At 48.4% G+C, this 71,410-nt stretch overlaps 1 protein-coding gene across 4 annotated transcripts; it reads right to left on the bottom strand.

Annotated features, from left to right (window-relative positions):
* Positions 1-34,943: 34,943 nt before the first annotated feature.
* UBE2V1 (ubiquitin conjugating enzyme E2 V1) lies at positions 34,944-65,481 on the bottom strand. 4 transcript variants are annotated; one of them, XM_061207806.1, is made up of 4 exons: positions 65,405-65,481; positions 47,665-47,813; positions 37,758-37,883; positions 34,944-36,483 (listed from the first exon to the last, which is right to left on the bottom strand). In XM_061207806.1, exons 1-4 carry the CDS (start codon positions 65,424-65,426, stop codon positions 36,337-36,339), a joined length of 444 nt encoding a protein of 147 aa, XP_061063789.1. In that variant the 5' UTR covers positions 65,427-65,481; the 3' UTR covers positions 34,944-36,336. The 4 variants fall into 4 exon arrangements, with proteins under 4 accessions (XP_061063789.1, XP_061063790.1, XP_061063792.1 ...); XM_061207807.1 differs by lacking the exon at positions 65,405-65,481 and adding an exon at positions 65,095-65,154; XM_061207809.1 differs by lacking the exon at positions 65,405-65,481 and adding an exon at positions 62,077-62,196.
* Between the last annotated feature and the right edge of the window lie 5,929 nt (positions 65,482-71,410).

Raw genomic sequence — 71,410 nt, 5'->3', positions numbered from 1 at the left:
CTGTTGTTAGGTGTGAAAAAAGATGTTTTTTGTTTTTTCTGGCCCCACTGCATGGCTTGTGGGATCTTAGTTCCCTGACCAGGGATTGAACCCAGGCCTGGCAGTGAAAGCTCCAAGTCCTAACCACTGGATCACCAGGGAGCTCCTGAAAAAAAAATGTTTAATTGATAAATTGTTGCAAGCACAGCCTGGGAATCCACTGTTGGAGGAGTAGAGGGGAGGGATGGATGTGGGGTTATGTCAGATGGGCAGGCTGGGTGCCATCTGGGGAGACTTCCTGGAGGAGGCAGATGCCAGGCAGCAGGGAACAAGAGGGACAGAGCTCCCGATGGTGCTGGTGGCAGTGTGGGTCAGCTGGGGTGGCCTTGAATGGCAGGTGCCCATGTGAGTGCGTGTCTGTGATGTGGGCGCCCGGGATGTGTGTCTGTGTGTGGTGTTGTATATTTCTGTGTATCTATGTGTGTCTGTGCATCGGCATTGTGTGTCTGATTTGGGACTGTTTGTGCTTCTGTATTCATAGGTGTCTGTGGGTGTGTGCAGTGTGTATGTGTGTTGTGTGTCTGGGATTTTGTGTGATTGGGTATGGGTGTCACATGTCTGTTTTTTTGATCAGGTGTCAGGTATGTGTTGAGTGTTGTGTGTCTGCTGTGTATTTGGGGGTATGTGTGTGCATGAGTGTATAGGAGAGTCTGTGTTCCTGTGATCATTTTATGGTCTGTGACAAGTGTCTGGGTTCCTGTGGGTGCAAGGCCATGGGCAGGACCCTGCCTGCAGACACACCCCAGAGCAGCAGCAATGCCCCTGCATCACAACAGACAGATCGGGGTGGGGAGGGCTGAGTCTGATCCCCAGGGCAGGAGGCTGAGCGCCCCCAACACAAGCCCGCTCCTCCCCATCACCCAAGTAGCCCCAGAGCAACAGAAGGAGGCCTCAGGCGCAGAACGAGGGTCAGGGCTCAACTCACCTACCCTTTCTAGGCCTCGCAGGGTCCCTGTGGAGTCAGAAGCCCCCATGGAAGGTGTGGAGTGGGTACAGTGGACACTTGCAGGCCTGGGAGTGGAGTACTTGAGCAACTTGGGGGCCATGGGGAGCTCTGGCCTCCTCGGACCTCAAGGCAGACCTGAGTTAGTGCACATGTGTGGTGAGGGCAACTACACACACTTAGCTCACACCAGAGCATGGGAGGAGACCGCGTGCTGTTGTGTGCACAGATGACACACACGTACAAAAGGGTAAGTGTGTGCTCCAGGGTAGACATGTGGGCACAGACAGACAAGAGTATGTAGGGACAAATGTGTGTGTAGTGACAGACACACATGCACACATAGACACATAAGTGCACAGGCAGGTACTTAAATGAGTGAAGAGTGGGGCAATAGGGCTTGGTGGGGACTGTGGTGGGCAGGATTCACTGTCATGCAGGAAAGTCGGCCCATTGCCATGGGAAATGGGAAGTCTGGATTTTGACGGAAATCTGGGGCAAGGAATTGAAGTTGTTTCAAACCCTGTGGGAGCCGAAATGACTCCTCTCTGTCCCTCTGTGGGTCTGGCTTGGTCCGAGGGCCCTCAGTTTATGGTCTCTGCCTGTTGGCTGAGACTGGGAGCTTGTTATGTGCCCTAGAAAAGTCCCAGGCCTCTCTGTGTTCAGTTCCCTGTGGCCGGGCCTAGGGGAGGACCCATGTGATAGAGGGCTGGGACTGCTTGGGGGAGAGCCAGACCGGGACGGGGAGGCACTGTCCTGCGTGCAAAAGTCATTTCTCACCACCACCTCCACCCCACCCGTCTCCTGGCATCTGTCAGGACCTTGATGGATAAAACATCCTGCCAGTGCTTAGGCCCTCCCCTCCATCCTGAGACAGGCGCCAGCTCTGGACGAGTGGCTCTGGGCACCGGTGGGTGGCAGGGCCAGTGTCAGAGTTGGCCTAAAGAATCCCAGAGCGAGGCAGCTCTCAGCAGGCCAGGGTCATTACGGAAGGCTTCCTGGAGGAGGCGGTGGGGCTGGAAGCTGCTGGCCTAGGAGTCAGACACCTGGGCTCAGACTAGACCCCTACAAGGTCAGTGAATATGTCATCTTGGTCACATCTGTGTTCTCAGCTCCCAGACCAGAGCCTGGTATGTAGTAGGCACTCAATAAATTTCTGTAAAATGAAAGAACAGAAAACAATACCTTGGGACTTCCCTGGCAGTCCAGTGGTTAAGAGTCTGCGCTTCCAATGCAGGGGTGCGGGTTCGATCCCTGGTCAGGGAACTAAGATCCTGCATGCTGCGCGGCATGGCCAAAAGATTAAAAAAAAAAAAAAAAAAGAGAGAAAACGATAGCTGTAGAGAGCATTTTCCTTATGTAAGAACTGTGAACAACCCTATGAGGTATGTGCTATTATAATCTCCCGTTTTATATATGAGGAATCAGGCATAGAGCGGTTAAGTCATTTGCCAAAGGTCACACAGCTGTCAAGTGACAACACGGGGTTCAAACCCAGGCATTTCTGCAAAGCATGGTGCACATCACTCTTGAAGGGTTCAATGTCTATCTCTCCCATGGGGCTGTGAAGGCCACAGAAGTGAAGCTTGTCTGATCCCTGCTCATTTATTTTGGCCTGGCACGTAGTAGGAGCTCAATAATTATTTGTGGAATAAGTTACAAAAGCCCTGTCTCTTTGAGTCCTCAGACAAGTCACTTCTCTCTGAGCCCCGGTTTCCTCATCTGTGTGATGGGGCAGTTTGGATGCTGGGAATCTGGGTTCTCCCAGGCCCCTGTCTGGGTGGGCAGTGACTGGCCCTGGAGCCTCTCCAACCCTGGATCTCAGGGGTGACCACTCTGATGGTCCCAGACCTGGCAACTCACCCCAGCAGGCAGGTGGAGGAGCTGGTTCTCTGGGCCTGAGGCAGGGCTAAGAACCTGCCAGCTCAAAGCAGGACAGGGCCGGAGCTCACAGGTTCAGCTGCCTAGCAGGTTTGAGCTTCCACTGGGTTAAGCAATGCCCCACCTCACCCCCAAGGAAGGAGATCAGAGCCCTGTTAAATGGAGCACCTGCTGAGTGCCGAGCCCATCCTCTGAAACCTGGCCACCGACCTGGGGAAGTGGGGAGCAGGGCTGTGCCCATTTTACAGATGGGGAAACTGAGCTTCCCAGAGGGCCATAAATTCACCCAAGATCCCAGAACCCAGAACCTCCGGCTCCAGGCTCTTTCCTCTGCCTGACCCTTTTTTTTTTTTTTTTTTTTCAATTTAATTAAATTTTGGCTGCATTAGCGTGCGGGCTTTCTCTAGTTGCGGCGAGCGGGGGCTACTCTTTGTTGTGGTGCACAGGCTTCTCATTGCAGTGGCTTCTGTTGTTGCGGAGCACGGGCCCTAGAGCACGCGGGCTTCGGTAGCTGTGGCTCGTGGGCTCTAGGGCGCAGGCTCAGTAGTTGTGGCACACAGGCCTAGCTGCTCCGCGGCATGTGGGATCTTCCCGGACCAGGGCTCGAACCCGTGTCCCCTGCATTGGCAGGTGGATTCTTAACCATTGCGCCACCAGGGAAGTCCCCTGACCCTTCTTAAGTCAGGGAGGGAGAGGTACAAGAAGGGTCCCCCAGAGCTGGAGGGGGTCTCATGACCCCACAGTCATCAGGAATGGCAGGCCCCACCCTCTTTAAAGGCCCGGGGTCTTTTTGTAACCACAGGAGCAGCTCAACCTAATTTTCAGATGAGAAAACTGAGGCCCACCTTGTTCTGGGTAGTGAGCGCCACTTCTCCCCTCGTCCATCTCCCAGGCCCTGAATGACCCCCCCCATCTCTCAGACATCCCCGCTCCTGGTTCCCTCCCCCTCACTCTGGCTCGCTGTGCCTCAAACACACCAGTTGTTCCCTCACCTCAGGGCCCTGGCGTTCAGGGGTCCAGCTGCCTGGTACCCACTTTCTCCTCTTCACTTGGCCACTCCTCCTTTTCTAGGTTTCAGCCCAAAACTCTCCTCTTCAGAGCGCCCTGCAGTCGACCTCACTCTAAAGTATCTTCCATTTGTCACCCTTATCACGTCTGAATCATCGGGTTGGTTTCTTCCCTTGCTTGTTAATTCTCTGTCTTCCCACTGGAAGGTCAGCCCCTGAGGACCGTCGTGTCTGTCTCATTCTGCTCTATCCCCAGACCCAGCCCCGTGCCTGACAAATCCGTATCTGCTGAATAAGTATTTTTCAATGAATTTGGACCTGGCTAAATGCCTGATGCATAGTAGGTTTTCAGCCAAGTTTTCAGCCAAACTGAAAGCAAGTATAGTTTTCAGCTATAGTGACAATGATGGACCAAGGAGGGACAAGTTAGAAGAACAGGAAAAACACACACAGTGGGGTTCTGGTCTTGCTTGCTGTGTGACCTTGGGCAAGTGCCTTGCCCTCTCTGAGTCTGGGCCTCCGTTGTCCCAGCTGGAATAAGGGATGATCACAGATTGCCTCCAGGGTTGCTGGGAAGCCTAGCAAACTCTGTGAAAACTGGAACCAGCTTGCCTTCAGCAGATGCCCACACGCTCCCCACCCCTGCGCCCTGCGGTTCCCCAGCTGGCCAGGGTGAGCGGGGAGGCGGCCTGCCAGAGTGTGTGCGCAGAAGGATGGAAAACTCCCACTTGCTGCTCTCTCCTTAGGCCAAGGCAGGGGTCCACCTGCCCAAGGTCACAGAGCGCAGGCGGGGAGCCGAGGGGGTGGGGATCGGGCGTCCTGGGGTCTCTGAGAACAAACCATCCATTGTAGCCTTGTGGGTGTTGGGGGACTTGAAGGGGCTGAATGAGGGTGAGGAGGCAGGGGCAGGTGTGGGAGCAGGTGTCCACTGTCATCTCTCGACATCACTCCAGGGGGACGGGGAGTGTCCCCATGCCCGCCCCAGAACCGGCCTGGCTGGTCGGACATCTGTCCTCTGATGCTTTTGTCAGGAGCCATCACAGATGTGAGCCAGGCCCAGGGTGAGGTGGGTAGAGGGGGATGGGAGGATGGGGAGGTAGAATGTGGGAGGGGCCTGAGGGGTGCTGGGGGGGAGGGACCCGGCATAGAATCCCAGCCCTGCTCCTTCAGGCTGGGGACACTGGGCAAGTCATGTCACTTCTCTGAGCCTCTGTTTCCTCATCTGTAAAGCGAGGCTAAAACTCCCCTCTGTGTGCAGCGTCTGTGCCAATGAATCTTCCAGGCACATGTGAGGGGCAGGGGATGGGAGACTCTGAGAAATGCTTTGGGGCCTCAGTCTGCTCACAGCTCAGCCCCCTAAAAGAGTTTATCATTCTTTCACCCAAGAAAAGGTTACTGGGCACCTGCTGTGTGCCAGAAGCATGCTGGGTGCTGGGGACACAGGAGTGAGTGGGACAGATGAGGTCCCTGTCCTGGGGGGAGAAGGCAGAAAAGCCATAGGCAGAAGAACGAGCAAGAAAATTTCCAGGGAATTCCCTGGCCGTCCACTAGTTAGGACTCCACGCTTCCAGTGCAGGGGCTATGGGTTCGATCCCTGGTCGGGGAACTGAGATCATGCAAGCCACACAGCGTGGCCAAAAAAAACCCAAACAAACCCCAAAACAAAAAACTCCAGACGGTGATACAGGCGATGAAGAATTAAATGAAGGCTGTGTTAGAGGGTGACGGGTGGGAGCTGCTTTAGACAGGGGTCAGGGAGGCCTCTCTGACAGGGAGGCGCGACCTGGAGGAGGAGCGGCACGGGAAGGCTGGTGGGCTCCAGGCAGCCGGCACCACTGCAAGGGCAAAGGCCCTGAGGTGGGACTGAGAGCTCGTTTTGCGTTTGCAGAGGAACTGCCAGGAGGCCCCTCCGAGAGGGGATCCGGCCTGAGGGGACCCTCCTGCCCTGTTCCCAGGGGCTGAGGCCAAGGGGCAGAGCAAGGGCCAGGCTGGAGGAAATGGGGCCAAGACCCCGGCTGGCAGACTCTCTTGGGACTCCTAATATCCCGAGTGCTGGTGACAAGACCCAGTCCCAGGTGGCAGGGGGTGGGGGCCTGGGCCTCCATAAACAGCCATGGCTCGTAAAGCTGATCAAAGCAGCGGGCCTGTCCTAGCCCTGGCCACTTCCTGCAGGGCCCAGAGCAGCCCAGCTTGTGGGAAGCAGCCTCTCAGACTTGCTTTGGGGTCTCTGTGTGGCTAAGGGCAGGTCCCTGAGCTTGTCCAAGCCTCAGTTTCCCCACTTACCTCACAAGGAGGGGCTGAGTGGAATCTCTGGACAGCCTGTTTCATTCTACATCTTTGACAAGAGCTCAGCTTCTGGAACTGCAGATCTGGGAGTCTGAGTCCCAATCCTGCCACTGTGTGACCTCAGGCAGTGACGCCCCCCCAACTCTGTCCTCAGCTTTCAGCTGGGGTTCATGATAATATCTACTTCAACATCCTAGAGCATGGAGTTTATTGATGTAATTTGTACTGATAGTTTCTTGCTTATCTAATGGTAATGGTAACGATCCTCAGGCATCCTGGTGGAGGAGCCGTGTCCCAGGCAGCAGGTTTGACAGAGGTTTGTGGAGCAGAGGGTGAGGGTCTGCGCCCCTCAACTGCTCCTTCTGGGCAGGCCTGGGCAAGGGGTGGCCCCAGAGGCGAGGATTTCCAGCTTGTCTGGGCCACAGCTCAAGGCCCTGGGCAGCACTTCCCAGGCCTCGTGGCCTCCTGGGGCCTGGCCTGGCTTTGGAATCCCGGGGTTCTCACCAGTTCTCTCTGAGGCTCTGTTTCCTCAGCTGCCAAAGAGGGATGAAAATCCACCTGAGGAAGATTTGAGGTTGAAAACAGACCCAGGATTCTACCATGTCTCCCCACCTCCTCTGCTGCCCTTCTGGTCCAGCCCCATCCTCTTATTGCAGCGACCTCCTCCGGGGCTCCCTGCATCCCCCCCCATCCCCCTGCATCCCCCCTCATCCCCCTGCATCCCCCATCCCCCTGCATCCCTCCTCATCCCCCTGCATCCCCCATCCCCCTGCATCACCCCTCATCCCCATGCATCCCCCATCCCCCCTCATCCCCCCCGCATCCCCCCTCATCCCACTGCATCCCTCCTCATCCCCCTGCATCCCTCCATCCCCCTGCATTCCCCCATCCCCCCTCATCCCCCCCCGCATCCTCCCTCATCCCACTGCATCCCTCCTCATCCCCCTGCATTCCCCCCTCATCCCCCTGCATCCCACCCATCTCCTGGCATCCCCCTTCATTCCCCTGCATACCCCCCCTTATCCACCTATAGTACACTCTCTGCTGGAGAACCTGGGTCAGACCACATCCTTCCCCTGCTCAGAACCCTCCAGGGCTCCCACCCCACACAGAAAGCCCCCCCAACCCCCACGCAGCCCACAGGCCCAGCGTGGCCTCCCCTCACCCTCTCCACCCCTCCCCATCGTTCTCATCCAGCCTCACCACATAAAACTACTAAAGCCCGTGTTCAGACTGCCTTTCCCTGCTCTTATCAGCTTCTAACACACTATATAAAATACCAATTTATGTTGTCTGTCTGCCCCATGAGCATGTCAGCTCCATGAAGGCAGGTTTTTTTTTTTTTTTTCTGTTTTGTTCCCAGCTATATCCCCAGTTCCTAAAAAAACGGTTAATAAGTGTTTGTGGAATGCAGGAATGCATCCTCGTCCAGCTCTGGGAGGCAGGCGCTATTGTATTTTGATTTTATGAAGGAGGAAAGTGAAGTTGAGCAAGGCAGGAAGTTGGTGAGTTGCCCAAGATCTCAGACAGCTGGAGTCAGGGTGATAATAATAATAACAGTAAATAATAATAATACAGCTAAGACATATTGGGCTCCTACTATGTGTCAGGCACTGGGATGTTGGAATAGAAGTGGAAGAAAAGAGCCAGGCACACGGTAAGTGCTTTACATAGGATAACTCTTGGAATCCTCAGTGGGACTCTGTAGTAGGGACTATAAAACCCATTTTACAGATGAGGAAACTGAGGCTCAGAGGGATTAAGTAACAGATCTCTAACAATAATAGCTACTATAGCCCCAGTTTACTGAGCTATGCTCTGGGCATGCTTCATATCCGGTACCTCTCATCTTTACCACACCTTCTACTGTACTTTACAACAAAGAAGCCAGCTTCTGAGAAGTGCTGTAATTTGGCACTGGTTGTAAGATGGTATGAGAGAGCTTGGGCCCGTTTCCCAGGTTCTTCTGCCCCAGGACATACCTGGCACTGGAAGGTGGAGAGGCCCAAATACAGAAGCCCATTGCACATTTGGTGCCTCAGAGCCAGAGGACCTCTCTGGTGCCTTAGTTTCCCTAAGTCTCTTCAGGGTCTTGGGCTCAGGCTGCCCCCCAGCATGGAACTGGCAGGGGTCTTCATTCCTGTTCATAGTTGGGACTCCTGCTTTGTCTAGGGAGGGTCAGAAGAAGTGGTGGCAACTCTACTGTGTGACCTAGGGTAAGTTGCTGTGCCTCTCTGAGCTGCCAGCCTCAACTGACTCCATGGAGTCATGGTTTGCTCAGAAGGAGGCTCTTGGAACTACCCATCCAAGGCCTGGCAGCTGGGAGCACCTGCTTCCTGCCTGGAAGGACCAGGAGGAGCAACAGAGCCACCCTACTCCAGGCCTGTTTCCCTTCCCACCCTGCCCCCTATTAGAGCTCTGCAAGTCCCCAAGAAACGGGGTCCAGCCCTGTCCCCCATCCCATCCTCCACTATTCTGGCTGCCTTTTCTCACTGGGAAAGACCAGTAAGTAATCAGGAGGCCTCATTCTCCAGGCTTCCCAAAGCCGGCATCTGCACCTCTCCTGAATCTGTCTCATTCCACCTTCCCCTGCGGCCTGAAACCGCCCCCTCCCCCCTGCCCCCCCTTCCTGGCATTCAATCCCTGTGATTCAGCCCGTGCCATGGCTCTGCCTCTTCTACAAATTGGGAAAGTGAGGTGCAGAGAGGTACCTGGTGTGGTCCTGAGTCCAAGGGAGCTCCTGATCTTTCCCAGAGGGCCATAGGGATCTTTCCAAAGGCCTCCCTGTCACACCCTTGCCTGGGCTGATAATGGCTCGTGGGTGGAGCACACTCTGTGTGTACTGTCCCCTACTTTACAGAAGAGGGAGCTGAGCTTCAGAAGGGCACAGCCACCTGTCTGAGGTCATACAGCCGGGAGGTGGCAGAGTTCTGTGACTACAGAGCGGGAGACTGAGGCCCCGAGAGGGGAAGGACCTTGTCCAAGGTCACGCAGGCCCTGTTAGGGTCTAGATCCCCAGTGAGGCTGGGCCAGAGCTGGAAGCACTGGATCCCAGGCAAAGCTTTCCCACGGCCCTGGGGTGTGGGTGGGGGGACTGCCTGGCATTTCCTGTTTGGGCAGGACCTGAGTGGGGTGATGCGGGGAGAATTCCCGTGGCCCCTCCCCCTTCTCAGGAAATAATCCGGACCCAGGGGCCAGGCCCCCGCCTTCCCCAGGATGCAGTGAGGGGCAGAGGCTGGGAGCTGGTGTCCTGGGTTCCAGGCCTGCTCTCCCTTATTCCCTGTGTGTCCTTGTTCCTGTCCCTCCATCCCATCCCAAAGTCTCTGCATCCTTGGAGGGTCCCCATTCTTATCATCTAATGAACAGACTCCGCAAAAGTCCCAGGCCCTCAGGAGTCCCAAGGCCGTGACCCTGAAGAATCACTTCCCCCTCTGAGCCTCAGTTTCCTCCTCTGTCAAATGGAGTCATTGTGGGGGTGGAATCAGAAGCGCCAGCTCAGCACGTTGGAACTCCACGTCCCGGAGGGAGGGAGTCATCCAGGTCTCGACACTGACCTGGCATGCGGGTTCCCAGATGGAGAATTGAAGTCGTAGAGGTCAGGGGACCCACGTGAGGACACAGCTAGCTGAGACCTCTCCACTGCCATTTCCTGGGAGGCAGCTATGCAGTGCCAAGAAGGCACACCATAGTGTTGGATACGCCAAGTTCAAACTTCAGGCCTGCTATTGTCTGGCTGTGTGGCTTCAGGCATGTCACTCTACCTCTCTGAGGCTTAGTTTTTTCTTCTGCAGAATGGGAGAAAACTAACCTGATGGCAGGACTTAATGAGCTAATTAAGCATGTAAACCACCCATGGCAGAGCCTGGCACCCAGTAGGCCTTCAATTCATGGTAAGTCTTCTTCCCGGGGAGGAGGCTGGGCGAAGTCATCTTGGCTGTATTCAGTGGGGGAAGGGTCAAGAGTCCCAGCTGGGGTTGCTGGGAGAGTGAGGAGCGGTCACTGCCGCACAGCTCTAGGTAAGCAGGACCCGGCTCCTCTGCATCTCGGCCTCCCTTGGAGCTGCCTCTGCTCTCCAGACCTGACCTGGCAGGCCTTGCCTGCCTCACCCCCCCACGCTTGCTCACTAGTGCTCTTCTCCAACCACACCGGCCCCTTTTCGGCTCCTCCATCCTCCAACTCATTGCAGCCTCACAGTTTTTGCACCTTCAGATCTCTCTCCCTGGATCTCCTTTTCCCAGTGCTTTTCCTTCTTTAACAGAAATTTTATTTTTACGTTCTATCATTAGAATCTAAAACAGGACCTTGAATCTTTTAGGCATTAAATAAATATTTGGCCCATGAATAAATGAATATATTTTGATTTTTGATCTAATATAAGAGTCTTTGTTTTTTAATAGACCCATTCAACCCGTTTACATTTATTGTTTACAGGGATATATTTGATCTGTGTCATCCTGTATTTTGTTTTCTGTTGACTGAATGATTGAATGAATGAATAAATGAAGGAACAAAGCAGAGTAAATTCTAGGTTGCTGGGGTGGGCTAGAATTGGGGTTCTCCAAACTGCCCTGGGCCATTCAGGGTAGGAAGAACATGGAACTGACCCGGGGTCCCTCACTCTTGCAATTATTTATTCCACTGCCCTTAGCCCCCAGACAAGGGCTTATCGTCCATCTCTCCCAGGTGTCCCCCATCCCTTCCCTCCTACCCCCACCTCCCCTCAGGAAGTGCCAGGTTTATGATTCTGGGTTCTGAAGCCAGATCTGCATGCTCACCCCAGATCCCCCATTAACAGGAGGCATGGTCTTGACTTACCTCCCAAGTCTTCATTTCCACACTTGTAAAATAGGGGTCACGGTATTAGCTTCCGACAGTGATGATCGTTGGGAGGATTAAATGAAAGAACTTGGGTCAAAGGGCTTAGCACTGTGCCTGGCTTGGAGTAAGAGCTCAGTAAGCATTAGATTTTATTATTTTGTTGTTGTACCTCAGTTTCCTTCAATTGTAAATGAGGCTGCTTGTCATTTCCTTCTAAGTACCTCAGGATCCTGCCTCAAAGTCTAGAGTTGGAGAGCTGTTCAGTCTACACTTTCATCTCCGTCTCCCCAAGCCCGCAGACACGGTCATCTTCCAGGACTCGAGGGGGTCCACAGAGGCCTGACCCACCACCAGAAACTGGGGAGAGGAAACAATACAAGCTGTAAAGAGAAGTTCATTCCTTCCCCCTGGCCACACCAGCATTACCCCATCACACAGATGAGGAATCTGAGACTCACTGGCTCATTTAATCCACAGACGTACCCTGAGCACCTACTGTGTGCAGGTTGTGCTGGGCCCTCTCCCACAGGGCTCACAGCTTGGCGGGGAAGACAGGGAGAAAACAACTCACCCTGTAGGATTTAGATCAAGTGCCTTGCCCAGCCCATAAAGGGCTCCCAGAGAACCTACCAGCATCCCTGCTTGTGGGGGTGGGCGGGGGACTGTTCCCTTTCCACAAAAGGAGAAAGCCAGGCCAGAGAGGGGCATCCCGTGCAAAGCCTCCAGCTTCCTAGGGGTGTGGCAGCCTTCCTGCCTTTGCATGGCTGGTGCCTCTGCCGGGAAGGGAAGATTCTTCGCGGTCGCCACGGATCCGGCTCTGTGTTCAGGGCGTCACTTCCTCAGAGACCCTTCCGGGATGGGAGGGCAGGGTCAGCGCCCCAGGGTTTCCTCTTGTATAACGTGTGTCCCACTCACTCCCACGGCTGTCCTCGCTGAGCCTCCTGAGGAGATGCAAACTTTGCGTTGCCCAATGAGCCGCTGCAGGGTCACACCTCCACCAGGAGACACTCCGACCCCCCCAGAGGTCCAGCCACTTGCTACAGGTGCCCACGGCACCCAGAGCCTCATCCCCCTGCACCTTCTCCAGCTGCAGTTCTGCACTTTGTTTGCAGGATGACTGCGTTGGTGACTAGCATCCTCTATATATTTTTAAATTTTTTTTCTTTTTTTTTGGCCATGCCGCGCAGCACATGGGATTTTAGTTCCCCAACCAGGGATCCAACCCGCGCCCCCTGCATTGGAAGTGCGGAGTCTTAACCACTGGACCGCCAGGGAAGTCCCAGCATCCTCTTTAGAACATCAGCTCCTCGAGGACAGAGATCTCTGCCTGTTCCATTCACCATTGTATCTCCCAGTGCCTAGTACAGAGCCTGGCACATAGTAGGTGCTCAATAACTATCTGTGGAAAGAAGGCAGGAAGGAAGGAAAGAAGAAAGGGAGGGAGGGGTTGCAATTCATTTATCCAGTTTTACATTTGTTTGTTCAGCAAGTACTTATTGAGGGCCAGCTGTACGCTGGTTCTGGGGAGAGAGTGGTGACAGCACAGACAGGTGTCCTGCCCTCAAGGGGCTCGCTGACTTTCTGGTCGCTGTCAGCAATTGTGATATCAGCTGGTGAAGACTATGAGGAAAGGTGGAGCCAGGAGAGGGACTGCTGGGAGGAGGGGTCAACCGAACTGGCAGAGGCAGGGGTAGGCTTGGGGCTCCCCCCACCCCGCCCCTGCTGGCAGATGCTGGGGCTGTCGTAACTGCGGGCAGCTCGGGTTGCCAAACGCCACCACAGCTGCGTCACTGAGAGCCTGGAGGGCCCAGAGGCTGAGGGGGGCTGGGAGGGGCCCCCTCACCCAGGCTGGTTTCAGCCCCGAGTCAGACAGAGCTGGGTCAAAGGTCAGCCCCGTGTCCACTGTTAGTCACTCTACGTAATGTGGCTGTGTGGCTACGTGCTCTTGCGGATTGCTTGCAAAAAAAGTCCAGAAATAATGCATGAGCAGCCACATTCCCACCTCCAAGAGAGAAATGAAACATGCAGAGACCGTGGGAGACTCCACCCTCCCTCCAAAGGTGACTTCATCCTGAATTTGACATCTGTGACCCTGTGTGTGACTTCACAATGTTACCTTCCTGGGCCTACCTCTGTGTGTCCCTGGGCAAGTCACTTAACCTATCTGGGCCTTGGTTTCCTCACGTGTAAGATGGGAAAGCTAACAGTCCCTCCCTCGGAGGACTGGTGAGAATAAACAAGCCATCTGCGTAAAGTGCTCAGATGAGGGCCTGGCACACAGTAAGCGCCACATAAGTGCTGGCTATGATCATTATTGTCATTGAACACCCAGAAGAGGGGACAGAGAGCCGTCACTTGTGTCAAGGTCACTTCGGGTGGTGCCAGGGTTCACATCAGCGGCTGGGTCTGGAGTGGTGTCGCTCAGGTGCCCAGGCACTAATTCTGGTTCATTCTGTTCCACTTCCTGTTGGGTTTGCCTTTCCCACCAGCTTTGAAAAACCAGAGCCTGTGCCTGGCTTGTTCTCTGCTGTCACCCTGCAGAGGGTGACAGCCCAGGGTCTGGAGACTGAAGGATGGGTTTGTGGAGCGAATGAAGGGGGCTGTCTCCTCATCTGTATGATGGGTCTTGCAGGCCCAAGGAATGAGAAAGTGCTGAGTAGTGTAGGTGCTTTATAAACCCTTCTTTATTTCCTCCTCTCCCAGCTGTACTCCCCTCCCCCTCCCCTCAGGGCTAGGCCTGGACCCCACTCACTTCAGGACAGGCATTCTGCTGACAGATTGCTCCCCACTGACTCATTCATTCATTCATACCTTCACACTTTCAACAAATATTTTGAGCACCTACTGTGCTCCAGTCTCTGCTCTAGGCTCTGGGGATACCGAAATGAATAAAACATGTAAAAATCTCTGTCTTCCTGGAGCTGATATTCTGTCAGGAGAGACAGCCATCAGACAACAGTGTGATTCAAGCGAAGATTCACAGGGGCCCGGGCAGCAGGGATCAGGGGAGGCCCTGCCTACCTCAGTCTCGGGGTTTGGAGAAAGCTGCGGGCTCAGACCAGAAGGATGAGGAGAAAGTTAGCCAGATGAAGGGTGAGGAGGCTATCCCAGGGGCAGGAACCCGCCTGTGCAAAAGCCTGCGGGTGAGTGGGCATGGCAATTTGGGGACCTACCTGTGGCTTGGCCTGGATGGAGGGGAGGGAAAGGGAGGGTGACGGGGGTTGAGCTGGAAGAGGCCTGACTTGATTTAGGTTTTACAAGGTTTGCTCCAGCTGCAGCATGGAGCTGGGACTGGAGGGGTGAGGCTGGAGGTGGGAAGACTGGAAGGGAGCCTGGAGTCCTGTCCACCCATCAGAGGAGAACAGGAGGGCAGGCTTCATGCAGACCAAGGAACCCTGGATGTGCCAGGTGGGGCCTGGGTTTCCCTGGAAACAAGCCCAGGATGTGGCGGCTGAGGCTTCCTCCCTTCTTCCAGGGAACTGGATCAGGCGTCAGCATCACCTCTGTCCGCCACAGAAGACAATTGGGCAGTGGCCCTCCGCCCTTGCACTGCTCACCCCTGTGACTGGCCAGGCCCTTCTGAGAATGGACCTCCCCCCAGTTCCATGTGGCATGACCTCACACGAGGGTGTTCACGGCACATTTAACACCAGCCCAAGGTGGAAACAACCCAATGGTGCATCACCCAAGGCCCCGTCAAAACCACCAGATCCATCCAGACAGCGGACTATTTTGGAGCCTCGGGAGAGGCTGGACGGCGAAGGGTTTCGGAGCACAGACCTGGGAGCCCGACTGTCTGGGCCTGAATCCCAGCTCTGCCAGTCACTGCTGTGTGTCACTGGGCAGGTGCCTTGCCGTTCTGTGCCTCAGTTTCCCCATCTACAAAATGGGGATGATGAGAGTGATAGAACTTCCCAACAGGAGCACTTCACTCTTATGATTCATAAATTAATCCATGTAAAGCACCTGGAACTGTGCCCAGCACATAATAAGTCCTCTAGAAACCTTTGCTGCCATTATTATTATTATTATTATTATTTTTAATTTTTATTTATTTATTTTTTGGCTGTGCTGGGTCTTCGTTGCTGCATGTAGGCTTTCTCTAGTTGCGGCGAGCAGGGGCTACTCTTCGTTGCCGTGCGCGGGCTTCGCATTGCAGTGGCTTCTCTTGTTGCGGAGCACGGGCTCCAGGCGCACGGGTTTCAGTAGTTGTGGTTCGCGGGCTCTAGAGCGCAGGCTCAGTAGTTGTGGCGCACGGGCTTAGTTGCTCCACGGCATGTGGGAATCTTCCCAGACCAGGGCTCGAACCCGTGTCCCCTGCACTGGCAGGTGGATTCTTAACCACTGCGCCACCAGGGAAGCCCTGCTGCCATTATTAATCAGCAATCATATTGACATTATGATTATTAGCAGCAGTAGTGGTAGAAATATGGATTAATCCAAGGGAGAAGTGGCAGGACAGAACGTAAAGTGGGCTGCCCGTTGCAGAAAAAGGCAAGAAGAATAACTAGATAGATGTGTGTGTAGACGCTCACACCACCTTAGAAGGAGCTCCTAGACACTGAAAACATTCGATTTGTCTGGTTGGGGAGTGGGGACCTGCGGGGAGGAGGGGAGGGACACTGACTTTTCGCTCTATGCTTTTTACACCCTCTGTGCTGTTTGAGCTGTGTGTGTGTTTCCTCTGTGCACTTGTATATATATTCAAAACCAAACATGCCAGAAAGCAATTCTGCGCGAGGTTTCCTCCAGGAAGGCCCCAGCTCTCCCCCCGCCCACCCTCTCCATCCACCCCCGCATCCTGGCCTGTGTGTGGCCCAGCCTCCCCGCTGCCGGTTTTCAGAGCTCTAGGCCCTGGAGCAGGTCCGAGCTGGAGTGCCCTGCAAGAAAGGGGGCTCCTCGGAGACCCCCAGAGTGGCCTTGGCTCCGGGTGGTGCAGGGTGTGGGGTTGGGGGGGCTCCCGACCCACTGACGGGAACTCTGAATACTCCCCAGCCTGGGCCGCTAATCGCTTCCAGATTGGCGGGGTCAGGGCCAGGGCCGCCGCCGCCTGGCTCCATAAACAGCCCGTCGCTCCAGATGGCGGCTGGCTCCAGCCTGGCGAGCAGGTTCACGGGGGACTGGGGGGTGGCAGCAGGTGGAGGACCCCCACCCTGCCTGGTTGGGGCAGGGAGGCCCCCGCCAGCCGGCCTTGGCTGCCGCTCATCCCCGCTGCCCTGAGTCAGGATGCTGGGCCAGAAGGGGCTGTAGCAGTTGAACCCATTGCTCGGAGGAGAGAAACTGAGGCCCAGAAGGGGCAAGGGACAGTTCCAGGTTGGTGGTTGACAGAGATGTGAGGCAGGGGCTCCTAAGGGTTGACCCTGGGTTTGCTTGTGTCTGTGAATCCAGCACACAGTTGGGGGCGCAGTAAAGACCCAAGGAAGGAAGGGAGGAAGGAGAGCAGGAGCGAGGGAGGCATTATGGCCTCTTGGGTTCAAATTCTACTCTGGCTTTTAGTCCCTGAGGGAATAAGTTAGTTTTGCTTTCTGGGCCTCAGTTTCTTCATCTGTGAAATGAGGATGGCTAGAGCACAGACCTTGCCGATTGCTGGAACAGTGACCTGGCTCTCGTGAACTTCTGGGCAGTGCGGGCTGTGTACGTTGCAGGTGCTCAGTTCTGTCTTTCTCTCTCCCTGAGCCTCCTTTGATTCCTGCTTCTCCTCCCCCGCCCCCGCCTCCCCCCCACCCCGGGAGCACGATGGCTTCCTCTAGGAAGCCACCCTGGCTTCCACTCAGACCTCTTCCTTTGTGCCAGGCTTTGTGCCCTTCCCGTGGCCTCACTCACAGAGCCTCCCCAGCTCCACGCCATGACTGGTACCTGTGCTATTGCCCCTCTGGCAGATGAGGACATGGAGGGTCAGGAGGTACCTGTGCTGTTGTCCCCGCCCCGTCATGGAGGCAGCAGGACACGGTGAGGGCCTCACTGCCAGGAAAATGCAGAACTCGGTGTGACTGGAGAGGCTTCACCTGGTCTGAAGTCAGGTAATGTGGCTGCTTCCTGCCCCCACTCACCAACCTCTTGGCACATGAGGTGAGGACCCCGGCCTGCTGCCCCCAGGCAGGTAATGGGTTGTGATCCCTAGGGAAAGGAGTGTAGAGCCCTGGCCTGGAGCCCAGGCTGGCCCTGGATGTCCCTTGGGTGGCTGGGCGGTAACCTCATCAGCTGAGTAGGGACGCAGCTCCTTGAGTGAGGGCTGAATCCCCCGTTTTTCACCATCTTAACCCTCATACCCAGCACAGAACACCCTGAGTTCAGCTTTGTTGAATGAGTGACTGAGAAGTCATAGTATCAAGCATTTATAAGCCAGGCACTCTTCTGAGCAATTGACTGAGGGTAACTTCCCTTTTATAAAATTTAATTTAATTTTTTGGCCGTGCCGTGCAGCATGCAGGATCTTAGTTCCCCGACCAGGGATCGAACTTGGGACCCCTGCAATGGAAGCGCAGAGTCCTAACCACTGGACCACTAGGGAATTCCCAGGGTAACTTCTTTAATATTCACATAACCTGCTGAGGGAGGGACTATTATAATTTCCATTTTACAGAGGACAAAACAGAGGCTCAGAGAGGTTGAGTGCCTTGCCCAAGGTCACACAGCTGGAGCTGGGATTTGAACCCAGGTCTTCTAGCTCCAGTACACACACTCTCAGCCACCTGTTTCCCCTCCCAGGGCAGCAGTGAGCCTGCAATGAGTTCAGTGCCCCGCACATAGTAGGTGCTTTCCCACGCCCCCCCTCCCCCCACCTCCATCGCCCGGCACCTGGATTCAGATTTCGGCCCAGCCTCAAGGTCAGCGGCCCGTTCTGCCCTGTGCCGGGAGGAATGTTCGTGGTGGCCTCGTCCTGGGTCCGAGAAGAAAGGCAGCCTTGTGGGCGAAAGGTGAGCTGCTGGGTGGGCGCGGGGCTGTTTACCCAGTGCCGGGCGTGTGGCTCGGGGTGGCGCCGCTGTCAGCCGCGCCGGCTGCCCCAGGCCTGTGCTGGCCTCCAGATGTGAGCTGGCTCCAGCCGGCCGGGCCCCCCCACCCTGTGCACAGAGGGGCTTTATCAAAAGCGGCTGTGAGGAGGCCCGGGAGGCCGCCTGGCTCCAGCCTGCTGGCTCCACGCCCCGGGCCTGCAGAAGCCCGGCGAGTGAGCTGGAGCTGCTGTGCCCAGGACTTGATCTGCTCCACCGCCAGCTCCTCTGCTCTGCTCGGGGCCTCTGGGGGCCCAGATGAGGGGTGCAGCCCTCTGTTCCAGAAAACCGAAGCTCCAGGAGCAATCTGGAGGGGTGACAATGCAAGAAAACTTCTCTTAAATTAATTTTGTACATCCCTGAGGGGAAAGGTAACCCACACAGAAAACAACGTACAAAACTCAGTTAAAATTCAAGGGGTGCTAAGTGCATAGCAAAGTGAAGACACTCGTGGGAAGGATAAATAGCAGGTTCAGAACAGCAGTTCCTGTGAGCCGGGAGGAAAGTAAGTGGGAGGGGTTACTGGGGCATAGTTCTCTCCATAGTGTCTTTCTTGGGTTGTATGGTGAGGATGTTAGTCTTTATGTTTTCTTTGTTGGCCTGAACTATTTTGTATTAATAAATAATAATAACTGGAGGAAAAAAAAGAAAGAAAAAACCAAGATTTCTTCCTGCTTCTGACCCTTAGCCCTGCCCCTGTTAAGAGTGTCTTCTGGTACTTTCCAGGGGTTGTCTGAGAATCCACAAACAAATCCACATCTCTTCTCATTCCTATGTTGTTTTCCTATGTTGTTTTTGTTTTACAAATAGTATCAAGATATACATTGTACAGCGCCAGGCTCTTCACGATATATCCTGGGCACCTCCCTGCAGCTTTGTTCTTTTTCACAGCTGCGTAGTATTCCACCATGGGAAGGCACCTCAGCTTATTCTCCAGGCTCCCCTTGATGAACTTTTAGGTTGTTGCCTGTTTTTGCTACCACAGACCACGCTGAGGTGGACCCCACCCCCATCCATGTCTTTGGGGACTTAGGCAAGTATTTCCTTTTTTTTTTTTTCAGGCAAGTATTTTCTAGATGATCAGCTCTTAGAAGAATCTCAGAGGAGTCCTATTTACTCTTCTGAGAGTCGCGCTAATTTGCCCTCCCTGAAGTTTGTTTCCTTGTGTTAGCCCACCAGCGATGCTGCCGACAGGAAACTGAGACCCAGAGCCAGTCAGCTGTTCTGCGGGGTGAGCGGGGGAACAACCTCACAAGGAATTTCTCCTAAAAAAAGACAAGTCAAAACACCCCTTTCTTGGTTTTGTTTCCCTTTGAATGCAAAAGAGAAACATGTTCACTGCAGAAACTTTAGAAAATAAAGAAAACCACAAAGTTAGAAAATAAAGCCTCCCTCCCCTCGACAGCCACCCCCGCCCCCACCCAGCCCGCCACCAGGGGCTGGATGCAGACCAGGGTTTGGGCCTCAGGGTGGGCTGGCTTCCTCTCCATCCCTATGCCTGACTTGCTGTGTGACCTCAGGCAAGTCAATCGGCCTCTCTGGGTCCCTGCGTTCTCATCTGTAACTGGGGCTACCAAGGGCTCCAGCCTTGAAAGGCTGCTGTGAGAATCAGATGAGATCACGTGGGTAAGGGGCGGCCCAGCATAAAGTGCTTCGTAAGGGGAGGCCGTGACAAGTTCTCCCTGCACCCGTGCAGCCAAATCCAGGACTTTCTTTATATTCGGATTTTTTTTTTTTTTTTGGCTGCACCTCAAGGCATGCAGGATCTTAGTTCCCCAACCAAGGATCGAACCCGTGCCCCCTGCAGTGGAAGGACAGAGTCCTAACCACTGGACCACCAGGGAACTCCCCAAATCCAGGACTTTCTCATTGACCCTCCCCCTCAGTGAGCTCTGGTATTTTATTCCTGCTCCACCAAGGCCCACAGCCCGATGACTCCCAGGACCCACACGTCCAGACCCAGCTCCATTCCCACCCGACACAGATCACACAGCTCCCGCCTCCGTGCTTCCTGGACCCAGTGGCTCAGCCAGAAAACCCCCATCTAACCTGTCAGCACCTCCTGTCTGCTCCTGCTTCAAACTAGATCCAGAGTCAACGGCTTCTCCCCAACACCCACCACCAGCTTCCCTGGCTGGACTGTCGCAGACCCTTCCTCACAGGTCTCCTCACTTCCCGCCTCGCTCCCTGATAACCTCTCCTTGCAGGCTAACAGGGCGATTTGCCCCCCACCCCCAGGGGACGTGTGGTCATGTCTGGGGACATTTTGGTTATTAAAACCGGCAGAGGGGATGCTACTGGCATCCGGAGGGTGGAGGCCAGGGGGGCTGCCAAACCGTCCTCCAGTGCCTGGACAGCCCCACGACTGAGAACAATCTGACCCCAACATTAATAGGGCTGAGGATGAGGACCCTGTGTGAGATCCAAATCAAGTCTGTTCTGTGTTCTTACCTTCCACGGCTCCCACCCACCTCATCCAGAGAACAGCCAGAGTCCTCTCAGCGGCCACAAGGCCCCATGGGACATGCTCTATCGCCTCCCTTCCCTCCTGCTCTCCCGCCCTTGGCTCCAGCCACATCGGCTCCTCCCTCTTCCTTGGACCTGAAGGCAACCTCACACCACAGGCCTTTCCTCTGCTTTTCCCAAATGTTCTTTCCCAGACATCTAACTTTCCCTCCTCCCCTTCTGACGCTCTGTCGAATGTCACCTCCTCCAGGAGGCTGCCCTGATCTCCTTATTTAATATCTGCCGCTCCCTGAGCCCTTCTGCCTTCTTTCTCCCTGGCACTGGGTCCCGACATCTTACTGATTTGTCTGTGTCTGTCCCCCAACCTAGAACACAAGCTCCATGAGGGAGAGACAGGGCTGGTCTTATTTACAACTGAGCAGGTAACATGGCCTCCAGCTCACAGTAGGTGCTCAATAAGTGCTCATGGATTGACCAGTGGACCGTACCTTGCAAGTTCCTGATGTCTGGGCAGCAGCTGTGGACAGAAGACCCGGATGCTGAAAGCTGGCCCCTGGAGGAGTGGAGGCCCAGAAGGAAATTCCCTGAGGCCATGGGCTGGAATTTCCCACATCCCTGCAGCCACACCTCGCCCTGATTGCACTAAGGGGTCCCCTCACCAGGGACAGCAGCAAAGATGGAGGGGACCCCACAGGCAACTCCCCAGCCACCACCAGCATTCATGGAGCACCAACTGTATGCCCCACTCTAGACTGGGCAGCATAGAGATTGTACCCCAGTGAATTCCTGGGGGCCAGGGGTGGTCACTTAATCATCTCACTGTCTCCAGGGCCTAGTATTGGCCATCCATGTATTCAAACATTATGGAGCACCTACTGTGTACCACTGACTATGCTGAGTGCATCTACCAGATAATTTCCAGACAGTGGATTTATGGAGGGGAGAAAGTCACTGCATTTTTCTATCAATGCTTTCAATTATTATTATTATTTGTTTACAGAAAGCATTCTTTTTGTAAATAAATAGACTTGAAGAATCCCAAGTTAAAAAAATACAACCCTACCACCTACTGATGCTGGGCAGAAGTTTAGAGGTCCTTGGGCATCCAGAGTGGGCACCTGTGGGGTCAAGGAGGCTCCCAGGAGGTGAGTCCTGAGCTGAGGCCCCAGGTCGAGTATGAGGGGACTAAGAAGGGGGAGGAAGGCCACTGCACAGACCTGGGGGATGCAGCCAGTCGGCTGGGGGGATGCTGATGGTCTGACCCCAGCCCAGCCGAAGGCTCCACCTCTGGCCGTGCGTGTCCCGAGTCCAACATTTCCTGGTGAAGTTTACTGCACCACCATTTCTGTAATTATCTGTTTCTGTCTCTCCCCAGCCCGCCTCTGAACTGGAACTCCATGAGGGCTGAGCCTGCCCTGTCTGGTTCACTACTCTGTCCCCAGGGCCTGGAGCACACAGTAGGCGCTTGTAGTGAGTTGAATAGTGTCCCTCCCAAATTCACGTCCACCCGGAAGCTCAGTATGTGACCATATTTGGAAACAGGATCTTTGCAGATATCATTAGTCCAGGATCTTAAAATGAGATCATACTGGACTGGGGGGCCCTTAGGCCAGCAACTTGTGTCCTTATGAGAAGAGGACACAGACACACAGAAGGCCACGTGAAGATGGAGGCCAAGACTGGAGGGCTGCGTCTGCAGGCCAAGGAACGCTGGGAGCCCCCATGAGCTGGGGCAGCAGGGGAAGATTCTTTCCTAGAGCCTTCAGAGGGGGCATGGCCCTGCTGACACGTTGGTTTTGGAATTTTCCAGAACCATGGGAGAATAAATTTCTCTTGTTTCAAGCCACCAAGTTTGTAGCAATTTGTTATGGCAGCTGCAGGAAATACATACAGGTTCCTCGTATGGATGATCAAGTGAACAGAAGGATGAGCCATGAGCAGCTCAGCTTTGGTGGGCGGTCCAGGGCCAGTCGGGTGTGGCCAGATGGCTGTTTGCCTTCATCCCTTATGCCTGGGTTTGCAGACTGGGGTGCCTGCTTGGATTTCAGGGTGGAGGGAGCTAGAGGCCATCCAGCCAGTGAGGGAGTGGGTGTGAGGAGATGTTGAAGTCGTCCAGCTAAAGTGACAAGGAAATCAGGTTCTGCAGGTGCCACCCCCCGCCCCATCCCCAGAAACTCATGTCCACACCCAGCTTGGACACCGGGGGCTGAGGTTCTGGACACCTCACCACCCATGATGCTGATGCCTTTCAGATATGCTGCAGCCAGCGCTTGTCCCCACTTCCTGGACACTCCGCAGACTGTCCACCCAAGGAACTCTCAGCACCTTCCATTAGAGCCCAGAGCCTAGGACGCTGGGAGGGAATTTCTCCACCTGCCTGCCCTTAGTCCCTCTCACTGTGGCCTCTGGAATGAGGGAGGCGGCGGGATGCAAGGGAAAGAGCCTAGAACCTGGCTCTGTGCTGAGTGATGGTTGAGTGGCTGCTCTTCCCTGAGCCTCAGTTTCCCCATCTGTAATTGGGGGAACATCATGGGCTTTGTGGAAACCGCTATGGAGAGTGCACGAGATGAAGCCCGCCCCGGGCTGGCAGGGCACCTGGCCCATGGGTGCTCGCTAAGAGGAGTGCGCCTGGGGTCCTGCTCTCCCAGAACATGGCCCCAGATCCTAAAGGCGGGATTAGACTTTCCCTCAGATCCTTTCAAAGCCCAAGCCCTGCCCCGTGGCCTGTCCAATGGCCCTGCAAGACCACCCCACCCCCGAGGAACATCATATCTTCAGAAGGACCAAGGCTTGGATTTCATGCCCATAAAATGCCTGAAATCAAAGCAGGGCTCACAACAAGGAGGGTTTTGAAGTCGGCTCAGGACAGGAGGGGGCGTGAAATTCCTAGGGGTCTTGGCCCTTCTCTTGGGATCCACCATAAAGCAGGGTGTCTAGGGCCCAGGCAGGAGGGTAGTGGCCAGATACAAGGCGCACCTGTCATTTTAGCAGTGATCTGAATTCCAACGAAGACTTAATCATCCCAAGTTCTAGAGAAGACAATTGGGAAAACTCAACTGAAAAATCCCGTTTACTTGATGTTAGAGGCAGTGAGAGAGCCAGTGGTTGGCAGGTGGGGACTTGGGTCCTGAAGTGAGCGTTCCAGTCCCTGCTCTGCCGCTTACTGTGTGACATCAGGCAAATTGCCTAACCTCTCTGTACCTCAATTTCTTTTTTTTTATTTATTTATTTATGGCTGTGTTGGGTCTTCGTTGCTGCGCGAGGGCTTTCTCTGGTTGCTGCAAGCGGGGGCTACTCTTTGTTGCGGTGCACGGGCTTCTCATTGCAGTGGCTTCTCTTGTTGCAGAGCACGGGCTCTGGGCGCGCAGGCTTCAGTAGTTGTGGCACACGGGCTCAGTAGTTGTGGCTCGCGGGCTCTAGAGTGCAGGCTCAGTAGTTGTGGCGCACGGGCTTAGTTGCTCCGCGGCATGTGGGATCTTCCTGAACCAGGGCTCGAACTCGTGTCCCCTGCATTGGCAGGCGGATTCTTAACCACTGCACCACCAGGGAAGCCCCCTCAATTTCTTCATTTGCCAAATAAGGGATAAAAAACGATCCTTCCCTCAAAGCATTGGGTCAGGGCGACCCGAGTGACTTTATGTGACGTGCTGGCCCAGCCCCTGGGCATGTTATTATTATTTTTTCCTAACGACGCAAACATTAACTTCTCCTGAAATGAGGGTCTACTGAGCCAGCCCCTTCACAGACATCGTCTCACTGAATCTTCCCACAGCCGCTGAAGGTGGGTGTGCTCCCCACGGCACAGCTAGTGATCAGGGAGATAAAGACACTTGCCCAGGGGTACACAGCTGGGGAGATGCGATATAAACCCCAGTCCTGGCTGCACAGTCCATACTCTTAATCACTTCTGTTTAAGGAATAGGACAAGCTAAAGGGAAGGAATACACCCGCCACCCCCAGTGTTCACACAGGCTGGAGCAGCGTTTCTCCGCCCTGGTACCACTGACATTGTGGATTGGCTGGCTGTCTGGTCTGGCGGTGCCCTGTGCCCTGTAGGATGGTTAGCACCGCTGGTCCCTACCCATCGAATGCCAGTAGCACCCCTACAGTTGTGACAACCAAAATGTCTCCAGACACTGCCAAGTGTCCCAGGGAGGGGGCAGCCCCTGGTGGAGAACTGGCTGGAGTGAGGATGTTAAAATACTAGAGGGTTTCCTTCTGGATTTTTTTTCCTACATTCACACACACACACACACATACACACACACACACACACGCACACGGCATTCTTGGCCGCTCCTCAGATTCAAGGACCCCTGCACCCGTCTCTAGGGCCCCCCAGGGGTCAGGACTGCAGCAGCTGCAACTGACTTGCAGCCCGGCCATGGAGCAGATAATCCTGAGTTGCTCAGACGCCCATTCGAGCCCCCATCATCCACCTACCAGCTGTGTGTCTTGGGCCAATGGCATCCCTCTCTGAGCCTCAGGGTCCCTGCCCACCCCCCTCCTCCCGTACCAGGGCCGTGCTGGCCTCCAGGAACTCGGGCCAGGAAGGTGCTTGGCTGTACCAAGTGTCCAGTCACGGGTGCCACTTTTGTGATTAATCTGAACAGAGCTGTGGTGGGTGCAGAGACCACCACACACAGCCCTTGCAGATCCAGCCCTGCCTGGCTGGTGTCTGCCTCCCTGGGCCTGGCTCAGAGCCCCCCAGGGTCACTGCCCTGCCAGGCTTGAGGGTCACATATCTATAGTTTCACAGGAAGCACTGGCCTTGGGTAAAAATGTCACAGGACGTCAGCCTAATGGATCCGGTCCTGGGCTGGGAGTGAGCAGGGGGGTTAAAGTATTCCTCCAGGGGCTGGGTTTTTCGGGGGACTCAGGGCTCTGAGTCATGGCCTGTGGTCAGGCGGAGGGGACTGAGGCTCAGGGGCCAGCAAACAGCCCAAGGTCACCCAGTATTGTTAGCCTCTCCCACCACCTCAGGGCCTTTGGGAAGGATGGGGTCAGTGGAGACACCATGTGAAACAAACACACATCCTCTAATCAATGACACACAGTGTCAGCATCCACCCACTTCTTACTTGCTCTCCTGGGAATGCCCAGGGTGGTCCCATCCTCTCCTCCCTACCTCCCTACCTGGGGTCTGTCTCCATCTCTTCCCTGGTCCCCTGTTCCACCCTTGCCCCACGGCCTGCAGCAAGAGGGACTCCGTGAAAACCTGAGTCACTTCTGTTTCTCCTCTACACAGCTCCCATCTCCCTCAGAGGAAAAGGTGAATCTTTACAATGCCCTGCATGATCTGTCCCTTGTCTCCTGGACCTCATCCCCTCCCTCCTCCCCCTCACTCATTCTGTTACAGCCACACTGGCCTCCTGGCTGTTTCTCCAATAAATAAGGCATGCTTCTGCCTCAGGGCCTTTGCACTGGCTTTTTCTTCTGCCAGAAAGATTCTTCCCCCCGGTGTCCACATGATTCAATTCCCTACCTTTTTCAAGTCTGTATTCAAATACCACCTTCTCAAATATCAGGGCTTCCCTGCCCTACTCCTATCACCAGCACTCCCCACCCTGCTTTAGTTTCCTCCATAGAATTGATCACCAACCAATATTCTACATAATTTGAATTTTCACTTGTTTATTGTTTCTCCCTGCTCCGTACACCATTACCACACGCAGAATGTCAATTTCATGAGGGCAGGTGTTTCTGCCTGTTCTTCTCCCTGCTGTATCCACTGGGCACACAGTAGGTGCTCATTAAATACTTGTTGAATGAATGAATGTGGAAGCGTGGATGCTGAAGTGTCCCTGGGTTAACTGGGAAGCTCCAGGGAGCTCTATGGTTTGGAATCACCCTGTAAACTGTAGAGTGCAATGCTCCCTGACATCCATGGCTGGGTAAGCATGTTCTCAGGTGGGGTTTGTGAGAAAGGGGCAGCTGAGGGTCCTGGGTGTTTACAGTCAGATTCCCAGAGCTGGGTGCTGATCAGGGGCCTGGGCAAGAGGGGGAGGCATGGGGGCTCCTGGGTCTGGCTTTAGGCTTCTGACCACAGTGTCAAGTTTGTGGAGTGAGAAAGGTCAGGAAGGCAGTGAGAACAGTGTGGCCGGAAGTGGCCAGCCCCGTCTTCTGGCCTGAATTATCTGGGAAGAAAAATAATCACATTCCAAAGAACCCACGGCTTGGGCGCCGGAGCCACTGCGGGGGCTGAGGGTGGGGCGCAGGGCTGGCCTGGGCAGGTGGTGGCCCCGCCTGAGGCTCAGAAAGGTCAAATCATCAGCTCAGGGTGACCCAGGGGTACTAGGATTTAGACCAGGCTGGGGGAGATACCCCCAGATTGTGAATGGCTGGGGCATGGCAGCCAGGGTATGGCTCCTTGGGAGGGGAGACCACTGCTCTAAGCTGGGGTGCCCCTCAGGGACTCCTGGAGCTGGCTGAGCCATCACTTCGTGCCGGGCAGTGTTCATTCCCATCCCCCAGGCCCTGGTGGGGGCAACTGGGCCAACAGGGGCGACCGCTATGCTACAAGCCACAGATAGAACCTGAAAGATTGGACAGCCCTTCTTAGGATGGTCCCAAGGCCCAGACCTGGGGAGGATGTTGGTGATTGATAATAATAGTAATAATAATCGCTCATATTGTGTTTTAGACACTTTCTTGTACTGTCTCATTTAACCCTCACGTCACCCCATGAGGAGGCCACTATCATTCTTCCCATCACAGCTCTCCTCGAGGGTCTGAGGGGTCTGCCTCCATCTCATCCTCCTCATTCCTACCGCCGACACGCTCACATACTCTGCTCCAGCCACAGTGACCTCCTTGATGTTCCTTTCTCCCACCGAGCTCATGCCTGCCTCAGGACCTTTGCACCAGCTGCTCCCTCTGCCAATTCTTTCTCCAATGAGCACTCAGCTCAGATGTCATTCCTTAGAGGTCATCTCTGACCACCCATGTAAAGCAGCTCCCACCCTTTCTCCTCTCTACCACATCAGCTCACTGTACTGTTCTTTTCTTTTCTTTTCTTTTGGCCACACCGCTCGGCTTGTGGGATCTTAGTTCCCCAACCAGAGATCGAACCCAGGCCCGGCAGTGAAAGTGCCGAGTCCTAACCACTGGACCGCCAGGGAATTCCATCACTGTACTGTTCTTATTGTCCTGATCCAGTTGTGAAATTATCTTGTTTATTCATTATTTCTTTACTCTCTGTCTCCCATGCCTGGAATGACGGCAGAGACTTTTCTGTCCTGTCCATTTCTGCATCCCCAGTGCCTGGCACAGAGGATGCCCTCACAATATTTGTTGGATGAGCAAGAGTCAGACAGACAAGACAGATGTGTCCTCACTCTGTGTGCTGTTCATGACTGGATGTGCCAACCTTGTCACCGTTTAAGAAAGATCTCATTTCATCCAGGCTGGACCCCAGCCCAGGGCAAAGGTGGGGTGGGGGCTTCTGTAGCCCCCAGATCACTGCCTTCCTCTGAGGAAAGGCCTGATGTTCCTGGAACCTCCTGCCCACCCCGGCCCAGGGAAGTCAGATATCAGCTCAGCTTCCCTCTCCACCCCACACCCCTGGATAAGCCACGTGGACTCTGGCCCAGTGTTTAGGCCACAAAAAAAGTGGGCTCAAGCCAGATTGAGGGGGTGATATCTGGGGCTGTGCAAGGGCCTTTCCAGCCAGAGATGGGACTGGAAAATTTCCAGCCAGGCTGTGTATGAGGCCAGAGTGTATGGGGAGAGGCCTGTGACCAAGCTGCTGAAACCAGAGCAGAGGCAGCTGGATTTGGGCAAGCCCTGGGTCTGTTTATTCATTCATGATGTGTTGCCTCCCCAGTGCCCAGCACAGGGCCTGGCACAGCACAGCCATGTGTCCACTGATCCATCCTGGGGTGACATGCATCTTCCCACCCCAGGGCCCTTGCTCTTGTGGTTCCCTTCACCGGGAACTGTCCACCCTGCCAGGTTCTGGGCACAGAAGCTCCTCTGCACATTTGGAGTTACCTCCTCAGAAAGGCCCTCCCTGCCCAGTGCTGCCTTCCCATCCCGTGCTCTTACTGGGGTATTTCAGGTACGTGCTTCATGCTTTGAAATGACATTGCGAATTCACTTTGTCTCTTCTATTCCAATGTCAGCTCAAAAGACAGGGACTTTTGGTTTGTTTTGTTCTCTGCTCTGACTCCAGTACAGAGATCAGCACACAGAAAATGCTCAATAAATGTTTGGTGAATAAATGAATGAATGAATGAACAAACAAATCAGTGGATGAAAGTTCCCCTGGGAAAGCTCGGGGATAGGGTTTGGCTCCTAACCCAGATGTAGGAGGTGACCTGTAAACTGAGGCCTGAAGGAGGGGGATAGGGTGGGCAGGCAAAGAAAGGAGGGGACGTGGTTTTGTCTCAAAATGTCTTTCTCCAAGGGAGAGTTAAAAGGTAGCTTGGAGGTAGTAACTGGTGATTAAAATTTAAAAAGCCTTTAATCCATTGACACCATAAAAATTGAGATATTTTACTAAATCTTGATGTCTGGCTTCTCTCTCAAAAAACTGAAAGATGTGGCCATCCTGAGCCCTCCTTCCTGGGGCAAAAAGTTCAGTTTCCCAGTTTGTAGCAGCCCTCATCAGGCCCCTGAAGCATTTGTTGGCGACCCTTGAAGCCAGAGACCGCCTTGGCATCGCTGCAGGACCCCATCATGAACACCCAGGCTGGGCGACATTGGCGACGGTCTTCTGGACCGTAGCTCAACCTGGGTAAACTGTGGGTTGGTAACGCGGGTGCACTGGGTCCTCCAGGTAGGTATGGAGTTGGGCGGTGGTTGTGCACCCCCTCCCCGGGTCTCTTGCAGGCTCCCCCTGCGCCAAATGCACACACCCAGACGCCTGAGAGCCAGCTCAGAAGTGGTGCCTCCTTGCCCAGAGGCCACATCTTTCCCCTCTTCCACTCCAGCCCTGCCCAACCCCTCCAAGCCGGCGCATCAGTCTGCAGCGCGTGAGCGCCGTCTGCTGGCTCAGAGCGGGCGCGCAGACCTGAGCCCGAACCGAGAACCACAGCGCCGGGACACCTGGGGAGTTTCTCTTCGGTGGAACGGGGTGATTTAACAGTAGCGTAAAGGGTTTGCTGTGTGCCAGGGACTGCGAGAATCTCAGTACACGTAAGACCTCACGTAATTATTAGAACAATCCTGCTGGGAGTTCCCTGGCGGTCCAGGGGTTGGGACTCCTCTGTGAGGGGAATTAAGACCCCGCATGCCGCGGGGCGCGGCCAAAAAAAAAAAAAAAAAAAAAAAAAAATCCTGTGAAGTGGATACAGAGAGGCTAAGGAACCTGCTCAGGGCCACACAGCCCGTAGGCGGAGCTGGGGTTGGCGCACTTGACTCCGGGTCATGCGCTGAGATCCCCTGAGTTAGAGAGATTCCGTGAAGATCTCACTTCCGTTCACTCACTCGTGTCTTCAAACTGCCACACTCCTTAGCCAGCCCACCTGTTTGTCTACCCCACAGTCCACTTAGTGAGTACATGGTGGCCCACTGGGACCCTTCCCTCATCACTGCCGATGGCCTGGAGAGGAAGGCCGAGGCCCCGCCCTGGAGAATAATTCACGTGCTCACTGAACACATTCCGACTTCGTCCCAGGCACCGCCCTGGCACTGGAGACAGAGCCGTGGATAAGCCAGATGAGGCAGCTACCTGCATGATGCCCATTCTGGTGAGGGAAAGAGGAATAACTAACCCAATAAATCAGCTTGTTAGATATTAATAACTGCCAGGAACGAAACACAATCGGGCAGTAAGGACAGAGAGACTGGGCGTGGCTACTTTAGATGGGGCCCAGCCTCCCTCAGGAGGATACGCATGACCTGCATTCCGAGTGATGGGAGTCAGCCCCACAGAGCGGAGAGGGAAGAACATCCTAGGCGGAGGGAACAGATGGGGGTGAGGTTGCCACGTTTCACTATGTGTGGGAAGTGGCCCGTGGGGGATGGGAATAGAGCTGAGAGCCCAGGGAGGTGACGGGGACTTGGGCCAGGAAGATGGTGGTAGACATGAGAACTGGCTTTTGGAAGCAAGAGGTTTCTCAAGTACCAACTTAGTGCACTGGCCAACTTAGTTGGCACATGGTCTGCACTTTTCAAAGCCCTGCTGGGGGCAGTACACATCAGAACACAGAACACGCACCAACGTCACCCAGGCAGCTCTGGGTGGTGTCAGGAAGCCACTCTGCTGGCCAGGTGCCTATCTTCAACCCTACTCATCCATGGGACGCTGGAGTGGACAGGCCTCGAAGAGGGACTGAAAACGTCCCCAACTGACCACAGGGAAGGGTTTCTGATCTGAGCTACTGTACCACAGGGTCCTCCGTGGCTGGTGAAGGTGGCCACCCATCGGCTGACCCTGCCAAGCCACACAAGAGCCATCTGCGTATGCTTCAAATGACCGTCTCGGACAGCGAGAACTCCTGTATGGAAGGCACTCTTACAAATCAGGAAGGAAAAGTAACAAAGATGAGAGGGAAAAAAGGACTTTTCAACTTAAGACAGCCTCACACATAAGAAAATGCACATGAAACTGAAATAGCATGTTCAGCTGAAAGATGGGCTGGCGAAGAAGTATGAGCATAGAGAAAGGGAGGAGAAGTAACCTGTCCTACATTGTTGGTGGGAGGGTAAGCTGGCACTTCTTAGTTTGGAGGCAACTTGAAAATGACAAAATTAAAAATGCCCATGTCCTTGGATGGAGAAGTCCACTTCTGGGACTTTACTCCACTGATGTATGCACACACATGCCCTGAGGCTGCTGAGCAGCAGCAAAACGTCAGAGACGACCTCAGCGTCACCAGTAAGGCCCTGGTCACTGGGGGTGGCACACTGTGTACTGGGTGCTCAGCAGCTGTTCAGAACTACAGGGCGGTTCCCTAGACGCTGCTCTGCAGGGGCCTTGAGAGGTTCTGTTAGGGAGAAAAAGGTCTGGAGGAAGAGCAAAGTGGAGGCCACATTCCCAGTTACTTAACAACAACAACAAAATACAGTGGGTGAGGAGAGGGGGAGGGGGGCACGGCTTGCACATGCGTGCTTGACCTCAGAGGGACCCAAACACTCAGGGCTTCGCCTTGAGAGGATGGGTCAGAAGCGGCGGGAACTTCATCTTCCATTCTATTCCCTTGTGTTGTTTGAAGTACTGTCTAGGTTCATGTAGTCTCTCTTTAGTAAAAATAAAAATGGGGTCTCCAGCTCAGATTTCTCATCATAGTGTAAGGGGCAGGTTAATTTTTTTAGCAGGGGATGTGACGTGGTCTCCGTCCTTCACTGCCAGGGTGGCTGCCACCTCTGTCCTTATCACAACTGACAAGACACCCTACTTCTTGCCAAATCTAAAATGGACACTTTTACATCTTAACATTTCTGGAACTGGGACGTTCCTTACGATCAGTACCGTCTTACCCTTATGATTGGCAGCATTTTTTTTTTTTTGGTAGTACATAAAATAATGGTGCATCTCACAGCGGACGGCATCTCAGACTCAACGAAATGTGGGTCTGTTTCCCGGGGATCCAGCGGCAGCCCAGCGTTACTTGGCACCTTCCACCTGGGCCACAGGTAGTGCTGCCCACGCTCTGGGGACCCACTGCATGTCCCTGGGCAAAGCTTCCAGGACTGCAGGCCTCCCAGAGGTCAAAGGCCACCAAGATGACAATCTTGGGAGGACAAGATACAGCTGGTGATGGAGCCTTATGTTTGGAGGCCTCAACTGTGGCCTGCAAGCTGCGATGTACTGTTCTACATGGGAATGAAAAAAGTGTATCAGTTTGACACACTAATGTTGCGAGATTTCACATAAAAATCTGTATCAGAAAGATTACACCTAAAATTAATATATTAATAATACTGTACATCAACTATACTCCAATTAAAAAAAAAAGATCTGGCATTCACTCAGCCCACATCCCCAGCACCGAGAAGCACCTTCATCAGACACGTGCCGGAACCCCAAAGATATGGCCAGTGCCTTCCTGTTCACGGTGCCAGGGCCAGCAGCAGCGAGGCTGGCACTAAGTGCAAAGACGTCCCCTCTTCCAAGGCCACCTGCAGCCAACGTGCCAACAGCTCTAAAACACAGCAGCTAACTTTACATAATCCCCATGAGAAAGCCTTTGAGGTACGTCCAGGTGTCACCCCTATAGCTCAGAGCCATGTGCTGCCCATACAGCCCACCCCAGTATCTCATTTCTCTCACATGGAAAGAAGAGATGCTTTCACACGCTGCCCTTCCTTAGAATGTTCTCCTCTGCTGAAGTCCTTGACACCATGTCCCAAGTCCTTCACGGGGTTCTGTGGATCAGGCACAAGCAAGGAAAGGGAACGTGACTGAGTGTCCACTTGCCGTGGTGGGGGAAGGGCAAGAGGCCGGGCAGGGACCGGCTGGCAGCCAGACAGAGGAGCAGATACTCCACAGGGCCCATGCCGTTGACTCAACACAATCCACGTTGCTACATCACAACCGGAGGCAGCGGTGGCGCCTCCACCCGAAGGGCTAAGAACTTTCTCAGCAGAGAAGCAGCTCAAGGGCACTGCCCTCACCACAAGGTCGTGGTCAGAGGTCATGTGGCAGTGGAGACCCCTTGCCGGTTTGCTGTAGGTCAATCAGAAGGGGGTTGATCCCCCCCAGCATTGTCAGGTCACTATGAAGACCTCTCCGCTCCGTGCAGTTCTGCACAGTGAAAACGAAGAGTGGAAGTATTTTCTCTCAAAAGCAAAGACCTGGCAGGAGCTGGGGATCGGAGGCCACCTGGCGAAAGAAGCACTCTCTCTGCACCTCAGACGAGCGCGTCTTCTCTGCCCTAAGTTTAGGCTGTAAACTTAAGACCACCTGTGAACGCACCAGCAAAGATGAGGAGCAAATCACACGACTGTGGGACATAAACCACAGACCAAAGGTTCAAACGGTTGTCACAGAAGCTTCTGGTTGAGTTCCTGAAGCTCTAGGCCCAGTTCCCTGTAGCCCGCTAAGAAGGTAACAGGTGCAGAGTCTCGGATTTCAGATGGGACTTGTTTCCTCTCTGGAAGTCACTGCACAGAAGAGCTGCCACTTTTAGATTCAGCCCTGACTCTGCTTTGGGGCTTTCCAGTAGAACTCTGAAATAATTTTAAAATCTCCCATCTTCTTTCTCCCTTGAGAGAACTGACTGAGGGTGAAGAGTCCACAAATGTCTCTGGCCCGATCCCCTGTCAGGGGAGCTTGAAAGGCAGCGATTCGCTCCAGAGGACAGATTCGTAAGGACCATTTGGCAGAAATTCTGGCAGTACTTTCTGGAGGGTGACCTGTTAGGAACAACCCGACGCCCTCCATGAAGTCAGGTCCGGCCCCAATGGATGACCCGGCTCCTGGCACAGGACACCAAGGTGGTGCCTACTGGTGGCTGGGACCACAGCAGAGGTGCAAATCCTAAGTAAAAACAGCCGCCGACAGGTTTCCACTCCTCACACAGGAGAGGGCAGACAAACTGTCAATCAGATCAAAACTCTTGTTTCAAACACTAGAAACACATGGGAAAATTCTATTTTCTTTTCCAACCAGAAGACAACTACATCCAGCCAATAAGTAGGTACTAATGGAGACTTAGCAGCTAGGGTCCCACAAAGCTACTTAAATCAAAGGAAAGAGGGGAAGACCACAACCCCTTTTTTCACTCAATCTTTTACGGCAGGGGTTGGCAAACTATGGTCCATGGGCCAAATCTGGCCCACTGCCTGGTTTCGTACGGCCCCTCAAATGAAGAACGATTTTTATAGATGAACATTTGCAATTGATTTGATAATAGGGAATACTAACTTTGAATCCCAATTAAATGTTATCCCCTAAAAAAAGCATTTCATTCTTCTTAGTATACCTGTAACATTATAAAAACTGTACTCAATTATGTTTTGAATTTCATCCAAAAAATTGTGTAAATTTGTTTTCTCTCTTGTTACATAAATACTCACATAATTTCTTTGATTTTGCCTCTTGGACAATAAAGCCTAATTATTTGGGAATTCCCTGGCGGTCCAGTGGTTAGGACTCTGCGCTCTCACTGCCGAGGGCCTGGGTTCAATCCCTGGTCGGGGAACTAAGATCCCACAAGCCGTGCAGCATGGCCAAAAGAAAGAAAGAAAAAAAGCCTAAATATTTACTGACTTGGGCTCACCATAGGAAACGTTTGCCGACCCCTGCTTTAGGAGGTCAAATTGAATCCCAAAGACATTAAATTCTATTACTGAATAAATTATATGCCAAGAGGAAGAAGAGCACAGCTTCTTAAATATTAATGCACACTTTTTATTATATTAAAATCAGGCAATGGTCTGACAATAAAAAGTCTACCTATGGAATACTGTTATGTTAAACTTTACTTACAGGATGTTAAATCCTTAGAACTAAGGTTTTCCCCAGAAAAAGATGAATGGAAACATCAATTGCTTTTCAGACTTGATAGTTGCTGCTTCAAAAGGTGGCTTTACACAAACACTAAGTTAAAAAAAAAAAAAAAAACCTTAGAACACAATGAATTGCTTTTATTTCGGTATGCGTCCAACATCTCAGCATTTAGTGGTCCTGAACAGAAAAGTGGAAAAACGCAGCCATTGGCCAGGAATTCCGGGGATCTGCCGTGCACACCGAGTTCTTTCTTATCCCTGCTGAGGACCGAGAGAAGCAGCAGCACCGAAACCAAAGTGTGCACCGAGTTCACGGTTCTTTTTGTTCCAGTTGTCAGATTCCAAACTAGACCCAAATGGATTGCAAGGATGACCAAATGAGAGCCCTGTTTAAAACTTCTTCAATTTTTAAAAGCAAAAGCAATTACAGGAAAAGAAAACAATTCATTCAGAGGGATCGTGTGTGCTTACAAGTGTCTTCTGTGGCCTTTCTCCAAGTTTAACCACCAAGGACTTTGAGAGCTGGCAGGTCTGTGACCCTGGTGACTGTTCTTTTCACCTTATCAAAACCTGAGCTAATAAAAAAACGTATCAGCTGATGATGACAGCAGAGGGTGGCAGGGCTGAGAACCCAATATTCACTTCCCAGGCTGGTGGAGAGTAAGTAAGTGTGGTTCCAAAACTAAATGAGGGAGGTCAGAGACGCTTTCCAACCTTACCTGATGGCTTCTGGCCAAAGCAAGGAAGTGTCATGGAAAGTGTTGGGTGGTGATGGTGCAAAAAGGGACTTGAGGAGGAGGAAGGACAAAGCAGCACCCCTCGATTAAGGTGGAGGGAGAAGATGTGGGGAAAGCCCTGAATTCCTCACCAAAGGCCAATTTCAGAGGGGAGCCGAGGGGGTTACAATCTATGCTTCGGCCAAGGGTGGCAGTGGAGAGTGGGAAGAGGATGGTGGCTTGGAAGGGGGGCAGCATTTAAGACTTAAAGAAAGAAACCAGGGGTGCAGACGAAGCATCCCACACCCAGCAGGAGTCCCACAGGCTGTGACCTGAAACCCTCACATCTACTCTAAGAAGCCACCCCAAGCTGGAGGGCTGTTGCAGGGAGGGAGGGAGGCAGGGGGAGAGGAACGGGAGAAGGCAGAGACCCCAGGCCATGTAATCAGCAGCAAGGTGATTGCGTGATGTGTCTTTTCACAGTTGAGTTAGATGTGCCCCACCGGTTATGATGGGAATCAATTTAAATATACTTTCTTGATCCCAGAAGTTCAACTATGTGGACAGTGGTTACACTTGACAGGATGATTTGTTATAGCACAACTTATATATTTCAAATGGACAAAAAATTAGTATCATTTACAGTATCTTAAGATAAACTGCCTTTGAATGGGAGCTTCCTTTCCAGTACTTTGAGGTCTACAAGACGTATCTAGAAAATTTACTACTGTGGAAAATGAAGACTGCTTAAATCGAATGGGGGGTAGGGGAGGGCCTGTGGTTTTTCTTTTTGATTAATTGCTGTAACACTGTCCTTCAGGAGGCTGAGGGAGTTTCATATTTTCTTTAGACATCATTAGGCGCCGAAGCTCTTGCAGGACAACTTTGATGCTATATGAATTCTGCCATTTTGCTAGCACTGATATGGCTCTTGGGTCCACCTACAGAAAGGCAAACAAAGAACAAATTACTGTCAGGCTCTCAAACAAAAGAATAGTTGTATGCTGGAGCTAAGCTACAGTAGAAACGTGAGTACAATGCATTTTTCAAGTCGAACATGCTCATCACACAGTGGCATCTGACATGCAGAATCCCCACAGGATTCCCTCCCTCCAGTTAGTCTGTTTTTCCCTTTTTGTGTCCCAAACCCTCACTGTGTGGGAGAAGGAAATTATGAATAAGTAAAACCACCTTTAGAGAAATGGCACTGACACTTGGTGAGACTCAACCCAACTGGCTCTGAAACAACGACCTGAGCTGCTCCTGGGCTGGCTGCGGCTACTGCTCAGGGCCTGTCCTCTCTCAACGTTACGCCCAGGTGGTGGGCGATGAAGAGGCACAGGGCAGCAGCGAGAGCACAAGCAACGGGTGGCGAGGACCCAGGCTCTAATGACAAGCGCCTTCCTCAGAGTCACACCCTCTCAAGTTAGTTAGCATTCCCCAAGAAATTTCCCGAAGTGTGAGTTGAGTCCTGGGTTCAGGACTTCAGGTGGAACTCAGAGACAACACTAAACACTGAACACAGTAACAAGGCTCATCTCTTTTCAATTTTCTTTCAAGTCTTCTGAATACCTCAAAACAGAAGGCTTACTAGCTCATGCAATGCTAATGTGCAGCACCCTTTAGTACTTGCTGATCTCCCCTCTGAACAAGAGAGCAGGCCTCAGAGGCTCAAAAACCTTTGGCAAGCAACATATGGAGGAAGAATTTACCAACTTTGCTTTGTTTTTGTAATATTTACCATTGCCGTTATTGCCTTCTTATGACAAATGAGACTGGTTTCCATTTATGGCAGTGCAAATGGTGGTAAAAATAAGTTAAAAAAGCAAGGCCATTAGAGGAAAAAAATAGTATGTCGTCCCCAAATAAGGCCCATGAGGTAAAAGTGTGACCTTGGGCAAGATCTTTCACCTCGGTTTCCTCACCTCTCTACCTCTTGGGTGTATATCAGGAGGACTGAATGAGCTCTTATCTCAAAGTGACCGGCATAGTGCTGAGTAATACAGGCCACAGTACATGCTGTGTAAGTTGTGGTTAAACACAATTGGGAAACAGGCCCTCACCCCAAATCTGCACATGTTCATACTGCAATATATTTTATCATCAAATAACCAAGTAACATATGGACTCCAGCCCAAAGTGCCCCTGATATTAAAGTACAAAGCATTTTTCAGAGAACCCCAGAGAACAAGTAGGGGCAGGAAAAACAACTTACCACTCCATTAGAACTATTAACTCCATTCATATTAATTTTTGTTACAAATCTTACAAAGGGGGGTGCTTCTGGGTATTTAGGTCCACATTCTATTTTAAGGCTGTATATTCGGTTTTCATAAATTGTCTGGAAAAAAAAAGGGTACAGCCATGTCAGGCAATTACAAAGAATTCAAAAAGGTAGAACTTCTGAAACCTCATTTATTCCTGACTGCAGAACTGGTGCATCTGCTTCCATTACACAAAGTCTACTGGTTATTTGATAAGTTAGCAGTAATTAGTCCTTACACTGGTGTATGTGAATCCTGGCCTGGGGGGGAATATAAAGAAGGCAGAAAATTTAAGCTAGTTATCACTGAAGTTTCATGTTAGTGTTATTAAGGCCAATCAGATGGACTTGTTTTTGTGTTAATTTTTCTACGCTCTGGGAAATGATGTGTAAGAGGCATTCTTCATTCTGAGAAGTCACACCAGATGTCTACTCATGCGGGGATCATCAGCCAGTGCATTAAATACCACCATGTACAAAGCGCAGTGCAGGTAACTCTTGAGAGAACTTCAAAACGAAGCACAAGGTGGGGGTGGGATAGAGACAGGAGAGTCGCTTCCCACTTCATCACCACTTCGGGGTTGTGCTCTGTGAAAGGGATCTCAACTGTAGGTGCCATCATCTCTCCCTGCTGTTTTTATGATGACCTGAGAGATTACTGGCATTTAGTACATGAGGTGGGGAGCCAAGGATGCCAGACCTGCACTGGAAAAAAATAGTCCTTCTCCAAATGCCAACTGTGCCTCTCTTGAGAAACACTGGAAAGGTCCGATCCCCTGAGCCAATGAACTTTTCCCTTTAACTTCCACCCAGTGAACAGCAGAACGTGCTGACTTTCCCAGGCTGTTCCTTCTGCCCAGAGTGCCGTGCCCCCACCTGAACTACTTCACAACCTTCAAGACCCAGTTCAAACATCATATGAAACAGAAGGCTACTTCACAAGTTTTCTGTCTTATATGAAGTTGCATTATCATCATTTGCGTGTCTGAAGACCACACCAAGGGGTGACAGCTCCCCATCAGACTGGCCCCGTTGAAGGCAAGGACCACCCTCCTCTGGGTTCCCCTCTCAGGCACCAGTGCCCCTTCCTCACTGCATGCTGCACGAGAAATGGCTCCTGTGTAAACGGTGACATCTAGTGGTCTTTGGGGGGAATAAATTAAAGAAGATGTGATTTAAATGCTTGAAAACATTATGTCTAAATAGTGGCCCATCCCTAATTTAAAAACTGGGACATATATTAATATTTTAAAATTCAGAAGGCAGTCTTAATATACGCATAGAAACTTTTCACATCCACTTAACAGGGACCCCAACCTATAACAAAATCAAAAATCAATTCTGGATTTCCACCCACCCTCAAGATGCTCCCCCCTCTCTTCTTTCCTCATAAGTAGCAGCACCATCCAGCAGTTAAAGCAAAAACCTAGCAGCCAGCCATGATTCCCCTTTTCCTCACCCCTTACCTCCCAATCATCAAAAGGTCTCAGCTTCTACCTCCAAAAGAGATCCCACACCCACCCACTTTCCTCCACCACCGCACCTCATCTGAATCACCCCAAGTCTCTACCTTCTCTCTCACTCCCCTAGCATGTGCTCCCCATACAGCAGCCTGACTGACCTTTCAAAACCGGAAACTGTTCCTGTGGCTTAACCCCTCCAATGGCTTCCTGGTGACCTAAGAAGGGAAGCCCCAGTTTCTGGATCGGACCCTGTGCACCCCTGCCTTTCTCTCCGTTTATTCTTCTCCCTCCTCATCCAGCCCCAAGTTCTCTCTCCTTGGGGCCCTGATACCAGCTGCTCCACTGCACACTGCAGCTCACTCCTCTCGGAGTCCTCCTCACCCCTCGTCTGAAGACTGACTCCCAGTCTTGTGTTTGACACCCCTCACTAAACTCATAACAAGGAGGGCAGGGGCCTCAACTGAACTGGTATTCAACTGTTGAATGAATGAATGTTGCTCTTTAAGCTTTTATAAAACGAACACCTTGTTGCAAGTAAGGAGTTTCCTCCAAGAAAGAAAAACTCACTCAGTAAACATAACAAGCAGGAAGCGAAGAGTGGCACGGTCTCCGTACAGATTTATGGAAAATATGGTAAAAGGTCCAGCCTCAGCGCCTAACACAGTCTCACACTCAATAAATATCTGTTGACTGCATGGATCCCAAATTCATCTCTGGGTGTGTCCTGCATTCCTGCTTACTGGTTTTGTCACACAATTCAAAGACAATTTCTTACATAAAAAAGTCCCTGGGGGCTCACAGTAATTACCAAAATCACGAAGTCTGTTAAAATCTTTGACACTACATTTTGGAGGCTCTGATGCACCAATTTATTCACCTGCCAGCATGGTTTGTGGCTTATCAGTGTTGATAAGAGGTCACTGATCACTCTATTAACAACAGCATCAAAATGGTTAAGAAGGTAGGCAGTTTAGTAATAGGATTCTGATTATTACATAGATTAAATCTTAATGTTACTCTTGACACTATGAAAGTCTAATTTAAAAACATCCATGCTATGACTAACTTAGAACAAGAGAAATATTGAATTTCTGACCACTTATGTTCAACTGGCATTTTCATTGGAACACAGTGAAAAGTGCCTCAAGTCAAGTGAGCAGAGACACTGAAGGGTCACTAAAAAGCCCAAAGCAAAACTGTTATAGAAAATGAGGTTCTGGTTTTTTCTTTTGTTTACGAGGGCTCCAGAGACCTGCTAAAAAGGTTTCATTGAAGAAAGGAAATGTGCCTGAAGGAGAATTGCTAGAACATTCTGTCTCTGTGAGGAACACTGCTCTCTTTAAGATTCATTATTTGATCATGGAACAACTTTGTTGTCATGGCTTGAGCTTCATGGGGCAATTTGGCAGTGCCTATCAACATGTTGAAACAGGCATGCTCAGACCAGCAAGACCATTTCTAGGAATTTCCTACAGACAGACTCGTACAAAAAGGTGAAGCACTGTTTAGTTATTTTTGATACTTCAGACAATCTAAATGTCCACCTGCAAGGGACTGACTAAACAAATAAGGCATATTCCTATAATTGGATACTCTGCAGCCTTTTGAAAGGCTGAGCCCCAGACACACACACACACACACACACACACACACACACACACACACACTCATACACTCACGCATGCACGCACCCCTGCAAAGGCTGCCAAGACATAGCTCTTGGTATAGCCAGCAAGTTGCAGATTATGTATAACCTACAGAAGCAGACAGACACCTCCCTCCAACTCTGGATATATTTATGTGTACATAGGCTGTTTCATCCATTGATCACTACATGCCCAGAGCCTAGAGATCACAAACTTTTCTTGGGCCTAAAATATATATGTGAGATAATCCTAGCCTGATCATGAGGAAAACATGAGACCAATTCAAACAGGGAGACACTCTACAAAATATATGACCAGTACTCCTCCAGACTGTCAAGGACAACAAAACCAAGAAAAACCTGAAACTGTTACAGGCACAAGGAGCCTAGGACATGACAGCAAAACATAATGTGGTATATTGGATAGGATTCTAGAACAGAAAATAGACATAAGGTAAAAAGCTAAGGACACCTGAATAAATTATGGACTTCAGTTAATAATGTATCAATATTGGTTCATCGGTTGTAACAAATGTACTGTAATAATATAAGACGTTAACAATAAGGGAAACTGGGGTAGGGTGGTGTATACCAGAACTTTCTTTCTACACCACCTTTGCAACTTTTCTGTAAATCTGGAAGTATTATAAAATACAATGAATGTTTGCTTATTTATCTATGTATATTGCAGTACAGTTGACTGACAATACTAGTCTCAGGTGTACAACATAGTGATTCAATATTTTTATAGATTATACTCCATTTAAAGTTATTATAAAATATTGGCTACATTCCCTGTGCTATACAATACATCCTTGTAGCTTTATTTTATACACAGTAGTTTGTATCTCTTAATCCCCTACCCCTATTTTGCCCATCCTCCCTTCTCTCTCCCTACTGGTAACCACTAGTTTGTTCTCTGTATCTGTGAGTCTGTTTCGGTTTTGTTATATTCATTTGTTTATTTTTTAGATTCCACATAAAAGTGTTAACATACAGTATTTGTCTTTCTCTGTCTAACTTATTTCACTAAGCATAACCCCCTCCAGGTCCATCCATGTAGTTTCAAACGGCAAAATTTCATTCTTTTAAAATGTATTTCTAAGATATACGAGATATGAGAAAAGGAAAAAGGTATTGGCTGCAAAAATATGCAAAGCAAAGCACAAAATCTAAATTAATATATAAAAGAAAGATGACACTAGGTGAACTAGTCAACCACTACTCAGTTCAAATCTGATACAGTTATATAAAAAGTATGTTTAATGTACAATGTGGGCATATGCTATGTTAGAATAAAGGATGGGCCCTCTAAAAAAGGGAGACCAGGTAGAGCCTGAGAAGATCTCAACAACTTAGGACATGGACAGGTAGTAAATGTACAGGAAGAGGTGTGAGAGGAGACGCATCGAACTACCGTTCACAGTTAATCTGGGGAGGAAAGTGGGGATTTGAAAGTTCGGGAAAAGCTGGGAAAAAAAGACACCACACTAGGATTTTAACAGAGTATTTAATATAGGGAATCGGTTAAACAGGTATCACTGGACTGAAAAAAGCTTTAAAAGAGGAACCTGTACTAACACAGAGGTAATAAGTGCAGGGAGCAGGTATCACCTCTTATTATTCCCTTTGTTCCCCCTTAAGGCTGGGGGCGACAAAGGAACAAAGCTGGAGTTGATCAGATCTAGAGGCTCAGAGGAAGAGGGCTCCAGAGCTGAACCCAGATCTCTGAGGAGGGGGTGCTGCGAGGCTGATGCTGGGGGTGCCCCCAAAAGCTGGAGGCTGGAACCCACTGCTGATGCCAGGATGAAGGGCAATTACCAGAGTAGCACAGACAGAACAAGAGGCAAACAGGAAGGAACAAGTCTCTTTTCTCCGCCTTACAGACTCTCTCCTGTGTCCTGATTGGTGGAGCCTAACAGGAAGCCAGCTGACAAAGGAAAAATGTAGTTTGCAGAGTGCCAGCCCCAGGATCCAAAGCAGAGCAGGGAAAGGTGGGCTTGGAGCTTACTAACCAGCACCTGTGCACACCCCTCTAAACAGTGACAAGACACAATTTTCCTCTGTACAAAAACTCTCTTCCCATCAGTCAGGGTATCCTTCTGAGTGAGCCATAGGTCCCTCTGAAGGCAATACTAATTATTCATTTCTCTAATTCAATCATAGTGCCACCTGAATATTCTACAGCCTAAAGACTAAACTGCTGAGTTGACCACACAATCCTAATAGAAAATAAAAAGGCGAAAGGAGGCATTCGCTTCTTCCCATTTGCTTTCTGTTCCCACCAATGTCAGTCTGGCATGAGGCCCTAATCCTGGCAGCAAGAGCTGTCTCTGGTCTCCAGCTTCTGGCCTTTCAGTGCTCCTCCAACCAACTCTGCTGGGCCCCACAGGAACTAACAGCAGAGGGTATCTGTCCTCCAAGTGTTAGGTTTCGATGGCCCCAGCCTCCCCTGACCCATCCTCCCAGATCCAGGCGGTGGTGATTGCTTTGTGTTATCTTTGTGTTCCCCCAGTGTGCTTTTTTGGCTTTTTTCAGTCCAACACCTATTTGATCAACTTCCTATATTAAATTCTCTCTGTTGAAATACCCAGTATGGTTTCTCTTCCTGACTGACATAAAGAATTAAAGGGAACAAAGTGAATTGCTTACTCTGTATTGTTTGAAAAACTTTACCAGAATATATTCATTTATCAGACATGTAACTTAAAGCTTTTAAAAAAGAGACGGATCAATATGCACTGATATGGAAAGATGTCCACCATCTGCTAAGGGGAAAAAAAAATTAAAGCTGCAAAACATTAAGCATAGCAAGGTCTCATTTTTATTAAAAAGGATATGTATTTGCTTGTGTACCCACAGCAAATGCTAGTAGAAACACACCACGCACCAAATGATCAGTTTTTATTCTGTGGGGAGTATAATGAAATGGGGAAAGGATCACTTTCCTTTTACTTCACACACTCCTGTAATTCTGTTTGTTCTTAAGCATGCATACAATACTTTTAGATAAGTATGTGTACAAATACACACCTACACTCTAACCCACACATAAAAACACTATCTTGGAGAACCCCAGAGGTATTAACAGTGCTTCTCAACCAGGGTTAATTTCTGTCCCTGTCCCACTCCCGAAGTGGTGGGAATCAGGCAACACCTGGAGACATTTATGACTGTCACAACAGGGTTGGGGAGGTGCTTCTGGCATCTAGTGAGGAGACACCAGGGATGCTGCTAAACATCCTCTAATGCAAAGGACAGCTCCAAAACAAATAATGACCCAGCCCAATATGTCAATAGTGCCAAGGCTGAGAAACTTTGCCCTATAACCTGGCTAGTGTTACCACCTCACGGTCAGAGTAGAAATACTCCACGTCTAATGCTGTGGACAGTCACATGTTTGCCAGAATTTTGCAAGGGGCACTTGGATGGGAAGCTTTACTTTTAGGTTTGGAGGACTTGCTTTCAAAAAAAAAAAAAAAAAAAAAAAAAAGATTTTTTTATATATATATATACATATATTTTCAAATAGCTAACACACACATACGATTAAAGCATAAAGAGTACAAAAATACAGTGAAAAATAAGCCTCCTTTCCACCCTGGCCCCAGCCAGCAATCCCTTTTGAAGGCAACTACTGTCATCAGCTTCTTTTATGTTTTCCAAAAGTATTCTAAGCACACAGAAGCACAAGTGTATGTCTGGCCTCTTCCTCTTCCCTCACCCACCCCCACCCCAAGTGACAGCACAGTCTGTATACTGCTTTGTACCTTTTTTCACTTAAATATCATGGAGATCACTCCATTTCAGCACGTATAAATCTGTCTCATTCTTTTGAAAACCTAACAGTATATAATATGGTCCACTGAAAGATACTGAGGTGCTTGCCAATATTTTGCTACTATTGAAAACACTGCATGAAATAATTTTGTACATACAGGCTTTTGGGCAATACATTCAAGAAAAGCTGAGTAAATTCCTAGCAGAATTGCTGGATCATATGGTATACACCTTTTAAATACTGGTGGAGGATTTTGAGTAATACAATAACAAAAATACAATAGGGAGATGAGTTACTCAGAGCTCTATTTAGATGCTTTAATAATTAGCTTGATATTCCCGATGCACAGCATATACCCTGTATGTTAATCATAAAATAGATTGGTCACAGGAAGCACCTAGAAGCAGGTAGTTCCTTTTATGACTTTGTTTTTAACCTTGGGGAGCCACGGCAATAGAAACTATAAGGGTAAAAAGACAGACAATAACAAGTATTGGTGAGGGAGCAGAGAAACTGATACACTCATGCATTGCTGGTGGGAATGTAAAGTGGTGCAGCCACTTTGGAAAACAGTTTGCCAGTTGTTTAAAATGTTAAACAGAGTTATCATATGATCCAACAATTCCACTCCTATGTATATACTTAAGAGAACTGAAAACATCTGTCCACATAAAAACCTGTACACAAATGTTCATAGCAGTATTATTCATAATATGCAAAAAGTGGAAAAAATCCAAATGTCCATCAATTAATTAATGGATAAACAAAATACGGTATATTCATACAAAAGAATATTATTCAGCCATAAAAAGGAATGAACTACTGGTAAGTGCTATAACATGAACAAACGTTGAAAACATTATGCTAAGTAAAAGCCAGTCACAAAAGACCACATATTGATTCCAATTACATGAAATGTCCACAACAGGCAAATGCATAGATACAGAAAGTAAACAGTGATTGTCAAGGGTGAGGAGTGAGCGGGTAGAGGGCAGAATGGGAGTGACTGCCAAAGGGTATGGGGTTTCTTTCTTGGGTAATGAGAATGCTCTGAAATTAGTGACAGTTGCACAATTCTGAATATAATAAAAACCACTGAACTGTACACTTTAAAAGTATATTCTATGCTAAGTGAATTCTATGGTTTGTGAATTATGTCTCAATTAAAAAAAAAAGAAGGATGTAAAGGATATATGGAAAGTATCTTACATACTGTAGCTACTCATTAAAAGTTAGCCCCCTTTGGAAAGAGGTAAACTGAAACTCAGGGTAATCTAAGATGTTTTAGGTGGAACAGCATATTTTCAACAGAACTTAGTGTTCATTTTATTTGTTCATTTGTTTGTTTAAGTATATAATTCAGTGGTATTTAGCGTATTCACAATGTTGTATGCTGGTTCATTCTTAGTTTGTTAGAACCTAAAAATCAGTCTGTTAACAAATCTGTTGAACATCTACCCCATTCTGAGTCATTTCTAGGTGCTCTGGAGAGTAAAGAGAAGGGAAGAATAGTTCTCATCTTCAAAAAACCTAAACCATTCTTAGGAAGATAAGAATGCAGTGAAGGAAGCCATCACTATACAGTGGACTTTCAGAGACAGCAAGAAATGATCTTTATGAAGAAACAAGCCTTCTAGATCAAGGTTTTTCCCAGTATTTAATAGATTCAGAAAACTCCGATTTTCATAGATTAAAAAAAGATCAAGAAATGAGTAAAAACAGATTGAATATTTTTTTTAAAACCCCCCAAACAAAACTACAGGGTCACAAAAATGATTCAAAAAGTAACATTAAATATCAAAGCCAGTCATTCACCATGAGTGTTTATGACAGTCTAAGAGTCCTAACACTGAGCGAGCACCACACGCTTCCTTTTTTCAGACAGGGCCGCGTCCCATGTGTCTTTCTATCTCCCAGCGAGCTGGTGCAGAGCCTTGCACGAGGTGAAAAGAATGACCGAACATCATCACCCTTAAGCACAAGCAGACACAGGAAAGGGCCTGCTACACTCAGGCAGAATCTCCTACCGCTTGTCTGAAACAAGTGTCACATTATTGGAATCTATTTCTTCACTCCTACATCAAATTACTACTTAAGACTGGATAATTCTATAATGGGAACAGATGAAAACTCAAAATATAAATAGGAAGGAGACAATATAGCACAGTGGTTAGGAGCACAGGCTCTGGAGTGAGACCAGGTTTGGGAATTATCAGCTATGTCACTTTGTGCGAGTACCCTGGCTTTTCCAAGTCGGCTTCCTCATCTGTAAGATGGAATGCAACTACGCAACAGGAGCACCTTACAACAGGCTCTTGTGAGAATTAAAGGGCATTTCTGGGGGGTTTACTATGTGCCACAAAAAAAGGTTAGCTGGCATTATAAGACTGGGAACGCTCGAAAATCACAGAGCTCTAAAAGAGAGGTCCTGTTCCCCATCCCCATTGTCTTTGTCTTCTTTGCAAAGGTCTTTGGGCCCAAAAGAGCCTGGAACAGACCAGAGCAGACCAGGCAGGCAATAACCCTTTGTTGAATGGCCCAATGAATTAGGATACAGACGCATGGCAGGACTGGGAAACAATGAATAAAAACCACAACCTTTGGAAGGTTTTCCAAAGTTCAGTTGGACACTGTCTTCAGGAATGCTGGCTGTACCTGGAGCCTTGTTATTTGATAAGCCCAGGAGTTTGTTCTAAACTACATGAGGGTACAATTACCTCAAACCTCACTGTCTACATTGTCATGTGAATTCACACTATGAGTCTAAACAGGTTTTTGCTTACCATTTAGAGGGATTAAACAGCATCAGAAGAGGTTCAAATATATAAACTGAAACTGGTCAAAAAAGAATAGCCACATTTCAGAAAATATACCATTGGTGAGCTTTTTCCGTGATAAGGCTAATATTTTTTAAAAGGAGGCACAGTGAATTTAAGACATTGACATTTATAGCGGTAGCTCGACGCTTACTCTTGGAGGCCCAATTATCATCCCTGTCCATCTTGTAAGTGTCATGTCTTCGTCATCTTCTAGACCCCAGCTAACTGTGCCATCTCCTACTCCTTTCTGGCCTTCTTCGAGTTCTTCCAACAGTCGGAAATTGCGAGGGACTTTTACTCCTAAAATAAATGGAAAGAAATTCAAGATACTAGCAACTCCAGGGGAACTTGTAAGCCTAGAGCTAGCTGCTCATTATCACTAGGTCAGAATAAAGATGCTTATGAGCTAAAAACTGCTGTAAGTTGTCGTACCTCAAGCTTGCTGCTTACGAAGCTATCTGTATTGACCAGCACAACCAGAAGGAAGGGGCACGTGGTTTGTTACAGGTGAAGTGACGACTACACCAGGGCTAGATGACCGAACCTAGAAAGACACCCCACCCCCATCCCTGGAGCTTTGACGAACTTCATAAAGGGTTTACAAGCCGAAATGTTGATTAATTTGGGCCTACTAGTTTGAGATGAAAACTAAAGTGCTAACAAAAGTGCCTTGGAAGAAAAGAGGCTATTTCTTTTGTTTTGTTCTTATTCTACATTTCTGAGTCTAAGGGCGTGCTCATTTGTTGGAACGACTCTCAAACTACCTTAGGAGGAACAGACGCCCTGGCCCTATCGTGTAACAACAGTGTCCTCTTGGTCAACTCAGAGTCAACAGAAGGCGGCAAGGATGAAAAACTGCAAATATTTAAGTCATAGTTTCTCTCTTGTGAAAAAGCTAAGAGGGTAGCCAGTTCTCTGCTTTACCTGTTTCCAAAAATCCCAAAGCCTGGCAAGTAGCTCATGGAAGCAAGCACACAAACACATCTCACAGGTTCATGCCACTGTACCTAAGTTCAGGCTGAGGCTTGCACTGCTTCTGGGTGTCTTCCAGAACAAAGTCTAGGTACTGGGGCCCAGATGGGGATGTTATTCTCCCAACCAGTCCTGCCTACCTCTCCCCCCACTCACCTCTTCCCCTGGCATTTAGACTATTCCTCAGGAAAAAACTCAGGATCCAGGCAAGTTACAAGCTTTCTTTACTGAGCCTCCAACTGGCCAGACTCTCAGAGCCAAGCAGCACTTAACATATGATTATGAAGAAATACCCACTGGAGGGACTCAAGACTGTGGGAGGTGTTCTCTGTATACCTCAGTATTTCCCAAAGTGTGGAACATATGTTACTATTAATTCAACTGGAATAAATACCTGAGGAAATCAGACACTTTTCTAGGCACCGGGAAATAAGCTGTGAACAAAACAAAAATGCCTGCCCTCATGGAGCTTACATTCTAGAAGGAAACAAATACAAATTATGCAAGTTATGTAGTATGACAGATGGTGGTGCTCTGGAGCAGAGTACTGGTGGGGGGAGTTACGATTTTAAATAGGGAACATGACTTATCGGCAGCTGAGGGGAGAGTCTTCCAGTCAGAGGAAACGGCAGGTGCAAAGGCCCTGAAGTACGACCTTGCCCAGAGTGTCAAAGAACAGCAAAGATGCCAAATGAGCTAAAACCAAGTTAGTGAGATGGAAGAACAGTAGGAAATTAGGGACTCCAACTGTTAAAGAGCCACTGGAGTTTTGAATAGAGGAATCACAGGATTTTGACTTGTTTTTAACAGGATCCCTCTGGCTGCTGTATGAAGAGTACAGTGAAGGGAGCTAGGGCAGAAACAGCTAGAAGGCTATTGCAGTAATCCCAGCAAAAGATCATAGGTGTTAACAGTGAAGGAACAGGGTGATAGCAGTGAAGGTGGTGAGAAGTAGCACAGTTTTAGATATTTCAGAGGTCTGAGCTGGTAAGATTTCCTGTCAGATTGCCTATGAAGTGTGAGAGAAAGAGAAGTCAACTATGGCTCCCAGGCTTTTTTTCAGGCGGTACATGAGTGAACACTTCATTTTACAGTCATGTATTTATTTTTAAGAATAACTTATTTAGGGCAAGTAATGTTAAACTAATTTCCCCTTTATGATTATGTTAAAATTTCCCTTTGAAAATAAACATAAGCAAAAGAGTCAGCCGACTGAAGAAAAATATTAAATAGCACAGATGGTACTTGAAAGGAAACAGGAAAAATCTGAAAGCATTCTTGAATGGTCCGTTTGGAAAACACTGGCATTTTTTATCCACAGAAGAGCCAACTGGATTATTCATTTATACTGGATTAAGTCTCCTCCAGCAAACGCGAAACTGAAGGCTGTTTGTGATATTATAAGCAAAAAACCAGACAATTCAATGCCTTTTGTTTAGAAAGAGTTAAATCTTTAATAATCCTAACTAATTTGGCTTAGGAGGAAAAAATCACTGTGCATTACTACTGCTGTTACTATTGGTTACTTTATAAGCCTGCACTAATAAAAATGAATATCCAAATAGCACAGAATTGTACTGACAGGAAGACTGATAAATATCTGAGGTACTTGTTCACAGATGGTGTAATGGGCTGAACTGTGTCTCAAGTTCATATGTTGAAGACCTAAGTGCCAGCATCTCAGAATGTGACTATATTTGGAAACAGAGCCTTTAAAGAGGTGATTAAGTTAAAATGAGGCCATTAGGGTGGGCCCTAATCCAATTTGACTGGTGTCCTTACTAGAAGAGGAAACTTAGATGCACAAGGAAACAACAGGTATGCACATTTGTATGGAGTAAAGACCATGTGAGGACCCAGTGAGAAGGCAACCACCTGCAAGCCAAAAGAAATCAAACCTGCTGATACCTTGATCTTGGACTTCTAGCCTCCAGAATTCGGAATTTCCATTGTTTAAGCTACCCAGTCTGTGGTATTCTGTTATGGCAGCCCTAGTAAACTAATACAGATGCTAAGAGACATCTTAAGAAACCTGGATAGATGGTGACAGCAGTTATCTCTAGGTGCAAGGATTATGGGTGGTTCCAACCCCCCCTTTCCATATTTTCTGATTTTTTTAAAAACCACGATTGTGACTTACTTCCCTCTGTATGACAGACTCTAGGTCCATCCATACCTCACTACAAATAACTCAATTTCGTTTCTTTTTATGGCTGAGTAATATTCCATTGTATATATGTGCCACATCTTCTTTATCCATTCATCTGTTGATGGACACTTAGGTTGCTTCCATGTCCTGGCTATTGTAAATAGAGCTGCAATGAACACTGTGGTACATGACTCCTTTTGAATTATAGTTTTCTCTGAGTATATGCCCAGTAGTGGGATTGCTGGGTCGTATGGTAGTTCTATTTTTAGTTTTTTAAGGAACCTCCATACTGTTCTCCATAGTGGCTGTATCAATTTACATTCCCACCAACAGTGCAAGAGGGTTCCCTTATCTCCACACCCTCTCCAGCATTTATTGTTTGTAGATTTTTTGATGATGGCCATTCTGACCAGTGTGAGATGATATCTCATTGTAGTTTTGATTTGCATTTCTCTAATGATTAATGATGTTGAGCATTCTTTCATGTGTTTGTTGGCAATCTGTGTATCTTCTTTGGAGAAATTTCTATTTCAGTCTTCTGCCCGTTTTTGGATTGGGTTGTTAGAGTCTGTCATACAGAGTGAAGCAAGTCAGAAAGAGAAAAACAAATACCGTATGCCAACACATATATATGGAATCTAAGAAAAAAAAAAAAAAAGGTCATGAAGAACCTAGGGGCAAGACGGGAATAAAGACGCAGACCTACTAGAGAATGGACTTGAGGATATGGGGAGGGGGAAGGGTAAGCTGGGACGAAGTGAGAGAGTGGCATGGACATATATACACTACCAAACGTAAAATAGATAGCTAGTGGGAAGCAGCCGCATAGCACAGGGAGATCAGCTCAGTGCTTTGTGACCACCTAGAGGGGTGGGATAGGGAGGGTGGGAGGGAGGAAGACCCAAGAGGGAAGAGATATGGGGATATATATATGTATAACTGATTCACTTTGTTATAAGGCAGAAACTAACACACCATTGTAAAGCAATTATACTCCAATAAAGATGTTAAAACAAAACAAAACAAAAAAAACACCACGATTGTGTCATTTGATCAACAAAACACTTAGGAACCATGTCAACCAAACTGCACTTGCTATTCGCTTTGCCTGGAACACTCTTCCCCAGATAAGTTACATCAGTCATGCTTCCTCACCTTCTCTAGGGCTTCAGTTATATGACAACTGATTGAAATAAGGATCAAGGATTCTCTGAGAGTGGGAATCTCACTTCATAGTATTCCCTAAGTGACTAACTTTAAGTAGTCTGTGTTCTTTAGTGTTATCAATACTTGTTCAAGTCAAATGATCAACAGCAAAGTACAATAGCTCCCATGGCTAAGCCCTTCACTCTTGAATGAAGTTATACATGTGACCTCTATTTCAAGTTGCTCTCTTTGGCAAGATAAAAAATGTGCTTTTTTTTCTTTTCTTTTTTTGCTGCTCCTCTGTTTGCAGGATCTTAGTTCCCCAACCAGGGATTGAACCCGGGGTCCCAGCAGTGAAAGCGCCAAGTCCTAACCACTGAACCGCCAGGGAATTCCCCCAAATGTGCTATTTTTTGTGTCAGATCTTTAAATCAGGTTGGATTATTTCAGGTGTAACTGTTCCTCTTTTAAACTTTAGCAAAGAACATCCTTATAGGTGGAAATGTTCCCTCTTCATCTAACAACCAGGTCTGATTAGGAAATCTTTTTTTTTTTTTTTTTTTAATTTTTTGGCCACGCTTCGCGGCATGTGGGATCATAGTTTCCCGACCAGGAAACGAACCCGCGCCCCCTGCACTGGAAGCACAGAGTCTTAACTGCTGGACCGCCAGGGAAGTCCCCCTGATTAGGAAATCTTAATCCAAATATCACAAGCTCATTGCTATTAGTTTCAAAACAGGTAGTGAATTCAAGTTATATCTTTCTGACGCTTGATTTTTTTACTTCTGAAGTAGGGGAAAATATTATATTAGTAATGAATCTTGCACTTCCAACAGGTATTTCCATTGGATTAGACATTTAATTACTTAAAAACAAAGCATGCAAAGCTCATATACACAACTGAACAACAACAAAAAATGAGTCACTTAAACTTATTTTAGGTTAGTATTTGGAACAGTAAATGAGCACCACAGAGGACAAAGTCAGCTTTTTGTTGTTACTTCCGTACTGACGTTACAGGATGATTCAATTTGATTCAATTATAAAACAGGCATCAAAACAGCTTAATAAATGAAAAACTCTGGATTGGCCAGCATCTATTAGGCAGTCTAGAAATATTCCAAGCAGGAGTTGGGATATACATATGAATACCAGAATAATTGTACTATATACTGATTAATTATGATAAGCATTTATTCCATTTGAATAGCAGTTCTCAGCTTTTTTGGTCTCAAGACTCTTTTACACTCTTAAAAATTATTGAAGACTTCAAAGAGCCTCTGTTTATGTCGGTTATGGCTATTGATATTGACCAAATTAGAAAATTAAAACTGAGAAATTATAAAAATATTTAATTCATTTACAACTAACCACAACCAACCATTATGTGTTAAGATAAATAACATATAACTATATTTTCCAAAGAACAAAATTAAACTAGTGAGAAGACTGGTATGGCTTTGCAGATTTCTTTAATGTCTGGCTCAAAACAACAGGAAGTGTTAAGAACTGAGGTGAGCTGGAGAATACACGTCCTGTCTAAAGGGGACAGTCACTCCTCTGCTCTGGCCAAATGTCTGTGGGTCAGATTCTGCTTATGGGACATCACTTTGCAACATCCGAGGTCACCTAATTGTTCTCAAAAATCCCTTTGAGCCCTAATATCCTAGGTTTAGCTCAGAGGATATTTTAAACCCTCTGAGGGTAAGGGTAAGTAAAGGTTGATAAACGTTGTTATCTGGCATTGGGCAGTTAAGTACTCAGTTAACCTTTATTTAGCAAAATCTCGAAGAATTTAAGTCCACAAAGTGGATAGCTTTTATTTTATTTAAAAAAATTATTTATTTCTTTGTTTGTTTATTTATTATTATTTTTGGCTGCATTGGGTCTTTGTTGCTGCATGCCGGCTTTCTCTAGTTGTGGCAAGCGGGGGCTACTCTTTGTTGCGGTGCGCGGGTTTCTCATTGCGGTGGCTTCTCTTGTTGCGGAGCGTGGGCTCTAGGCACACAGGCTTCAGTAGTTGCGGCACACAGGTTCAGTAGTTGTGGCGCACGGGCTTAGTTGCTCCATGGCATGTGGGATCTTCCTGGACCAGGGATCGAACCCATGTCCCCTGCACTGGCAGGCAGATTCTTAACCACTGCGCCACCAGGGAAGTCCCTGGATAGCTTTTAAAGAGGACTGTTACTTTTTAATTCATTTTTCCTAAGCCATAAACTTTTATTTTCACTCAAAAATTGATTAAAAGCGAAGTCTGGGGAATAACTACAGCTAGCAGAAATCAGGAACTGCAAAAATTTACAAATTATGCAGTGATTCATTTAGTTGTTTTTGATATTTAAATAGAAGTGGCTGATTAGCACCTGGTTAGCTGGTATACTGAACTCTATCTAGTAAGGAAACATCTGGTTAGCTGGTATACTGAACTCTATCTAGTAAGGAACCATCTAGGGTTCACCATGTTTAATGTGTGTAAAACTGAGCTCATTTCACCTTTACAAGCAAAATCCACACATTTCAGGACTGCAATTTTTTAAAATGTTAGCTACGCTTGTTACCTGTTTGTCAAAATTTCCCTACCCATAAATTTGTTAGTAATATATATGTACACACACTTTCTTTCAGTACAGTAATTATCAAACACCTATCCAACACCATGCTAGACCTTATTGGGGCTATGAAAGAAATAAAAACAGGAGCCTCCCAATCAGAGTATAAAGTCTCACTATGGAAACAAGATACACATACAAAGTTCAATAAAACAAAACAGTATTAGAACGTATGAGAGAAATATAATCATAGGACGTTTCTTAATCTTTGAGGGGGTCATAGACCCCTCTGAATTTGATGAAAGCTAAAGAGGTGGGGCCATGTTACTAAGAGGACTTTATCCTGAGGGTAATTAGTGGGGAGCTGCAAAAGGCTCTGAGCAGGGCAAGAGATAAGGCAAATCTCCCAGGTAATGTTCAGGATGGGCTGAAGGATTAGAGGCCAGGTTAGGGATGTGTTACTACTAACATCTCAGGATACAAAGCCAGAAGCATTTGCTTAGAGCAAATACTTGTGACAACGGAACAAGTTATCGAACTTCTTATAAGCTGAGGTAGGTGGGATGTTAAAAGAGATTTAAGGCAGCACATATTAATTTGTATGACTGGGGTGATGGTTCCCATTTTTATAAAAAAAATTAAAACAACTGGCCTTTACATGGTAGTCTTTAGATAAATATTCGTTGAAAAATAAAAAAACTGAGCAAAGGATAAAAAGGTATGCACACTCCATTTTATAAAAGATAAACACAAAGTCAACCCATGCTTCCCCGTATGTGTATACTCACATAAACAATCTTTAGATGCCACGGAAGTAGAATCACAAACGTAAGGATACCTGGTTGACCACTCTATTATTTTTTTTTTAAGATTTTTTTTTTTTTTTTGATGTGGACCATTTTAAAAGTCTTTATTGAATTTGTTACTATACTGCTTCTGTTTTATGTTTTGGTATTTTTGGCCGCGAGGCATGCGGGATCTTAGCTCTCCCTGCACTGGAAGGCGAAGTCTCAACCACTGGACCGCCAGGGAAGTCCCGACCACTCTATTTTAAAAAGGCTGGTCAGAGTAATGGTGAAGTTACCTCCCACAAATAAGAATCAGAATATAATTTAGAGAAAATTCTATAATCTCTCAGCAGAGGGTTAAGACCAGGAACCTAGGCTCAAATCCACACTCTGCAACTTTCCAGCAATCTAGCTGGGTGACTACGCCAAGTTACCCATGACCCTCAGCGTAACAGGGATCCCAATACTCCTTGCCTCTACAAGTGGTGAGGAAGAACCAATGAGGTAAAACCTATAAAAGCACTTTGTGTAATACCTGGGACAGAGATTGAATCCCTTCATCGGCACTGTACTATCCATCGTAGCATAAAAAACAAAAACCCTCACTTGATCCCATATCCCCTTCTAGCTACCATCTCATTTCTTTGTTCATTTTTAGCAAAAAATCTCAAAAGGGCTGTCTAGACCCCTTGTTTGCAATTCTTCACTCTACTTGCACCTACTCCAATCAGGCTTTTCTAGCTAGTCACTCACCCAAACTGCTCTTGTCAGGTGCACCAAGCAGCACCCTCTAGCCAAATCCTGTGGTCAATTCTCAGTCCCCACCTCAAGTTCCTGGAGCTCCCAGCAGCACCCATAACTCCCTCCTGTAACTCTCTTCCCTTAGCCTCAGGCTCTCTTGATACCTCACTAGTTGATCGGCCTCACCTCCTTGACCTCCAAACACTGGCTGCCAGGCCTCAGGGCACAGCCTACTGACTGCTGCTTTCCTGTCTACTCCCCAGGTGATTTTACCCAGACCAAGGAAGCTTAATAACTCTCCAATTTGTATTTCCAACTAACTGCCTTCTACACATCTCCGTTTATATGCCTCATAGGCCTCTCCAACTTAAAACAATTCCAAACAAAACTCCCTTGCACTCCTCAAAAAACAAAAAGTACCCACTCTTCGATCTCAGTATATAGCACAAACAGATTTCTCTGGCTAGAAATCTTGGAGTTATGATAAGAAATCTTTCTCTTACACCCCGTATCTAACCCAATTCCAAATATATCCCAAATACAATCATCTTCACCATTCCCACTGCAACCACTGTTAAGTTAGATCCCATCACTCCCCTTCTCAAAGTCCTCCACTGGCTTTCCCTTACAACTAGCATCCAAACTCCTTACCTCGCCTACAGAGCCCTACCTGTTTCTCCAACATCATTTCCTGCCACCCTTTCCCTTGCTCTTCACCCTCCTTCAGCCATACCATCCTTTTTGAAGTTCCTGAATAGGCAACCTGACTTTGCTTTTGCACTTGATGTTCCCTCACCTCAGAATTCTCTGTCCCCGAGCTGGGAATGGCGGCTGGCTGGCTCCCTTATTCTTCATCTAAGCTCCAACTTCCCATTCCCTTATCTTGCTTTATTTTTCTTCACAGCATCATTACCACTTGACATTTTAAGTGTATTCTCTTGCACTTCATTAGTTGTTTACTGTCTCTCCCACACGAACATAAACTCCCTGAGAGTAAAACTTCGTCTGTTTTGTTCACTGCTGAATTTCCAATACGTCAAAGAGCGCTTTGCCAAAGCATGTACTCAAATGCTTGCTGAATGAATGAATGGGTGGCCGGGTGTTAGCTAGGGATGTTATTTCAGAATGAATAATGCTCAATGTCACAAAATTCTAACTCTGGTTTATTTCTGGAAATACAGCAGGGAAACATTCATAGCACTATTAAAAGGGAGTCTAATATTATAAGATTATCAAAGGGGCTTAGTATGGATTTCAAATAGCCCAAGAAAAGTTATACATTAAATTTTGAATATGATGATCTTAAGAAGAAACACAAATCTTCAATTCGGAGCTGGGCAGTCTGCGGAGGTCCTCTTAGAGCCCCCGTACCCCCAACCCCATGCTCCTTTACCTTCACACAATGTCTGTGCTGTACCTTTTCCTTTTCTTTAAATTTCATTTTCTTTCTTTTTTTGTTGTCTGACTCACTCTTGGAGCTTCTCAAGTTAGAGTTGTGACTCATTCAATTCTACCTCCCCAGAATCAGGTATGCTACCTGGCATGTAATGGTACTCAATAAATGTTTCCTGATTGAAGAAAAGGCAGTACCTCTTCCTTTCCTACTGTAACCTCTCATATGGTCTACTGTGGCCAAAATACTGGACACTGATCCATATAACTGAGATACCTAAGGTTCTTTGTTTTGAGATAATTAAAATTTGATAAGTAATTTTTAAATGAAGTGTGATCAAGACTTTTAGAGAAACTTTTTTTTAATGAGGGAAAACTGGTTTTTTTCCCCAAACCACACAAGTCAAGGATTCATTACAAATTGAACTTTGTTTCATAAAATATATATGAAAGCACGTTACTGATATTTCAAACCATTTAGAAACTGCATACAAAGTTAATACATCAATATTTTCTACAAAGCAAGAGCATTTAACTCCAAATGACCTTTGTTCTAGAACCTCAGGGGCTACCCCAGGGACATAAATCCAAATATTGGTGGAGTTCAGAGCTCCTGCAGACCTTGTGAGTGTATCAGTCACAGGGAGGACTTCATTCCATCCCAAATGGAGAGAATAAGCTCAAAATCATGATACATTAAACAAAAGACTTCAGTGAATATATTAAAAATTAAATCCATATATGTCAAAAACCAGAAGCATAACAGATCAGAAAAACTCAGTAATACTCTAACATATTTTCTTCCTATGGCACTTTAATCCACTGAATCAAGCTAAATTTTAAGATTCCTAAAATTTGTGTGTTAATCTGACACCTAAAAGGCAGCTGAAGGAACAGCTTCAAGAGGCAATATAGAGGATGTAAAAATGGACTCTTGTTAATCTTAATAAACTATAACTATTAAAAGGTTAACTATGAAAATGTTAAGATAACTCTACCAAGGTGCTAAAATAACGCAGTAACACAAGATTTTTAAAAAGAAAACATTTGTTCCTGTTACTTCAGAATTCTTCTTTCCAGAAGGATTTTTCCTGGATTTGTGTCAGTATCAAAAGTCAGCCAGTTTTTCTCCTGGCTAAATATAAACTGAAAAGTCAGCAGCTGCAGGATATTACAAAGAAAATATGACAACCGAGTTAAAAAAGTATGAATATTTGATAGGGTTTTACACCATGTCCTAGTAAAACATTTAATGCAGTAATTTGAAACACAGCAACATATTAAAATATTTGTGGTACAGAAAGGATTTTGAAGCCCTTTAAAACATCTTTTTGGGAAAAACACTGCCACAAAGCAGTGGCTATTACAGCATGCCAATCTTGGAAAACCCTGGCCTGGCCTCGGTCTTGATTTAAAATGGCAGAGCCTCACAGGTTTCTCTTGGAAAGAAAGCTGCTAGTTGAAACTGGTTTGGTTAGCCATTCAGGGAAGACAGTGAACTAAGCTAGGAGTCTGGTGCTGCTACCATTCTAAAAATAAGGAGGCCTGGAAGGTGATGCACCTGGATTAAACGTTCTTGAAAAGTGGGCATAAAGTCAGGGGCGGGTAACTTTTGTTTCTGAGCAACTGGCAAGTGCAGTGCAGTCTGAGTGCCTGGTTAGGGCCTGTCCAGAGGAGCATATTTCTTCTCTCCTGTACAACAATGATTCTCCAAGTATGGTCCCCAGACCTGCAGCCTACACATCACCTGGGAACTGGCTAGAAATGTAAATTCTCAGGCCACACACCAGAACACTACACTACATTACACCACAGAACTATTGAATCTGAAACTGAGGGTGGAGCTCAGCAATCTAACAAGCCCCCCAGGTGATGCTAACGTATACTAGTTTGAGAATCACTGATCTGGGGGAAGAAACAGCGGCAATCTATCATTCTTTACAGTCCAGACAATGTGACAACAAACAGCTGGTGACAAGATGCAAGACCCTGTGTTTCTCTGCTGCTAGGGTGACCACGGCCAAAGATCAGATTTTCTCTGAAAGGGGTGGAGACAAAGAATAAGGTGTGGTAAGTGTCTCAGGACAGTCAGGGAAGGAGAGAAAGAGTTAATTCTATGCTAAAGTCCCTCTATAAAGGCCAACTAATCAGGACAAGAGCTTTCCTTTTTGAAAAGCTGAACAGGCACTTTTGCGTCTGCCCTATCTCCAAATATGTCAAATTCATATATTTGGCTACATCAAGATGAGACCCTGGATTAATTCACTGCAACATTCAATATTTATTGAGCACCTACTCTATGTCAGGGACTATGTGGGTGCTAGGGACATAGCAGAGAACAAGACAGAATCCTGCCCTACTGGAAAGGCACAGAAAATGTGGAAAAACAAACAAGAAACCTTCAGATAAGGTTAAGCACTTTAGAACAGAACAGAGATGTGGTAATGAGTGAGAAGACTATATTGAAAGGGGTGGGCAGGGATGGACTTTCTGGAGAGCTGAGACCTGAAGAAGGAGAAGCAGGCAGTCACAGGCAGGCAGAGCATTCCTAAAAGGGGAAGAGCAAGAGTATAGGTGTGCATATCACGTGAGCTCAGGGGTAGGCAAGGCCAAGACCATGGAAGCCCTTGTGGGCCATGGAAAAGAGATGGATTTTATTCTAAGTGCAGCAGGAAGGGCTTTCTGCAGAGAGTGGCAGTTTCTGTTTTCTTGTCTGTAAAAAACCATTCTGCCTCCTCTATAGAGAATGGATTAGAAAAGGGCAAGACTGGAAGCAGGAGGCTTTTGCAGTCTTTTAGGCAAGAGAAAGGTGGTACTGGTAGGACAAGAACGACAATAATGCCGATGGAGAGAAGGAGGATTTGGCATCTATTTTGGGGTTACACCTACTGAACTTGTACGGGGTGAACGTGACAATGAAGAAAGAATCATACTTGGTGTCATTAGTATCCACCCATGAAAGAACTAATCCACCAAGGCAGGAATGTCAACAGACCTGCCAGTGGCTGAAGGAACTCGAGATGCCTAGCTGGAGAACAGGCAATGGGGGCTGGAAAAATGCTAATATGGCCAAGGGCATATGTCCTGGAGCAGAGCTGTCCCAGTTCTGTACCCTGGTTTGCAAGTCACTGGCTCTGAGCTTCAGGCAAGTCATTTCTCCTCTCTGGGCCTCAGTTTCCTCACCTTCACAATAGATACCTGCTTCAAAGCGTTGCTGTCAGAAACGAGATGATGTATTTAATACAGTGTCTACCCATAGTTAGCCTTAGAAGTGCAGCTTAAAAAGAAGTCTGAAGGGCTTGCATGTCAATGAAGACAAGGACTGACTTTGTACACGACATGAGGGGGCCCTAAGCCCAACGAGTGCTGAGTTACTGAGTGTAAAGTATAAGCAAGAGCAAGAAGTGGCCTTCACTCTCAGTAGACAGCACACTACCCAGAATGGGTAAAATGTGGCCAGGGATGCTATAAAGAGAGTTCCTGCTACAGGTGGCAGACGCTTCTCATTAAAGCCTGTTCTCTCATCAAGATTAAACACGCCAAGACTGAGGAAGAGCACATGCCTGAATCCATGCCTTTCCATTTCCTTCCTAAGGCACTGGAGCAGGTTGGGGAAGGAAGTGGAGTCAAAACCCCCTGGGCTCTAATCTTAGTGTCACCACTCCTCAGCCAGCCACCAATCTCCCTCAGGAATATTGGGGGGCCAATACTTCCCCTGGTGAGCTCACTAGGTTGTGGAGAGTTGGATGAGATGACATAGCAGATTAAATCGAAGTACTAGGAAACCTCTAAACCTATATATACATAATATAAAAGTAACAGTGTTAACATCTCTACTTCACCAAATGTGCTGCTCTATACGTCCCTGGGGCCTTTCAGAATTAAAGAGAGGATTCCTGGGACTTCCCTGGTGGCGCAGTGGTTAAGAATCCGCCTGCCAATGCAGGGGACACGGGTTCAATCCTTGGTCCAGGAAGATCCCACATGCTGCGGAGTAACTAAGCCCGTGAGCCACAACTACTGAGCCTGCGCTCTAGAGCCTGTGAGCTGCAACTACTGAGCCCGCATGCTGCAACTACTGAGCCCGCATGCTGCAACTACTGAGCCCGCATGCTGCAACTACTGAAGCCCGTGTGCCTAGAGCCCTTGCTCTGCAACGAGAGAAGCCATCGCAATGAGAAGCCTGAGCACTGCAACTAGAGAAAGCCCGTGCGCAGCAACAAAGACCCAACGCAGCCAAAAATAAATAAATAAATAAAGGTGTCTACTCTTTAAAAAAGAAAGAAAGAAAGAAAGGATTTCTGACTTTACATTTTCTATTCTACATTTATCAAACTACTGTAGAGCTACACTTCAGGTGAGAGGGAGGGAGGGAGGAAGAGAATATGGTGGGGGGAAGAGGGTGGTTTTAAAGTTATTGTGAAAGGGAAAATCATGATCATCAAATTGACCCTGGCAATCCATAAGAGGAACAATAGACTGTAGTGGCCCAACAAAGCGTTTCCCCTCCATCACTAGAGCAGACTGCTGTTTCTTCAGCTGAGTACAACATGAAGAAGTTCTCTTGAAAGCAGGGCCCATGTTGTACAAAAGGCACTTAGCTACAACCGGCACAACAAGATGCTCACACAGTGAGACACACGGGAACGAGACCAGCTAAGAGACTACAGGTTCTCATCTGCCAGCTCCAGCTCTTTCTAGGCAACTCCCTTGAATGGAATGGAAGACTACGTAACCTCCACTGCCCATTTGGTTAAATGTTCGTAAGAGGAGTGAGTGTATGTGGCCACTCCAACGTATGCAAATTTAAAATGTAAAGGGCTTACTTTGCTGGCACTCCGTTTCTGGTTTACTGTCAGGGCAGCCTGTGGGATGCTGGGTGAGAGGAAAGATCTGGCAGCCAAGGGCTACTCTTTGAGGCCCTGCAATCCTGGCCAAGGCAGGAGGAAGTCACCTGTCACAACACGAGCATCCTGAGGATTCCAGTGGGTTTTCCACAGTTCCACCCTCTAAGATCTATGAGGAAATCACACACTGCAGAAGCAAAGGAGGTGGGAAGCTGTTGTCACCAAGTGTTGAAAGCAGTGACCACAAAAAACTAAGTTCAGCCCTTACAGGAACTCAAAGGCTTCACAGCTGTTTCCTGGCAACCAGGGGCACAGATTAATCAAGAGGTTTGTTCTAAACCTGTCTAAGGAAGGCCTCAGGGCCCCTGACCACACCTGAAAGACTTCTCAGGGTTAGAAAGCAGAGAGGCCTGTACACTCATTTTAGTTTAGCCCAAATATGATCTTTCTGCTCCCTCCCTTAGCACTCTGCACTCCTCTCACTGCCTGGGAGCACTGGTCAGATCTTGTCATTCCTCTCTTTTTAAGACTCTCATTCATTCATTCAACACACATTTACTGAACGTCTACTTCAGACCAGGTACTTGTTCAATGGCTTTCTTCCACACTGAATAAAATCCAAACTCATCTCTCTCCAACTCATCTCTTTAACAAGTCTCCCTTGCACATGGAGGCCTTTAGCTTGTTCTTTCAACATGCCAAGCTCAGTCCTGCCACAGGGCCTTTCCACTCAGTCTCCCCGTCCCCTGCCTGTGACACACACTGTTGGCTCCTTCCATCATTTGTCTCAGTTCAAATACCCCCTCTTGGAGAAGCCTTCCCTGACCACCTCTCCAGATACTACATCACACAATTTCCTTCATAGCGTTTACTGTTATCTGAAATCTTAATTATTTACTCCTTTAATGGGCTTCTCCCTTACTTGCATAGAAGCTCCTCAAGGACAGGGGCTATGTCCATCTTGTTCTCTATTCACAATGGGACACAGCAAATTCTTAATAAATATCTGCTGAGTAAACAGACAAAGGAGTTCTGGGAAGCCCATTTGAAGGCACCTCAAAACCTCTTCCATGTTATCTAAACCATGCCAAGTGCTCTTGTATGCCATTAGACAGCAGCTGACGATGGTTTATCTGACCACCACAGCATTTATGAAGCACTCTTCAACTGGCAGGGCTTCAAGAAGTTAGAATTAAGGAGCTGTTAAACCGGATTATAGGTAGCCAATCTCAAGTGATTGCCAAGGGGCTGAGCTGCGAAGCCACCACAACGCTGGCTGCTGCAGGCACAGTGTACCCCCTGTTCGGAGCAACCTGGCAGGGGTGTTATTCTCGTGAGATGTTTCCCACAGCAGTCTGGCCTGACTCAGCCTCTCTCTTCCGAGAATGTCTGTGGCAGTCTCTTGGTAAATGAACTGACTCAGCACTGTTCCAACTGAAACCAACCCTAGGAAAAAGATGTGTGGTCTCCTCATCCTCCAGGAAGACCCCACTGCTTTCAGTGTAAAAGGCAGCTTGGGGTAGGTGACTTCAGTCAGATCCCCTACTTCCAATTCCTTCTATTCCCACTCTAACAATCAAACAAAGATGGCCCCTTGGGATACTGGAGGAGTAACATCCTGGAAAGACAGACCCCCCCTCACCCTGCTCGCTTTGGGTCACCAACCCTCTCCTAACAGCGCTGCTGCGGCCTTAAACAGCTGCAGGATTTCAGTACCCAGGCAGGTGGTCCTGTTCGTTTCCTCCATCAGACGTCACCCACTGTCACCTCATCTGGGAGGACTTCACTGGCCAATTTCACTGCCAGGCACCTCAGGGGACACCCTCCTCACCAAAAGGGGGACACTCTGTTACTCCCAAATTCTGCACGTCCAGAATCTGACCCTCTGGCCTCATCAGCCCCTCTGCGGGACCTTCCCCAGACAATCATCACCCTGCCTCTTCCAGAAGGCCATCTGAGTCCATCCCCTAATGCCCAGCTGTGAGTGTTAGCTCTGAAACAGATCCTTCAGGCTTTGATCCTCTGGTGCATCTCAGGAACACAGAGCAGTGAATCCAGTCTCAAAATCAATGCTCCTTCCCTTCACCTACCAGGGCCTGGAAGAACTCCCCCTGTCCCACAGTGTAGCCCCCTCCTTCCCTCTTGCACCTCAGCTTTCTTCTCCAGTCACCCAAGACTTCCCATTTTATTTGTTCCTCTCCCCATAACCCATCCAGCCACTGGGGAACTTCTGAGCTGAACTCCCATATGTTACCAACACCCGAAAGAGTGGGAGAGAAACAGTCTCCGTAAGACAGACACTCCTAGGGTATGCTTCCCTCACCCAACAAAGGAGATTTTTCTTCTCTAAAAAGAACATCTCTGAAACCTGACCTTTTCCCACTCTCACCCACTGCATGGGGCTCCCTTCCCCAGACAGACACCTCCAGGGCTCCCAACTCATCTGTTCTTCACCCAGTGTCGCAAGCTTCCACTAACCGCCCTACTCGGAGCTTGCCTCCTAAAACCTAACATCTATCTCCTCAACTAGGGGCCTGGTAACGATGGGGTCATTTCATTTTCAGCTGCTCCAACCAAATCCCTCTGGAATCTGAGAAATCCCTTTCCCCTTCTCACGTATCCTATGGAGATGCCCTTCATCCCCCCCCCCCCAAAGCAGCCACCCCAAGACTCCCCCTTTCTAATCAACATAAAAATTTCCTCACCTAACCCAATCCCCCAAACTAACACTGGAGCCCTGCCCTTTATCAATGGGGGATCCTCTCAGTCACCCCTCAGGATGCTGTTTTCTTCCTTCATCCATCCTGAGGGGCTTCTCCGAAGTCCCCGCCAAACGGACATCCCAAGGCTCCTCCCCCCACCCGGACACCCATCACCCAAATAAAGGACTTCCATCCATTTTGGGGCGCCTCCTCGTTCTCTAGGGGACCCCTCGATCTCCCCTAAAGAGCCGCCAGCCCCGGTCTCCTCGGGAGTGCCTCTGGGCTCGCCCCTCACCCGCTCTGGCCGCTCCGCAGCGCCGCGGGACCCGGCCTTTCCTCTCAGCAGGGCCCTCACGCCGCCCGGGGGAGCCTCTGGGCCTCGCCGCGCCGCCCACAGGCCCCACAGGCCCCTCAGGCCCCCGCCCGTGCTTCCGGCCACCGCCTGCTCCTCCTCCCCACTCAGGCCGCCTGGGTCGCCGCCACGGGGCCCAGGGGACAGAGGCATCGCAGAGGCCCTAGCCCCGCAGCAAGGGCCTTTGCGGGTCCCCGGCCCCCGGCCCAATCCCATGCCCCCTCGGCCGGCCGGGTCCGGCGCCCCCGCTCACCCGAGCCCGTGGTGGCTGCCATCTTGCGTCGCTGTCGCTCAAAGGCCGGCCCCTTCTTCACCCCCCAACCCGTTCTCCGGGCTCTTCTGCGCATGCGTGTGCGCACACGCAGACGCCTCCGCTGACGCCCGCTCCGCAGACTGCGCGACCCGTTGCCGGGAAGGTATTTTTTCCTGCCCTTTTAGAGAGAGGAAATGTTTGCGTACGTGAGGGCCCAGCAACCTGCAAGGCCCTCCAGGCTCTGGTGCGAGGGAGGTATTGAGGTGCTTGGTGGGGAGGGCAAGGGTGATCAGACTTGGAAGGGTGTGACTGTGAAAGAAAAAGAAAAGAAAGCTTTTAAAAAGCGCCTATTGTCACAACCTGTAATGGAATATAATCTGCAAGAAAACCCCACCAAAAAACAAAAACCTGAATCACTATGCTGTACACCTGAAACTAACACAATATTGTAAGTCAACTATACTTCAATAAATATAAATAAATAAATAGGTGCAAGTTTATAATATTTTTAAAAAGCACCTATTTTGCCTGGGGCATTTTCCTATCTAGTTGGATCCTCACAACAACATCTCTACCAGGTCGGGATTAAAGTGAAAAATGAAGGCGAGAGGGGTTAAGCCATTTATCTAAACTCAGCTGTTAAATGACTGAGTCAGAATTTGAACCCAGGCCAGATGTCTTGCTTCCAAGATCGATGCTCCCAGGCCAGAAGGGGCTTGTAGAAGGGCAGCTAAATGATTTGGGGCATTAAGGTGGCAGGGAAAGCATTCACTCATTCATTCATTCGTTCACTCTTTCACTCAATCCATTCATTCCATCGAACAAATATTTACTAAGCATCTACTATGTGCCAGACGCTGTCATAGGTGCTGGGGATGGATATACATCCCTGAAGAAGCAAGCTCCTGCTCTCATGGGCTTAGATTTTAGTCGGAGACAGGAAGCAAATAAACAAATAGGGAAAAACATAACTATAATAGGATAAAGAGTAAACCAGAGAAGAAGTGGTCAGGGAGGGCCTCCTATGGAAGTCACATTTCAACAGCGACCTGAATGATGAGAAGGAGGTAGAGGGAATGGCATGTGCAAAGGCCCTGGAAACATATACTTGCAAATGTTAAATCCAAGTAGTGATTCCTCTATGACAAATGGTCTGAGAAGCTCTTATATGGATATGGAAACAGGCTGAGAGAGGTGAAAGGATTGCCTCAAGGCAACACAGCTAAACATTGGCTGAGAAAGGACCAGGACTTTCAGTACAGAGGAACAAGGAAGCTGGAAGCCTTCCCCCAGTGCATCCAATTCATCACTTGTTCTGACAGAATGCCTCCTAAGCATCTCTCTACTCCATCCACTTGTCTCTCACTTGGATGATCCCAGCAGCCTCCATTCTTGCCCCCATGTTCCATTCACCTAAACCTTTCAGTAGCTCCCCATTCCCACAGGATAAAATACAGACTCTACAAATTGAGTGACCACAGAATTATCATCCCACAATGACAATCAGCAGATTGAAAGGGGGCCTAGTATGACCTTGCTGGGACAACCACCAGGAATCTCCAGGGCAAACCAAGATGGTTAGCCACCCTACCCACAATGCCCTGCACCTAGGCCAGGACTAGGATGGGGCCAGTGAGGGGTCCAGGGCGCCAAATTTAAGGAGGCTTTCACTCTCCGATCCAGGCTCTGCACTTGCACCACCCTTCAAATGCGTGCCTCCCTAAAATCTGCACCCTGGGTGCCTCACTTTCCCCCTTCCCTGGCACTGCCTGCACCTCTGAGACTTGCTGTACCTCTCCAGTTACAATGGCCCTTTTCAAGGCCTCTGGAACACATGTCCTCTCCCTCCTCACGGCCATTGCCTGTGCTGTTCCCAGTCATTGCCCCCTCAGGGAAACTTTCCTTGATTTCTCCCACCAGGTCAAATTCAGCCATAACTGACGCTCCAAGTGCCACGTGCGTCTTCTTCCCAGCACTGGCCACATGCAATCATCTTGACATTATTCCGTGTATCACGTGATTCAAGTTTACCTTGAAGAGCACAGAAAATATTTGCCCTAGACTTTGGGTCACTGTAAAAAGTCATATAGCAAGTGGGAAACATTTGGGCTCCAAAGGTGGACTCACCTCAGGCGTGAAATTTTCTGGGTTCGAGTCCTCCTTTACCACTCACTTTGCTGTGTGACTTGAGACAAGGGACTTGAACCTCTCCTGGCATCAATTTCCCCTTCTGAAAAGGGGGATGACGGTATCAACCTCATAGGGTTGCTGTGGGGATAAAATGCGTTGATAAGCGCTTTGGCATCGAGAGAGAAGGGGACACTAGAAGAGCTGACATTTACCAAGCTGTCATAGCCACCTTTTAATCCTCAGAACTCAGTGCCACAACTCCTAGGAATATCCCCAATTTAAAGGTGAGAAAACAGACTCAGAGATAACAGGGGGAGGAGTGACGATTAAAACACAAGCCTCTTATCCATGATGCTCATAAATGTTTACTCGCGTAGATTCCGTAGTTCCCGTGGGGAATTTGTCAAGCAAATTGACGATAAAGCGAATTTCTACACAGAGCGCCTCGCAGGAGGACTAGATTAAGCACGGCAGCCCGAGGCATGCTGGTAATTATAGTCCAGCGGGGTCGCGGAGCCTGCTGGGAGTTGTAGTCCTCCCCGTACTAAAGCGCTCTCGGAGAGGCTCCGCCCCCTCCCCGGTGGTCGCCACCAGTCCCCAGGGCGGGATTCCTCTGGCCCCTGCGCCCCATTCCCTCTCTGCGCTTGAGCTGGTAGCTTCAGCTGTGGCGGATGTGAGTCCTGTTTTATCGGATTCGTGGGAAGATTAAAATGGCTAATAGAACTAAAGAATTTAGAAAACGGCTTGACACAGAGCGAGTGCTGTATAAGTATTAGCTGCTGCCATTATTACTACAATATTATTATTATTATCTCCTCAATGACCCTTGCAAAGTAGCTGTTGTTATCTCCACATTTGTCAGATGTGGAAACTGAGACTCGGTGGAGTAAGATGGCCTTCCTAGGGTCACACAAGAAAGGAGTAGATTCAGGTTTGGAATCCAGTTCTTTTAACTCTGGGGCACTTGATGTTTCCTGTGTGGTGAGGGAGCTGAAGCCTGAAAAGTTTTAAGCAAAACGTAGGCGGGTTTGCTTTTTTACAAAGTGCAGGCTGGCTGCCTCAAGGAAATTGAATTGGGTGGCAGCAAGACTGGAGGTGAGGGGTCCAGAGAGGAGGTGTGTTGGACACTGTTGACTGCCAGTCCAGTCATGACCTTCCGTGCTCACAGAAGCCTGATTTTGCTTAGGAGGCCGAACGTCCAGTTTCCAGATGTGAATCCAAGCCAATCACAGGCACTGCCATTTCCTTTTGCCAGTGGTTGGTCCAGGGGTGTGCCTGTGATCTAGTTCTTTCTGGCCAGTGGAGTTGGGGAGGAGGTGTTTGGAAAGTTTCCCTCTTCTGAAAATAGCTGGGGAGAAAGCCTTTTTTGTCCCCTTTCCTCCTTCCTATATATGAGGTTGTGATGGTTGGAGCTGTGGCAATCATATAGATACCATGAGGCACAAGCCTGAGGCTGAAAAGCCAACACACCAAAGATGACAGCACAGAAAGATGGCAAGAGCTAGATAGGACCTGGATGATGTAGTTAAGCAGCTGAACAAATCCCAGGGCTGCCTACCTATAAGCTTCTTAAGACGTGATAATAAATGTCATTGCTGCTTAAACTGCTCTTAAAAGTAAGTTGTTATCTACAGCCAAGGAAGCTGGCACAGTGTTCCAGGAAAGAGATATATGGACTTGGACTGTTCCACAGCATTCACTCAAGAACACTGTTCTCAACAAGGCGGGAAAACATCCGGGGAGTTCTGGAATCTCTGAGATGTGAAAGGCATGAATAGCTTGAAAAAGTATATTGAAAATGTAAAAAATGCAATATACTTTACAAGACCTACAGTATCATTTTTTAGAGCAATACTTCTCAAACTCTAATGTGCAGGTCAATCACTAGCAGTCTTGTTTAAATGCAGATTCTGATTCTGTAGGGGTGAGGGGTGCTTGAGATCCTGCATTTCCCACAACCTCCTAGCGGATGCCGATGCTGAGGCATAGACCACACTTTGAGTAGCAAGGTTGTGGATAACATTATAAAGTTTTATGTTTATATTTCCAATTCATGGTTAAGAAAAAACCCCAAATTCATGCTATAGTTTTTGTAATACAAACTACAGAAAGTAAAGCTGAGGAACTGTTGACGGGAAGGGTCATGGGCACCCAGAAGACAGAGAATCCCTGGGGAGGGGTCTGTGGTGGATGGGATGTGCGACACATTTGCTCGTGGCATTTCATGGCACATACATGGAGTTATGCCCCCCTGGGGTGTGTCTGAAGTATAGAATTAAGATATTTAATGTTTGATGTAGTTGCTAAAATACACAACCAAAAAGGGATAGGAGTGGGTAGGTAGGGGGTAATGGTACAATTCATTTATTCCTATATTGATGGACATCTGGGTCATTTCCATTGGCTTCTTCCTATACAATTTATTTCTATAATGTCTGAATTTTGTATCATCTGTTACTTTTGTGGTCAAGGAAAAAGGAATAAAAACCAGGGGTCTGGGATGGGGGGAAAACCAAAAGGATGTTTCCTTAATTTATAAAGAGCCCTTGCAACTCATTAAGAAAAAGAGATCCCAAAGGAAAGATGATAATCATAGCAAACATGTATGGAACATTTAGTATGTTCCAGGAACACAGTGTTTTGCATATATTAATTCATTTAATCTTCACAATGACCCTATGAGTTAGGTTCCCATCTCACGGATGAGGAAACTGAGACACAGAAAGATTAAGTAACTTGCCCAAAGTCACATGCTTGTTAAGTGGCAGAGCTGCTATTTGAACCCTAAGTTCTTAACCATTACTGTCCTGCCTCCCCCCCAAAATCGGAAAAGAACACGTACAGAGAAAGGAAATGCGATAAGATACCCAATCTCACTCAACATATTGTATTTCAGTGATCGTAAGATGCAAATTTTTATATTCAAACATCTCTGAAATCAGGATGGATGGTACAATCAATGATATCTTAGATTCAATGAAATACAGTAAGAGAAATGCAAATTAAAACCACCTATCAGATTGGCAAAGAACAAAACACTCGATAACACTCTGTGTTGGCAAGGGTTTGAGGCAACTGGCACTCTCAAAAGTTCTGAGAGTTTAAATGGGCACGGCCTTGGTGGAAGGCAATTTTGGCATGAGCTATCAAAATGCAGCACACAGACATCCCTGACCCAGCAATTCGATCCTCAGGAATTGACCCCTCAGGTCTACTGGACTTTATGAGCAAAGACTTAAGTTCTCCGATGCACACAACAGCAGTTTGTATTACCCCAAAATGAAAATTATCTCAAAATTCAACGAGCGATGAGTTAAAAAAGAAAGGTCCATCCTGAAGCTGGAATGTTATACAGCTGTATAAAGGAATAAGGAAGCATTGGTATAATACTATCCTCAAAACATATTAAATGAAAAAAGGCAAGGTGCAGAACTGTGTATATAATATTCTACCTATTGTGTGAAAAGAGCGGGGACCGACATGCCTCTGTGCCTATGTAAGCGACTTGCAAGGGTCTTATCAAAATGATGGGCTCTGGGGAACAGAAATGAGGGCTTGGGGGAACATGAATGGGGAGCACTCTAGACCTGGAGTTGGTAAATTTTTTTCTGTAAAGGGCCAGATAGTAAATATTTTAGGTTTTGTGGGTCGTTTGGTTTCTTGACTCTGCTGCTGTATTGAAAAAGCAGCCATAGACAATATGCAAATGAATGGCTGTGTGTCAGTAAAACTTTACGATTGACACTGAATTTGAATGTCGTGTGTTAGGAAATATTCTTTATTCCCCCCCACTACTAAAAAGAAAATGCTAATGGGGACAGTAGAAAAACAGGTGGGCCAGATCTGGTCTACTGGCCAGTCAGCTGACCCCTGTAT

Source organism: Eubalaena glacialis, chromosome 13, assembly GCF_028564815.1.
Source record: "Eubalaena glacialis isolate mEubGla1 chromosome 13, mEubGla1.1.hap2.+ XY, whole genome shotgun sequence".
Lineage (NCBI taxonomy): Eukaryota > Metazoa > Chordata > Mammalia > Artiodactyla > Balaenidae > Eubalaena > Eubalaena glacialis.
This window is presented reverse-complemented; position numbering and strand designations above follow the sequence as displayed.

Coding starts and splice junctions, on each gene's coding strand:
- UBE2V1 (XM_061207806.1), bottom strand. CDS start 65,426: ATGGCAGCCACCACGGGCTCGG. Junction 47,814..65,404: donor GGCAGCCACCACGGGCTCGG/GTGAGCGGGGGC, acceptor CATTTATTTTAG/GAGTAAAAGTCCCTCGCAAT. Junction 37,884..47,664: donor TGATAATTGGGCCTCCAAGA/GTAAGCGTCGAG, acceptor TTTTTTTTCCAG/ACAATTTATGAAAACCGAAT.